Source organism: Haliotis rubra, unplaced genomic scaffold (genome assembly GCF_003918875.1).
Source record: "Haliotis rubra isolate DU_JTF1 unplaced genomic scaffold, ASM391887v1 Scf73, whole genome shotgun sequence".
Classification (NCBI taxonomy): Eukaryota; Metazoa; Mollusca; class Gastropoda; order Lepetellida; family Haliotidae; genus Haliotis; species Haliotis rubra.
In genome coordinates this window covers 379,888-439,656 of record NW_025767446.1, presented here as the reverse complement: position 1 = coordinate 439,656, position 59,769 = coordinate 379,888, and the positions used below count along the sequence as shown (strand labels likewise).

Below are 59,769 nucleotides of genomic sequence, written 5' to 3'. Positions count from 1 at the left end.
TCCACTGCTGATCCCGTACAGTGATTTCAAACCCACTATCAAAAGCTATACTCGGGACCTCAAGCAAAAACGATGGGACACTCAAGTAGGAAGAAATAAACTGTATGAATTGAAACCAACAATTGGTTATACCTACTTGGGTTGTCAGTCAAGACGTGATGAGGTAATTTTACGACGATGTCGTATTGGCCACAGTCGATTTACTCATGACAATCTGCTGAAAACGGATGGGGATGGACCCCCCATGTGTGTCTCTTGCGATGAGGTTTTCACCATCAAGCATATTCTGCTTGAATGCATGGACTTATCGTCTGCAAGGGACTCACATTATGATGCAACAAACCTAAAAGATCCCGCGTGAGCACTCATCTGATAGTGAACTACCTGAGGGAAGTTGATCTGTATCATAAATTGTAACTGTCAAATGTGACTAACAAATTGCCTGCCTTTAAATTTGATGCTATGACTTTTTCTGCTTTTAAATGACAATGTAATGAATATATGTTTTTGAAATAAAACTCATTCCGAGTATGTACTTACAATGTTTACTAATGCAAACTTGTTCTCGTCACTATATGGCAGGAATAATGCCGATGTGACGCAAAACCCAACTCAACTCAACTCTTCACGACAGGAGATGTTGTGTGAGTGTGTCTAACAGCCGTGTTGAACTGTATTACAGTCATGTCAATGCGCATCAGTTTCATATGAGAAGAACGTCCGTGGTGATGCAGGTGTCTGACAAACACTTCGAGTTATCCGTGGGTTGACACAACCGCAAAATGATGACTACGTAAGAACTATAGAGGGAGCGTTCTTTTCTTTCGAGTAAGTTTATTTTACGCTGCTTTTAGCAATATTCTAGCAATATCACGGCGGGGGGACACCAGAAATGGGCTTCACACATTGTACCCATATGGGGAATCGAACCGGGGTCTTAGGCGTGACAAGCGAACGCTTTAACCACTAGGCTACCCCACCGGCCTTTTCATCGAGACAATCGTAAGTTCGACACAACTTTGTTTGTTTATGTGTTTTGTTTGTTTTTAACGCCGCACTCGCCAATATTCCATCTATAAGTAGTCGGTCTGCAGTAGAATCGAATGTGGTCCAGACAAGCCAGTGATTTCATATGAACAACGTGCTGCACGTGATAATGGGGATGGGGGTGATGTTCAAGGAGCCTGATCAGCCGACCCATTGTGTCAGAGGTTTGTGGAGTCCTCTTCTAACCACAGGGTATTAGGATTTACAGCTCTGTCATACTTCTCTTGCGTCAGTGAAATAAACACCATACTATACATATGTTTCACATGTAAACATACCAGAACAGTGTCTTGTTGTCCGACTCAATACTGGACATACTGGACACATTGCCAGTAACCGTGCCATTACCTGACCAGTTACAAGTACTGGACGTTGATAAGGATTCAGTTCGAATCTCTCCAACACTAAACATCATTCTCCCTAGGCTGACTGAGCAGGGGCTTGTTCAACGCGTCTTCATCTTTAACCGATCCTCGACCTTGACCTTGATCCTCCGCGAACTTTTGCCCCGTGTCTCCATCAACCATGTTCTGTCCCTCATCAAACCCCGCGTCCCCTTCGTTTATCAGGTGCGCTGACGTCCCTGCAGGTTCAACACCAGCGTCAGCAACATTATCAGACACTGCCACAGCACATTCTGACATGCCCAGTTCATCTCGTGGACAATCCGCTTCAGACGTGTCCTTGACTGTATGCGTCGTACGATCATGAACGTCCCAGGGCTGGGGCTTTCCGTCAGAGAACAGAGCGAAAATAAGCCCTCCTGCAAAGCTGGTCCCAGCTGCCACATAGAAAGCTTTCTGCCATTCCTCTCTCGTGCGCTGAAATATATACGAAATGCCACATCTACAGATCCAAACATGTTACAACCATGTTTTAACATGCACACGCTAACATTTATATCTCCTATTGACTTCTAAATTTGGCTTCGCCATTTCTCGATTCTGGATAATTAGAAAATTCAAGTTAGAAACATGTCTCAGATCTAAACAGGCGAATAACGGACATCAACATCGATAATGCGGGAATGGATTTAGGAGTAATAGTAGGTTTAACGGAACCCGAACCCTATAGAAGAAATCGTGGCATCAGTCAACTCGGATCTACACGGGATATCGTAGGCGGATCCAGAGGGTGGGTGTGTGGGGTGTGTACAGGGGTGAAAATGAACTGTGCAAACCCCCCAACCTACCCCTTTCTGAACTGTGCACTCCCCTTTCTCAAAAAGCTGTGTCCGCCCCTGGTTATTTTGTTAAAGAAAGAGGTAGACCCATTTCATATTATGAGACGAAGAATAACAGTTTGTGCGTGTGTGTTTGTGTGCGTGCGTGTGTGCGTGCGTGCGTGCGTGCGTGCGTGCGTGTTTGCTTGCGCGTGTCTTTGTGTTTACTCAGGCTGAAAAAAGAGACTTATTAACAGAGGTCTTATTAAGAGAACGCCGGTGTATATCTACTCACAGTATGGGAGACTAACGTTAATTATGTGTACCTACATTCGGAGTCAATGTAGAGACGACGTAAGGTGCCACGATGCCAGACAGGGTGGCTATTGTGTCGGAGACCCCGGCCAGAGTCCCAGAGTGAGCCTGGGTGATGTCAGCAAAGTTCGATATGTGACCACAAAAGCAGAAGCCGAACGCCGCCAAGGTGAGACAGAGTGTCGATACCGACATCCCCTCCCAGCCACAATGCGCCTGCGCAAGGATGATCACCAAGGTTCCGGATCCAAACATACCTAAAAGTAAACAGCCAGATCTCTTGATATGATCCTATGAACATTGCATGTTTAGTATTCCTGAATGTTATGTTTACGTTTATAGCACAAAGCATAAAGATCCTGTTGAGTTTAATTAAATCTACATATACATACTAGTGTTGGGAATTGGTTAAAATCTCATAATTGATGATTCGTCCATTACAACCGATCAATCATCGAAAATAATTGGTTAGCGTCATTAACAAATGTTCCTGTTGTCTTTGTAAAAAATAAAGGAAAAACATGTAGTAATTTAGATTTTTTAGCAAATTAAACAAAATCCATTTGCAAATTTTGCATATTTAAAGGATTATTTGTATGTTAGGAACACAGATTTCCTGGATTCTTTAAGATAAATTCAATCATGACTTGGAACGAGCTTGTCGTGCTTATGAAATTTAAATTGAATGACACAGACAAAAGCAACCTTGTGAAAAATATTGTTGATGCAAACAAGAGTTCGATTATGAGAAAATATGTTCGATTGCTTGGTCGTTTAGTCACTGCGACCAATCTTCGATTATTTCAATTAATCGCACCACCACTAATACATACTTGCCTCAACTGAGTGTTTAGGGTTTAAGATCACTTTGAACAGGTTCTTTTGCTTGTTGTTAAACGCCGCAGTCCAGCTATATGATGGCGGTCTGTAAATAATCGGGTCTGGACCAGACAATCCAGTGATCAATATCATGCGCATTGATCTACGCAATTGGGATACGATGACATGCGTCAATCAAGTCAGTGAGCCTGACCACCCGCTCCTGTGAGTCGCCTCTTACGACAAGCATGGGTTCCTGAAGATCAAATCTAACCCGGACCTTCACGGGTCACACAGGAACGCCTGCAGGTTTTCTACGTTTACAACTTCGGTTTCACACCCACTAAGGACAGGCATTGTGCAAGAAACATTATCGAGAAAGCTTACCTAGAGAGTTCATTAACCTGCGCGTTGTTCGCACCGTGAACTTGACCTTTGTGGATGAGCCAGTCCGAGACGTGACTCGCGACGTTGATGACGATGATCATACATGCGTATGGCAACATGGAATACACGCCGTTCTGCAACGACAAACATACGTAAATAAGAGTAAAATTTGTAATCCGCGGTGAATGCATATTGCTAAAATGCGTAAAACCAACACTACTCAAGTAATGTGATGACAAAAGTATACCTTTGGACTGCGTTACCGACGTAAAGTTGACCCCAGTAACCTCGTTCAGATAAGAGGGCATCTGGGTGAAGAGAAGATAGAGGAAGAAATTGGCCATGGTGTGAGTGAAGACCAACGCCCATACTGGCCCTGACTTCAGGAGGGCCAACCAAGGGGTGCTCTGTTTCTGCAGGGCAGCCAATAGAAAGTGATGGAGCTGGAATATTGCTGAGTGTGGCGTTAAACAACAAACAAACAAACAAAGTGATGGATCCGAGGATGACGAAGTATGAACAGACGACTTCTGTTTCGCTTGTTTGTATGTATGTATGTATGTATGTATGTATGTATGTATGTATGTATGTATGTATGTGTGTATGTATGTATGTATGTATGTACTTGTATGTATGTATGTGTATGTATGTATGTATGTGTGTGTGTGTGTACTTATGTATGTATGTACTTATGTATGTATGTGTGTGTGTGTGTGTGTACTTATGTATGTATGTACTTATGTATGTATGTACTTATGTATGTATGTATGTGTGTGTGTGTGTGTACTTATGTATGTACGTACTTATGTATGTATGTACTTATGTATGTATGTATGTGTGTGTGTGTGTGTGTACTTATGTATGTATGTACTTATGTATGTATGTGTGTGTGTGTGTACTTATGTATGTATGTATATGTATGTATGTATGTATGTATGTATGTATGTATGTATGTATGTACTTATGTATGTATGTATGTATGTATGTGTGTATGTATGTGTGTGTGTGTACTTATGTATGTACGTACTTATGTATGTATGTACTTATGTATGTATGTGTGTGTGTGTGTACTTATGTATGTACGTACTTATGTATGTATGTACGTACTTATGTATGTATGTATGTGTGTGTGTGTGTACTTATGTATGTATGTATGTATGTGTGTGTGTGTGGGTGTGTGTGTACTTATGTATGTACTTATGTATGTATGTACGTACTTATGTATGTATGTATGTGTGTATGTGTCAGGTGTGTGTGTATGTATGTATGTATGTATGTTGTATGTGTGTGTGTGTATGTATGTGTGCATGTGTGTGTGTGTACCATGTATGTATGTATGTATGTATGTATGTATGTATGTATGTGTGTGTGTGTGTGTGTGTACTTATGTATTTACATGTACTTATGTATGTATGTATGTATGTATGTATGTATGTATGTATGTATGTATGTATGTATGTATGTATGTATGTATGTATGTATGTATGTATGTATGTATGTATGTATGTATGTATGTATGTATGTATGTATGTATGTATGTATGTATGTATGTATGTTTATGTATGTATGTATGTATGTATGTATGTATGTCGGATCCAGAAATGTTGCAGCAAAATGACTGCAGTTTGCAAATAATGAAATCTGGACCAAACAATCGAGTGATTGACATCACGTCTTCGATCTAATGGGATACAATGATATGCATCAATCAAGCCAGGCACCTTCCACTTAAGGAGACAATATGATTAGCTTAGTTTCGGTCTTACCCGTTTCGACTTGAGTCTGTCTCGGACCTTCCATTCAATATATCTCCGCTCAGTGTCCGATACCCATCTGCTCTGCCTGGGAGAGTCTCTGACCACGACGGACCACAGGATGCACCATAGTAGACACGCCCCACCTAACAGAGAGTGAGAGAGTGAGTGAGTGAGTGAGTGAGTGAGTGAGTGAGTGAGTGAGTGAGTGAGTGAGTGAGTGAGTGAGTGAGTGAGTGAGTGAGTGAGTCAGTCATGAGTCAGTCAGTCAGTCAGTCAGTCAGTCAGTCAGTCAGTCAGTCAGTCAGTCAGTCAGTCAGTCAGGTATTTTACGACGTTTTAGCAGCAGCACCATGTGACTGAAGCCCATGGCTAGGGGTATGGGTCTTACATACCAATAATTGTAAAAGCGAATATGGGATTCGAACTCATGAACATGATATTTCGGCATGCCCTGGGACGCAACTGTGCTGAAAATAGCGGAACCTTTGTCAGCTGCCCCCTGTGCCCGAAACCAATACTCATGCAGCTAAAGAGACGCCATAATCGTGGTCGTCGTCGCCCTCATCACTGCCAACTATACAGCAACTCCAGATATTTTATTGTTATCCTTATCTGAGTTTTAAAATTCTTTAAATAAATTCCGTTTTATTAAGAGAACTCGGCATTTTTGTATTCAAAAGTGCAAAAATGCACCTCCAACACCAACCTGTGACATAGAAGATGGAGGGCCAGCCTCCAGCAAATCCATATCGACAGAGGAAACCATTGAGAAGATAGCCATAAGCGTTGCCAGTCTCTCCCCCTGAAAACAGACCACAGAAGATAGAGGGCATCCTCGATGATACAGGTTACTATATCTGCATTCTGTTGTCGTAACAACACTCAGGCAGTTCTCCGATGTGTTTGGAGTCCGATTCGAATGGTAGCGAATGGAACATGGTTACCATATATCCTCGAATAAAATCCCAGGCGTATATGTGTTTCAGACACTATATTACTCCTGTGTTTAATTGCAAAAATGATGATGGAGAGAGACTTCTGTGTGTAAAACAGGGCTCGGCGTGTATTTGAGTAACATGCGGTTCTTTTTACGATAGAATGAAAATATATGCACTGGTTTATCGAAAATGATGGCCATAACGATAGCGTCACTTCTGACTGAGTGATATCAACAGATTGTCTATGAAAAAATGTGGGTAAAGACCTGAGACGGAGAAAGACGTGATTAAATTTGGGGCAAAATGTGTTTTGTTTCCATTATAATTTCAGGAACATGTTTTTTTCAAGTAATGCCAGCCACAAACATCCCTGATGATGATCACACTGCAGTTTATCGCCGTCTTACCGGACAGTGAGAACCCCAGGAGTTTCATCCACTCGTCAGGAGGAGCCCATCTCGACCAGAACACCGGAATGGACGGGAACACAACCGACTGGACACAACAGAACAGCCACAGTACTATTACAATGTTCACCTCCGACAAAAAGCACGTTTCATTAAAAACGAAGTATGAGGGGAGTGGATGAATTTGGTGTAATGCCGGAATGTTTTAGAAAGAATGGATTTCATACAAGGTAACCAGGCGATGAATCGAACCCGGGCCATAGTCGTTTTAAGTCACCGCTTTAACCACTCGACTACCATACTAATCAGTAGCAATACAAAGCGAACATGTGGGTGAGTGACTGAGTATGTTTTTAACAATATTCAAGCAAAATATCATGATTGGGAATACCATGGTTATACACCATCAATCAATCAGTGTGTGGAATCGAACCCGGGTCTTCAAGCGAACGCTTGAAACACTTGACTACCCTATCCTCTATGCGGAAGCAGATCGTTGTATTGATACCGACTCGTGGTATTAAATGGATACATAGTACTCAAAAGAGTGAATGAGAGAGTTTAGTTTTACGCTGCACTCAGCAATATTCCAGCTATATAGCGGCGGTCTGTAAATAATCGAGTCTGGACCAGACAATCCAGGGATCAACAGAATGAACGTCGATCTACGCAATTGGGATACGATGACATGTGTCAACCCAGTCAGCGAGCCTGACCGCCCGATCCCGTTAGTCGCCTCTTACGACAAGCATGGGTTACTGAAGATCAATTCTAACCCGGACCTTCACGGGTAGTACTTAAAAGAAAACAAAGAACGTCCGATGTTGTGATCATAAGAGTAACTACAGTCACAATAAAACAAGACGGTGTCCTCTAACTTGTTTTCAGCAGCATATTAGGGCATTACGGTGAAACGTGATCCGTCTCCAACATTAAAACTCACTGAACAAAATCCAACGGTGATCCTGAGAAACAAGAGGAAGTAGGGCTGATCCTTCGCAGCTACTGGAGACAGGATGGTTGCTATGGCAGTAGGAATCATACCAAGGGCGATAACTCTAGTTGCACCGAAACGTTCGCTGAGCCAGCCACCGGAAATGAGCATACCCAGGCATCCCCAGAATGAGCCACCGAGAAGAACTCCTTGCAGCTCCTTGGACCACGTGAATTCGCCTTGCTGCATAACAACAATAATTACAATAATGATAAGTGTTTCTACAGGTTGATCAGGGCATGCTCACACTTAACGAGAACACCTGGTGTCGATACAGATTTTCAATGATCCTTTCATATCATTTTCATCACTATTAAAGTGAAGCAGCCTGCTTGCACCTATGATACAACCTATATAGATCCTAATAGCTAAACTATTCTACACGTGTTTTTAACTTTCAAGTCTAATCTACTTCCGGGTACTACAAAAAGTCCTAATTCTGCACAATGCGGAACACACCCGCACAACACTATTTTACCCTTTCCGGTATATGGAAAGGGACACTGCAGATGATAGAAACTGGTTGGTCTCACGTTTTGAATTGTATTGCAATAATATTTCATATTTCGCTTCAAGCCATCAGAAATATAATACTGACAGTAGGTGAGGGGAGACAATCGATGGATTGTTTGTTGTCTCCAGCTTCAGCAATACTCCAGCTAGACGACAGACTAAATAATCCAGACTGGACCAGACAATCAGGTGAGTAAGCGAATGTGGTTTTACGTCGCTTTATTCAAGCAATATCACCACGGCGGACCAGAAATGCGCTTCACACATTGTACCCACGTGGGGAATCGAACCCGGGTCTTCGGCGTGACGAGCGAACGCTTTAACCACTAGGCTATCCCACCGCCCCAAACAACCCAGTGACTGACATGTACTCAGATGGGAATGGGAGCATCATCCGATGAGTATTGGTTTCCGCTGTTTAGTATTGAATCTATTAATACAACAAACTTACAAGCTCGTATTCAGTAATATTATCGCCTTCTTTCGTCCATGTTCTGCATTGCTCGCCAGCTACCGACGACGACACATTGACGTCATTCAGTGACGTGGTGTTGATGTCATGCCTCACCATACACACGATGGCGATGCTTAGATTCGACCTGAGTGTGTTCTGCAGCGAGAATCCCAAGAACAGGATGACTGCTATGAGGTAGCGCTGAGATTTATACCACCGAACTGCAAACAAGAGTGATTGAGTGTTATGATGTAATGTTTCACAATATATGGCTACGTGTTTCACAATTCACAATGGAGATGTTTCACAATGCATGGCTTCATGTTTCACAATGCATTGCTACCTGTTTCATAATGCACTGGTAAATGTTTCACAATGCATGTTGGAGATGTTTCACAACGCATGGCTACATGTTTCACAACGCATGGCTACATGTTTCACAATGCATTGCTACCTGTTTCATAATGCACTGGTAAATGTTTCACAATGCATGTTGGAGATGTTTCACAACGCATGGCTGCGTGTTTAATACTGCATGTTGGAGATGTTTCACAAAGCATTGATAGCTACATGTTTCATACTACATTACTGCGTTTCACAATGCATGTTGGAGATGTTTCACAACGCATGTTGGAGATGTTTCACAGTGCATGTTGGAGATGTTTCACAGTGCATAGCTACATGTTTCACAGTGCATAGCTACATGATTCACAGTGCATAGCTACATGTTTCACAACGCATGTTGGAGATGTTTCACAACGCATGTTGGAGATGTTTCACAGTGCATGTTGGAGATGTTTCACAGTGCATAGCTACATGTTTCACAACGCATGTTGGAGATGTTTCACAACGCATGTTGGAGATGTTTCACAGTGCATGTTGGAGATGTTTCACAGTGCATAGCTACATGTTTCACAACGCATGTTGGAGATGTTTCACAACGCATGTTGGAGATGTTTCACAATGCATGTTGGAGATGTTTCACAACGCATGTTGGAGATGTTTCACAATGCATGTTGGAGATGTTTCACAGTGCATAGCTACATGTTTCACAACGCATGTTGGAGATGTTTCACAATGCATGTTGGAGATGTTTCACAACGCATGTTAGAGATGTTTCACAGTGCATAGCTACATGTTTCACAGTGCATACTGGAGATTTTCTCAATGCATTGATAGCTTAATGTTTCATACTACATTACTACGTTTTCAGATGCATGGCTACATGTTTCACAATGCATGCTGGATATGTTTCGTTGATAGCTACATGTTTAACACATGATCTTCGCAAAAAAACAACATTTAAGAAATATACCTTTGTACATCAATAATAACCACGTAATTCATTCCTTACAATGCAGTAATCTCTCGCCCTTATTGTCTTACTCAGATTATATTAAGGATGTTTTAGTTTTACGCAGTTCCTTTCTATAGTGTCATTGCTATTTGTTGCAACTCTTGCTTTTTATTATTTTTAAATTGACATTTTATGTACGTGGGTCTTAGGCCTTTCTACTGAATAAATCATTGATTGATTGATTAACTCTACATGGCTGCATGTCTCATAATACACGATGGAGACGTTCACAGTGCTTTCACAATGCATGTTGGCGGTGATTCACAATGCATGGCTATGTGTTTCGTCATGCCAATGACATGTTTCATAATGCTACCTGGTGTATTGTACTGACCGTCAGGCAGCTCCTGACCACTGTCCGAGCACTCCCCCGCATCCATGTCCACTCTGATCACACGGACACCACATTACCAAACCGTGTTGATGTGTGGAGGATGATCTCCCACCTGTGTAGGAAGGGATACAACACAAACTATTGTACAACATAGCTAACAGTTTTAACACTTTGAATTCTGTGCAGCCTAGGAAATAGTCTTTGTTCATGCATGTACTTACATCGGCAATCAGATACGTTAGATACGTACAGATACGTTAGATACGTACAGATACGTTAACTATATGTTAATATGCACATTGAAAACTCATCCTTTCAACTGACCTGTTTTCTTACATAAGTAAGTGAGTTTAGTTTTACGCCGATTTTATCAATATCCCAGCAATATTACGGCAGTAGACACCAGACATGGGCTTTACACACTGTAAAGGAATCGAACCCAAGTTTGCGGCGTGACAAGCGAACGCTTCAACATTAGACTACCACACCGCCCCTTCAGTGGATAAGGTGGCATGAGGGGCCATTATTCAGATACGGTAACAGAACCGTTCTAAATTCCAGACTATAGAGTCTGGATAATCGATAGGAACACTTACGAACATGCACATTGGCTATCTAGGCTGGAAATGAGGCGTACTGTGATGAAAGGATTTAGCGCTTGTACACAAATAGAATTTATCCTCACCCATTTCTAATACTTGCACATTAGTATCAAACGTAAAAGCAATGTCCTATATGAAACTCATTATCTCTCGTTTACTACATATTCCATCGGGGCGGTGGGGTAGCCTAGTGGTTAAGGCGTTCGCTCGTCACGCCGAAAACCCGGGTTCGATTCCCCACATGGGCACAATGGGTTAAGTCCATTTCTGGTGTCCCCCGCCGTGATATTGCTGGAATATTGCTAAAAGCGACGTAAAACTTAAGTCACTCACTCACTCATATTCCATCACAATGAATTGGTACATGAGCGCACGCCTTTGGTGTTTCGGGATAACCAATATACAGGAGGCCAAACACATGGACGTGTAGGAGGACGAGCACGTGGAAGTCCTCCCTTGGAGGAAGTGAGGGAATTCAGCCTCCAGTACTGCCGAGTTGCTACAACGTGCAACGTGCAACGTGCAACGTGCAACCATGTTAATTGTGTGTCCTCGTTACCTCCTAACAGTGGTTTGGGTGGTCCGGATTTGAACACATACCTGTGCCGCCTATGACACAGCTGCAATATTGCGGTCTGGCTACAACTTAACGTAAGAACATCATTCACTCCTTCAGACAATAATTATGGCTAATATGACCAATGACATCTAAAGTGTCAATATAACAATACTACAGAGTACCACTCGGTGGTAGGAAGGATGTAGAGGTTATTGATTTGTTTGTTTGCTGTTTTACGCCGCACTCAGCAAAATTCCAGCTAGATGGCGACGGTCAGTAAATAATCGAGACTAGACCAGACAATCCAGTGGTCAATAGCATGAGCATCGATCTACGTAATTGGGATACAATGACATGTGTCAACCAAGTCAGCGAGCCTAACCACACGATCCCGTTAGCCGCCTATTTCGACAAGGGTTTGCTGAAGACCAATTCTAACCCGGATCTTCACGGGTATATAGAGAGTATTATACTGACATGTGCGTCATATACTAATGTTGAGAAACAAATGTCGGAGTTCCTGTTATTACCGAGCGAGAGCGAGGACAAATGTAATATAACCAGTTATACACACATGCGAGTGTACTAATATCATATGAGCTATTTTTGCCTGGAGCTCCCCTTTGGGCAGAATGCACCCGTAACCAGCTGGCCTTCGTGCCGTTATACAAAGCTATATCAGCGCTTAGGTGACCGTAACTCCCACCCTTTAACATAGATGTTTAGGTAGTCTTAGCGCTTAGGTTGTTTTGTACAACAGCACCCTGAACTGTATAGGAAATCCTGTCAGCGTGCCTGAACAGAAAACACGACTTTAATACACCGTCACTTGATCTGAACTACAAAACAAACCCTAACTTTGCCCCGTAACCTGGCCTGAACTATAGCAAACCTGACTTGAGTGCCTTTGGAGCTATCCTTTAGGTAGAAACCCTCACTTCAGTGCCATGCAATCTGGCATGGGCTATGGAAACCTGGGCCCATTTGCATAAAGCGACCTTAGTGTTACGATGATCGTCACTCCCATACTCTAACATAGACTTAAGACGGTCTTAGCGCTAAAATCGCTTTGTTCAAGTGAGCCCTGGCCTTAACTATAGGACACCTGACCTATGAAATATATCATTTATCGACCCATACCCCTCTCATAAGAAGGGGCGACAAGAGTAGCCTACTGGTTAAAGCGTTCGCTTGTCACGCCGAAGGCCCGGGTTCGATTCCCTACATGGGTACAATGTGTGAGCCCATTTCTGGTGTCCCCCGCCGTGAAATTGCTGGTATATTGCTAAAAAGCGGCGTAAAACCAAACTCACTCACTAACACCCTGTCATAAGATGGTGAGTCTCCAGTTAAATTTACTATGACCTGATCATCGGGACAATCGTACCATGGACAAATGAGTCACACGACGGGAGAGGCTGCAGTACAAATGTCCGCCTCCGGGTGAGATTTCCACATACATACATAGCCCATCAAGCATGGCCTGACAAATCCCACTCACCTAGCCCTTAACAAAGGCCAGTATATATTTCCGTCGTTTAAACTAGGAGTGTATGTCACGCTGATCACACTGCAAATAAATAGACTGTCTGAATTGCAGCGGTTGTGTGGCACAAGATCCGCTCAATGAATAAGGCACCTGACCTCACCTGAACAAATTGTGACGCCAAAGAGTTACTTCCCTTGAGTACAGAAATTCTTTCAATGCAGGTACAAGTTATTCAAGCAAAACAGACATTGCTTAGTCGGTACAGCGGTTATCTCCCTTCTCTAAGAATAATCAAGGTGATAGTATTCTTACTTCTTCAGGTTATGCCCCTGAGGTAAATACTCTCGTCATGATTTAGGGACGTGCTTGAAGGGAGAATTCGGGTGAACTGCATAGCACAACTAACGCTAACAGGACGAGAGGAGACGACAGTCTTTTGAGACATAATCCTGTCCCTATCAACATTCAGGGACAATGAATCCTAAACATCTCCACATTTTAAAGATCGTCGTCGATGTGGTTGTTCTTTTAACAGGTGAGTGGATGGTAGGGGAGAGGAAGGTGGCTGAAATAGAGGTTGAAAGCACTCGGCTCTTGTCGTCGTAAAGGTGTAACCCCTAGGCTTCGTTCACGTTGACTTATATATGCAGACGGCAGGCCGATCGTACACATCATGTCAAACAAAGTACTCGTTAATATCTGTTGTTTACCATGGTGCCGTTGTACAAATCGATCTTAGCGCTAAGGTGGCCGTAACTCCCATACCTTAACATAGACTTAAGGTAGTCTCGGCGCTAAGGTTGATTTGTACAACAGCACCCGGTTCTACAAGATGCTAAACCGGATATAACGGCGAATATTTAACATGAATGTCGTATAATTTTACATGTCGCCTGAATATTATTAGTATTATTCTACGATTCCTGTTCTGTTATTCTTGATAGGACATCTCACGTGAACATGTTGTATGTTTGTATCGGTACAATATCATAATAATGTACAGCGCGATGGAATGACGTGACAACTCTGATTATTTTTTTCCAAACCAGTATTACCATCGAAAACATTCCTCAAATATACACGTGGCATATGTAATTAGTTAAAAAGAAAGTATTATCATTGGGTAAATGTCACAAACGTTCATATAACTATACAATTAACGTCACAAGGGACATTCACATACTATGAATGTCCCTTGTGATGTTAAATATACGTACATGACAAAACTATTTGGTTACAAATTATGTTTCAGTGTCATATTTAGTAACATATATCATGCGGAACATGTGATGTAACTGTTAAGTTGCTGTCGGCGACATAGACTACAGCCTGACGTCCACGTAAAACCTCAAATAATGATGATAAGTTGAAAGACCAGTATTATCATTGGGAAAATATTACATACGAACATGTGCTATAACGCCCAGGTTAAAAAGCCAGTATTATCATGACTGAAAAATTACATACGAACATGTAATGTAACTGTTAAGGTAAAAGGCCAGTTCTATCATTAGGGAAAAGTAACATACAACCATGCGATGTAACTGTTAAGGTAAAAAATATTTGTTATGTGTACATACGTCATATTTGGGAACGATAATACTTGCTTTCTGATTTAAAAAATACTACACATTTATTTCAAATATAAAAGTATTCAATTAAATAAATAGTAACGCTGTCTTCGTAACCAAACAAATGTTACGTTTCCCCCGATGGCAATGTTGGCATTGCACCTAAGTAGTTATGTCAGTTGTACTTGTGTGTGTTTACCGGATAATAATATAGGCTTTCTAAGTTAATAGCTATATCCCATTTTCGCATATGTGATTTTTTCCCAATGATAAAACTAGCATTTTTACCTTAACAGTTACATCACATATTCGTATGTAATATTTCAGCAATGATAAAACAGGCTTTTTAGTGACAAACCAGTGTTACCATCACGGGTGTATCATATACGGAATTAATTAACATTCATCAAATAACCGAGGAATGACGGACGAAAAATGTGTCACAGCTGATTATATAACATTTAATGAGTGACCCATTTTCCGAAATGTTTATTAGTTCACTAATTGCTTATTTCACGCATTACCCATTCTCACTGTAAACACATTGATTAGAACATACAAAGCTAAACTCGAAATCCGGCTCATAGACACTGCTTACTTGTGTCCCGCCGCTGAGGGCTGATGTAATCTATTGTTATACGACGTCATTACATTACAACGTGACCTCATTCAGTTTGCCTGGTACAAATTGCCATTTAACACCTCGCGGGTCACACAGGCCGGATGGTGCGGGCCACCACTTGGATACAATGCTATGGAATCATTGTGACACTCCACAGTAGATATATCTGGTAAATATGTAGACATGTTATATTTGCTGAAACCTGAACAAGTAGCTTCAATACAAAGTGCATCCCAACTTTTGTTTGCGATTTGAAAAATCATTTTATGAAAGGTATTATTGTAACTTATTCTCTCTACTGTTTGGGAGGATGGTGTCACTGCAGCATCTGAAGAAAGAATAGCATAAACTGCCAGACTACATTGATGAATAAATGATTTCATCGGTTAGGGAAATATTTACTGCAATGGTATATGCAATGCCGGGCCTTTGAAAATGTTTATGGAAAGCTATATTCGCATTCCTCTTATCTGAACAGGGCTCCAGATAAGGGCCGTATCGGCGTATGTACGGATATAAAATAAGCACGATACGGTAGGAAATAATTTAGAAAACGTAGCAGATACGCACCACAGCAATGGTGTACGGTCTTAGAATCATTTACAGATGTGTTTATCTGAAAACGTATTGTTTTATTCTTTATGGACCTGTTTACACAAGAGTAGCAATGTTGTGGTGCATATATGAAACAAAACACAAGATTACTGATACTCCATTAAATTCCATTCAGTACTCTAAGTGTACTCTTATTGTTTTCCAGTACTCCTATAGAAAACATAAGGAGTACGTACTTCTGAACAGCATTCATCCTGACACCGCATTTCTGTATTTACATTACAGATAATGTACACATTCACAATTTTAAATCTCTGTTAAAAACAACGTTTTAACTCTTAGTGAACCTTTATCTGGACAATCTGAGACAACATCCGCATGTTTCAGTCACATAACGGTCCCCATTGTGCACTGCATGCACTTGGTTGCCAGGCTTCACTTTAGCATTGGGTGATAATATTGAAATTACTTGTTCGTTGTGCATTTCAATATTTAATCAAACCCGGATCAAAACCTTGGTAAATTTTGGTATTTGTCACTACAAATCGGTTTTAAATTGTTTCTAATGTGCGTTTATAGACGGTATGTTTTGAAATCAAATCCGGCATTAACAGACTATTGTAATACATCAGTTAAATAGTCTGTTCGTCATCCACGTGTAAAAAAATAACTTTATTAATTATTTGACTAGTTGGGGTTTCTACCGCCATGCAGTATACAAGAAATCAGCTTCACACATTGTACTCGCGAGACGAGCGAACGTGTTAAAAAATATAACCAGTTGGCTGATGAATGAGGAAATGGGTGATAATGGTTTTGCACAATATTCCAGCAATATAATGTCCAGAGACATCAGAAGTGAGATTCTTCCCATGTGGGGAATCGAACCCGGGCCTTCTACGTGACGAGCGACCGCGTTGACCACAAGGGTACCCTACTGCCGGGATACAGTTCACTGATGACAGTCATGAGTTGTTATACATATAAGACATAGCTATAGGGATCTGTTATCTTATCGATTATTTGCACCAGCTGTTTCACCTGTATGTGTGAACGAAAAGATATTTGATCTGTCAGCATCTCCGAGCTTCCAGCTGTTACAATAATTTCGCCAGTTGCAATTTATAGTACACTGGACGTAGTCCATGTTTCCATTGAAAATATTAAAAATATATATACTTCTCAAAACTAGTTATGACAACCCGATTCCTTCAGATGACTATCTGTATCGCAAGAGAGTATAACGGTGTGTTATTTGGCTTTCCTATGGCAGTATATATGTTACAGTGAATTTCAGGGATTTTATGAAATTCCTGATTCACTCGGTGGTTTCACAAAATCCCTGGAATTCCTAGGCATTTAACAAAATCCCTGAAAATCGCGACAATTTTGTAAACATATTCCCTGAAATTAATATATCGCATTCTCAGTGTTTGTTTCGGCAATACTGCTTGAAATTGGTAAAGACAAAAGCGTGTAATAAATCAAAATATTTTTTTCCTGCATTGACATGAAATAACCTTTATAGATTTAAAATAGTTGCATAAATATGTTATAAAAATATAAAATAATTCAATAATTCAAGTGACAAAAACAATATCTATCACTATCAGTTGTTGCATCAGTGTTCAATTGCCATAATCATCCAATGGATCAGAGTACCTTCTGTGATATCTTTTTGAAACAAAGTCACGTCAGTCAAACCACACTCATATATATCAACATTTGCTTTTGAAAGAGGGAAGAGTGACATCGCGAGTTACACATAACCCGAGCCTTGTAACATTTACACCTTTGTGTCTGACATGATTTTGTGCCACTACAGTTAGATTTCACAAAACCCTGTCCACCACATACAGACTTTGACTTGACTGCAGATCTCAGCGATACAAGTTTCTCAGTCGACATATCTGCAATAGTGTAGAGAGATGTGGCACACACATCAAACTGGTTGCGTGAATACTTTCCACACATGACACCGGCTTTTACAGCAAGTGTGGACATGCCGTTGTCAGTAATGTCCTTTACAACTCCTTGGATCGGCTCTCCCTCTGTCAACACCAGGAATTGGTATTGTCACATTGCCACCCACAGCAACCTCAGAGAGAACAATCTTGCTCCGTTTCACCATTCTCTGCTTGAAGAATCTGCGACCCTCCTGCCCTCACTGACGTGTCTCTCAGTAACAAAGTCTGTTGATGGAGAGCGTTCTGGTTGCGGCTCTTGTTCTGGTTGCAGTTCTTGTTCTGGTTGTGGCTCTGGTTCTGGTTGCGGCTCTCGTTGTGCTTGCGGCTCTTGTTGTGCTCTTGCGGCTCTTGATTACTCTCGCTCAAGATGATCAAGCAGTATTGTCAAGACAAACACTGAGAATGCGATATATTCATTTCAGGGAATATGTAAAAAGAAATGTCCTGATTTTCAGGGATTTTGTTAAATCCCTAGGAATTCCAGGGATCTTGTGAAACCACCGAGTGAATCAGGAATTTTATAAAATCCCTGAAATTTTCAGTGATTCTACAAAATCACGGATTTGACGTATTCACTGTAACATATACACATATATCATAATGTATTCTTTTCTCATACTTATCCAAGTCCATGGGACCAGTGAAGATCCGGGTTAGAACTGGTGTTCAGCAACCCGTCCACTGTTTATCGTGTTTTGAAAAATATTGCAAATGGATATGGCACTGAGCACCAGGGAGGCGCAGGTAGGCCCAGAAAATTGACTGTCGGTGACAGGAGGCGGCTTGGTATTCTTGTTTCTAAAAACAAACGAAGGAGTTTAGAAAACTTAAGGCTGGATATGATTGATAGGGGAACTGTGGCTGTCTGTAAGGAGACAATTAGAACTGAGCTGCATGCAATGGGTTGGCAGAAAAGTCGAGGAATTCTGAACCCCCCCTTTCAAAATTCCTGGATCCGCCCATGGCCCCTCTGTGTATTTGAAGGGAATATGAACAGTGAGCGGTACACAGATATTCTCGAGGGACATTTACTTCCATCTGCTCACGTGTTCTATGGAATTTTTGGATTTTCCAGCAGGACAACGACCCAAAACATCGTTCAAAGCATTCACAGGCCTGGTTTCGGACCCCAAATATGACATTATTAGATTGGCCAAGCTATAGCCCTGACCTAAATCCAATAGAAAATGTTTGGGGACTTATGAAGGAAAGTGTCAATAAGAAAAATCTGACAAATATTGCTGAAATGAAAGAAGAGGTGGTCCGATATTAGGACAGCGTGGACCACGACTTTCTAACTTCTTTGATCAGTAGTATGCCCCGCCGCATTGAAGCCTGCATTGCTGCCAATGGTGACTTGACAAAAAACTAACTGTTCACCTGTTTTTGAATCCTGAGTTATGTTCTGCTAATATTCACATTTAATACGTGAGTAATGAGTGAAAAAAATTACAATCTTAAATTCTCAATAATTTCTGGTTGTACTGTACCTGCAGTTAGAATGCAACGTTTACCGTGTTACTCAATTTTCAGTTTGTGTGTTACATAATTGCCTTCGGAGTGAGGTTTTATAACGGATGAAGACCAACATCCAAATAGAAACGGTGTCCGCCCAGTCCGTAGACAAACCAAATTTCATTTGTTGCACTCTGTAGACAAACAGAAATAGGGTGATTACCTGGTGTCTAGACAGTGTCTGTTTACCCGAGCGTGGTGATGTTGTGACAAGTTATTAACCTTGTTAAGGAATATAGCCTTTGATCAACAGTTTTATAATATTTTCACATATGCAGTTGAGAGTTAAAACAGAGAAACAGAAGTAAAAGATCTTAAACTGACACTGAGTCAAGCTAGTTAAGACCCATTCACATAGGAAAAAGAATGTCAAATTATTTTTTCAAATTTATATTATACCGCACCGCTATATGGTATTGTTACTTTGATTAGAACAAGAATCGTTCCCGCAAACGACAGGCATAATGTCTGAATCGACAATCGTATATTTGTATGCAGGGTGTATAAATAGTGCAGCACATGTTCCGTGCCGATCACGCCAGTCTTTGTGCGAGTGTCGTGAATGCGGCAGGCGAAGCTGCTCGCCCTCGGGTGAGGCACTCCAGTATACACGTTGCATCAACTTTGCCATTCACCTTCCGAATTGACGGAGAATTCTTACCGAAAACAACTACTGGTCAGCCTTGTGGCTTTATAGCATTTATACCATACTGACGAGTAAGGGTTGAGCAACAACGGCGCCTGTAAACCCCTATACAACTGGTATTGGCTATTGAATCACATGACATGGTGAGGCCTTTCCTTGCGTCCTTCAGTATAAGACTGGAGCATTAACCTACAGGATTAACTAAAGAGCAGTATCCAGCGTTTAAGGATTATTTCCGGACTGAAGAGGTGCATGACATAAGTTGTTCCGGTACATGGGGCGTTGTGGGTGGAAGCATGTGACCGGCTGAATCGATCGCGTCAGCAACACTTTTACATCGACAATCGGATCATACTTCCTCGTCGCAGTGCGGCTCGGACGAGAGTACAGCCCTAGACTGGTTACCCGGGTGTTGCCGTGAGTTTGTCACGGTTGAGGAGATACCTCCTTTCCGTCTTACCTTACTTAAGTCGTGTTGTCATCCGATCCATGACCGTCAGAAGGGCGACAATCGTCGACTGAGGTGGAGTTTCACCTGAAACCGGCAGCACGTGATAACGAGTGGGCTTGTTTGTGCAGCCGAACTATTGACCCCATCTTACCCCAGGTGAAATCAACTTGTTATTTGAAACTGTCAAAAGACAGCGTATCAACACACCGCACTATTGTGCACGTTATGTACGGAGTTTGTGTCTTTGCGGCAATATTTGATTAAACTTGTGACTGATCAACGCTTACCGGAAATAATACCGTTATATACGCACGTGTGTTGACAGACTCGGTTCAGTTAACAGTAAAGAAGAAACCAGGTCGACAAAACCCACCTAATTGATATCCGTAATTGGGCCACACTTAAGTTGTGTGTCGAGGCATGTGAAGATAGGTGACACATTTAGCTGACACATATCGCACTGTTGCTTCCTCCACAATATCCCGCCTTATCATGGGCAGGCCGCATGTTCCTGTGATGATGTGAAGAGAGTGGACTTTGCTATCAGATACTGCCTGTGTATTGTGGATGCCCTGTGTGTGATGGCAAGCTAATGGCCCACGGCTATTCAGCAAAACAATGGATATATTTATTTCCCTGTATAACCATTTTCGGCAAAGTTATGGCCTCCCCACCGACCTCGTCACCATTGGAGCAAGTAAGATTTGTTTTATTCAAGCGTTTTTGTCTACATCTGTTATTTGTGTTTCTGTCACCTGTCAAGTATTAAATGTCTTCTGTCACTTCAGCAACATAGAAGGGAGATAACTGCTTCATGCTTTAATAGATACACACACTGTTTCACTCTGCAAGTATTTATTCCATATCCTAGGGAGTCTGCTATAAATTGTTAATATTACCCCATGTTCAAATTACCCAATGTTTGTCATCTGTAAACAGTTGCTTTGAGGATTGTATATACAATGTGTAGTGTGTGTATCTGTATCTGTCAGTCTGTGGAGTGAGTGAGTGAGTTTAATTTTACGCCGCACTCAGCAATATTCCAGCTATATGGCGGCGGTCTATAAATAATCGAGTCTGGACCAGACAATCCAGGGATCAACAGCATGAGCATCGATCTGCACAATTGGGAACCGATGACATGTGTCAACCAAGCCAGCGAGCCTGACCACCCGATCCCGTTAGTCGCCTCTTACGACAAGCATGGATTACTGAAATTTCATTCTAATCTGGACCTTCACGGGTCATGAGCCTGTGGAGGCGGTGGAGTAGCCAAGTGTTTTAGGCGTTCGCTTGTCATGTGAAGACCTGGGTTCGATTCCCCACATGGGCACGATCATGTGTGAAGCCCATTTCTGGTGTCCCCTGCCATGATATTTCTGGAATATTGCTAAAAGTGGTGCAAAGCTAAACTCACTCACTCACTCAGTATGCCTGTCCTAAATAATGCAGAAATAATAGTTTCGGTTGTGTACTACGACCCCATTGAGATACCATGCTGCAGTTTGACTTGATTCATACAGTACACACACTCTAGACTAATCAGTCCGTGCTATTGCTCACACCTATGAAATTGCCAAATTTTTTCACACCTAAAAAAGCCACAATTTATATTTAAGAATAACTAAACATCAATTTGCCATCTATGGACTAATTCAACATGGTCAAACAAAATATTTGTTGTCTAACTTTAAAATTCACATCTTCATCCATGTAAGGATTTTAGTGGTAGATGGTTTATCAAGCTGTGAGAGTGATGTCCCTTTGCTGACATGCTTGATGTTAATATGAACCTTCACGAGAGATGAAAAGTTTTTTTTAGATCATCATGACATCCACATGCAGATTAATTTCAAAGTTATAGTCTGTTGTTAGTCTACTAGATACTTTTGTCCATTTAATAAGATATTCTGCACAGGGTTGGAAATAACTTTAAAATTGCTAGTGTACTCCGGAACAGTAGCACATGTAAAATCACTTGCCCTAATAATTTTTCCACTATACCGTCCGTTTTCTTGTTGATCTTTTACAATAAACAACATAGTTCACATTGGAAAGTCAACTGGACACCGGTACAGTGTGATATACAAATTTGCTTGCCCGACAGAAAAACACACTGGACTCGGGCGTCGGGCAATGGGTTATTTCCACCCCTACTGCAATGAATAAATAAGAAACTGAAATCAAGTGTTCATTATAGAACAGTCAATACCTTTTTGAAGGGAGGATGCATCGTCATTATGTTTCTTAAGTGAAAGTCGAAAATGTGTTGGTGAGACATGTGTAGATTACAAATAGAAAATTATGATAAATATTGCACCAAAATTTGTTACAAATATAATCTGAAAAAAGACCCCCCAAAATGGTCCCCAAATGCATCAAATAACTTTTAATAACATCTATATTTAAACATTTTGAAGTCGGACATGCACCAAACCCTTCATTGATTTTATTTACACTTAAAAATGTTGTAGTTGTGCACGTCCGTCTCTCCTGACTACCATACACACTAGGGGTGAAACGGTACGCTCTTACCATGGTACGGTACATGTTGTTGTACAAGGCCTTTGGTTCAGTCCGTTTCAGTTTGGTATATGAGATATGACCATAATTTTCTTTGAGTAACTAAATAAATTGTACACACCCCACTCAAACTCAGTTGGGTAGTTTTCCATTTATTGTAAAAATATAATAAAGTTTCAATGTTTGTTTACATGTTTGTATTTGTATTTGATCTGTAGTATGAGAAACAATAAGAAAGACTGCAAATTGCCAAGTTCATGTGCGGAAATAGAATCTTTCAATATACCTCAGTCAGTGTCAGTTATTTGATCTGTCCTCGGTAATCTCTATCACATTTTTGTGCCTACGCACGTTAGATCAAGTGTATTGAGTATTTACAAAAGTTTAAGCGTACTTGTACGCAATAGACTTAATAGGAATTGAGCTTTCACATAAATATTTGTGTAATTTACGCAGATGTGCAGCTTATCTGTACCTCTGTGTATGTAACATTCACAATGCACAAACGTAGGTCGTTATTCATGGGCTGCTTCTAAATCATGTTCAGTGTTCTGTCTTGTTAGTACCCGAAACATAGATATGTCACCATTCCCCATGGTGTGAAATATACTACCCATCAAAAGTTTAGACTCACTTAAAGCACTCACTATATGTTATGCATATATGTGAGGTTACATCAAAGATGAATTTCTCCACTAACTTTGGGAACAAACTGCAAACTTTATGCAGATGAATTGCACGAGGATCATGCATTAAATTGGTAAAAAGCATGTGCAAATATCGTGCATGTGAACAGCTGTGTTGTGGTGTAACATTTTCATCATTTTTTTAACCCATGATAATAATCTTTTCAACGTTACGAATTTGTTTTACAATACATCAGTTCATGTGTAAACAGTACCTTTAAACAGTATGGAAATTTTGCAAAATCTAGTTTAGAAGAGTTGATTTATGTGAGTGGCTACATTTACACTAGTGAGTCTAAACTTTTGATGGGGAGTATATATTAATTTCTTTCAGACCTTTTTTGTTAATTTTCGCTGAAAGTAATTTATCCAATATTTATTGATAATCAAGTGATATTTGGTTAACAATTATCGTCCTCCTGGTCCTTGTACTTGCGAGTCTGCTTAATGTCTTCATGCAGCAAATGACCCATCAAGATAACCCATGCTTGTTGTAACAGGCGACTAACGGGATTGGGTGGTCAGGCTCGCTGACTTGGTTGACACATGTCATTGTATCCCAATTGTGTAGATCGATGCTCATGCTGTTGATCACAGGATTGTCTGGTCCAGACTCGATTATTTATAGACCACTGCCATACAGCTGGAATATTGCTGAGTGCGGAGTTAAAATACACTCACTCACTCACTCATGCAGCAAATTTAGTTACAGAGTTGAAAGGTAGCATAAGGTTGTGTATCCAGGTCAGTCACAGTCACGCCGAAGACCCGGGTTCGATTCCCCACATGGGCACAATGTGTTAAGCCCATTTCTGGTGTTCCCCGCCGTGATATTGCTGGAATATTGCTAAAAGCGGCGTAAAACCAAACTCAGTCAGTCAGGTCAGTCACATAGGTGAGATAGTCTGAAGCATTTCCTTCTAATTTTGGACTGATGTACTGCACTAGATATGATATTTGTATCAACACATTCCCTGATACTGGTAACTGGGTGGGCGCAGTATCTTATAGGTTATCTACAATAATTCTGATCCATGCACTAGCCCAGTGGTTAAAATGGTCGTTTGTCTTGCTGAAGATCTGGGTTTGCTTCTCCACTTGGGGGACAATATGTGAAGCCAATTTGTTGTGTTATCTGGTGTGATATTGAAGGAGTATTGCTTAAATCGGCACAAAACCATCCATGCTCATTCATTGACTCATTACAGTGGGGTTGAAGATCTGGGTTAGAAATGATCTTTGTCAACCCATGCTTGTTGAAAGAGGCCACTAACAGGATTGGGTTCCTGCTTGCTGACTTTGATGATGTTTGTATCCCAATTGTGTGGATCGATGCTCATGATGTCTGTCACTGGATTTTACAGACTCATTTATTTACACACCGTTGTCATAGGTGAATATTGATGAGTGGAGCCTAACTGTATCCAAACAATAAATCTCGAGGACAGATCAAATAACTGAGGTATACTGAAAGATTTTATTTCCGCACATGAATGGGGTATCCAGTGTGCATTAGGGGTGAAATGGTATACCATGGTACCAGTACACCATAATGCAATCCAAAAATTTGGTATTTTCGGTTTTCGTACCTCATTTTATTAAAACATTTAAACCTTTTCTAAAATGTCTAGAAATCGAATCATTTTGTCAAAATCTATGCATTTCTTTTCTTTTCAGCATTATGGTCATATCTCACATACAAACTGAAACGGACTGAACCAAAGGCCTTGTACAGCAATATGTACCGTACCATATCACCTCTTCCCTTGTTGAATTATGTTGTGGTCTATGTTGATCAGTGCAGGTGTTACCATGTGTTTAGTGTGTCTCACAGTCCCTGGACCCGTGAAGATCCGGGTTAGAATATTGATCTTCAGTAACACATGCTTGTCTACCCGTGAAGGTCCGGGTTAGAATATTGATCTTCAGCAACCCATGCTTGTCTACCCGTGAAGGTCCGGGTTAGAATATTGATCTTCAGCAATCCATGCTTATCATAAACGCGGCTGATGGGATCGGGTTGTCAGGCTTGGTGACTAGGTTGACACATCATATCCCAATTGCATAGATCGATGCTCATGCTGTTGATCACTGGATTGTCTGGTCTATTACAGACGTCACCATATGGCTGGAATATTGCTGACTGTGGTGTAAAACTCAACTCACTCACTGAGTCCCTGGACGGCAACCCATGCTTGTCTACCCGTGAAGGTGCGGGTTAGAATTTTGATCTTCAGCAACCCATGCTTGTCTACCCGTGAAGGTGCGGGTTAGAGATTTTGATCTTCAGTAACCCATGCTTGTCTACCCGTGAAGGTTTGGGTTAGAGATTTTGATCTTCAGTAACCCATGCTTGTCTACCCGTGAAGGTCCGGATTAGAATATTGATCTTCAGTAACCCATGCTTGTCTACCCGTGAAGATGCGGGTTAGAATATTGATCTTCAGTAACCCATGCTTGTCTACCCGTGAAGGTGCAGGTTAGAATATTGATCTTCAGTAACCCATGCTTGTCTACCCGTGAAGGTCCAGGTTAGAATATTGATCTTGAGCAACCCATGCTTGTCTACCCGTGAAGGTGTGGGTTAGAATATTGAGAGCTTCAGCAACCCATGCTTGTCTACCCATGAAGGTCCGGGTTAGAATATTGATCTTCAGCAACCCATGCTTGTCTACCCGTGAAGGTCCGGGTTAGAATATTGATCTTCAGCAATCCATGCTTATCATAAACGCGGCTGATGGGATCGGGTTGTCAGGCTTGGTGACTAGGTTGACACATTTCATCATATCCCAATTGCATAGATCGATGCTCATGCTGTTGATCACTGGATTGTCTGGTCTATTACAGACGTCACCATATGGCTGGAATATTGCTGACTGTGGTGTAAAACTCAACTCACTCACTGAGTCCCTGGACGGCAATATTTTCCCTTCCACCCAACTCTTTCTGCAGAGCTAAATGCCGAAATGAAACAAGTCTAGATTTACTGAGGTTCATGTTGTCAATCTCCCTTCTCACTGGGGCGTTTCTATCAAAATATATATATTCACTGACTAGGCGTTAGTCTACCAAGTGGATAGAATATATGATTGTCACATTGATGAATCACACAGGTCATCTTATCCCATTTGCATAGATCGATACTCATGCTGTTGATCACTGGATTGTCTGGTCCAGACTTGATTATTTACAGACTACCGCCATATAGCTGGAATATTGCTGAGTGCGGTATTAAACTAAACTCGCTTACTCACTCACTCACTCACTCACTCATGCAGCACATTTAGTTACAGAGTAAAAAGGTACCATAAGGTTGTGTATCCAGGTCAGTCACATAGGTGAGATAGTCGCTGAGTGCGGCATTAAACAGCAAGCCAACCAACCAACCAACATTTATGAACCAGGTTTGATTGGCCACAAAAGGACAAAGTGTAGAAAGGTTTCTGGTGGCAACTTATGTAACATTCATGAAATATTGCTGGAAGTGGTAAGAAACCTTAAAGGTCACATGCAACTAAAAAATCAAACATAATTAAAACACAATTATCACTTATTCATGACATATAATATACATTGCTGGTTATGAAAAAAACATATAAACAAAATTATAAGCGTACAATCGCAAATCAAAAGTGCAATAATGAATATTGTGTACTTGGGTTTACTTCCCAAGAAACAAAGCAGCCGGGATACTGAACCCAGTCAGAGCGGGTGGGTGTGCACTCAAGTGGAACGGCTGGTTCATTTGCAGATGCCCTCACTGCTAATTGTGTGTGTATATATAGAGATGTTGGGTTTTGTAAATACATGCTCATTTTTTGTGTATCACATTTTGCAGTCAACAGACATCATAACATGTCATTTGTACAAGTATCACACCTGCCTGTCTGTGTAATTACATAATGTGACAGAGACCGAACTCGGTCCATAAATCAATGCATTTTGTTTATGGTGTATAGCCTGATTGATGTTAAGTTCAAATTGCATGTGGTCAGTGATCGCAGTTGTGTATGGAATATGGTCATTAGCAGATAGGCAGGCTGACACATCGGTGTCAATAAAACAGACATTGAGTTTTGTCTGTGACAACGACATATCTATATCACAGTTAGAAATTCTGTCAACGCTAAATAATGACATTGCTTTTAAGTATCGAACTGAGAAAGTGACTCGGTAAGAAGAACGTGTGGTGAAATAGACAAATGAAATTATATAAACAGTTAATCTACTGTCATAACATATAAAAAGCTCGCGCCTGTGAAATATCAACAAAACATTAGAAAAATAGCTCACACCAAAGCCTTCACCGAGTATTCACCGGACAACCCGCTTCCAAGCTGCGCGAACCTATTTCACTGCGCTGGGGGAAAATTAGTGAATCGTTTGTACTACAATTTCGCGCGTTTTATTCATCGTGTTATTTTTCAACTTTATAAGTTGAATTTGCATTTTTGATGATTTGTTTCGGTAAGTCCATACAGAAAGGTATCAGAATCTGCAAAGTTGTGTTTTACGTTGCATGTGACCTTTAATATGACACTTCTAGCTTTTGGCATGGAAATGTGTGGGTAAGGCTACTGGTTGGCATGCCACCTTGGTTTGCTGGAATATTGCTGACTTCTGTCACCAGCTAGAACCTTGTTCATCATGAAGAGTCTGTAGACCTGCAGTACCCATCAAACCAAATAAGTCCCCATAAAGATCTGGATTAGAATTCAGGGATCAAAATAGTGCTTAGTTTGGGTACCATGGCATGGTGAGTGAGTGAGTGAGTTTAGTTTTACACCGCACCCAGCAATATTCCAGCTATATGGCGGCGGTCTGTAAATAATTGGATCTGGACCAGACCATCCAGGGATCAACAGTATGAGCATCAATTTGCTCAATTGGGATATGATGACATGTGTCAACCCAGTCAGCGAGCCTGACTACCCGATCCCGTTAGTCGCTTCTTACGACAAGCATGGGTTACTGAAGATCAATTCTAACCCGGATCTTCACGGGTACCATGGCATGGTAAATATTGAAATGGCATGTATGAAACATTTCATTCAGCCCTGGCAGAACAACTAAAATTATGAAGATAATACACAACATGATTCATTTAATGGAAAATATGTTAAATTTGACCACCTCAAATGATTTAAAACAAAGTTTCACACCCGATAAATCTGCTTATTGGTGGGACTCTCAGTCTCACAGCTTAACATATGGTCGTGGGCCTTTTGAGTGGCAGTGCATAATATATAACAAGAAATCCCGTTTTGGATGATAACATAGTTGGTGGGTTAGTTTAAGGGTCGAGGACAAATCAACCTGAGCTTTTTTTTGCAGTCATGATAGCGTTCAAGAAATCCAGCTCTCGAGTTAACAGGTTTACATGATCATGATGATGTCTGATTTATTAAACAATAGATTGAAATGGCTTTATTGTTGTGATGTGTTAACTTTAATTGGATCATTAAAAGGTATGAGCACACTTTTTGTTCCCAATGGGACTCATCAGTTATCTGTCTGATGCCCAATGGCACCTTAAATTGAACTGAATTTATATTATATTCCATATTCAATGTTTCTTTTTAGATGACCTGAGGATTAGAATTTAACTTTTGAAAGCACAAGCACAAGACTTTTTAAGCTACAAGTTAAATGAAGTTTAAATAGCAAAGAAATAAAAATAATTCCAAACTATCAATAACCTTAATATCTTAATTTTGACACTTAACACCTACACTGCCTACCGCTGTACTAGATTTCTCGGTGTGACCACTGTCAGTTTTCTTTTTGTCAGGACTTATCCCCGATTCCTCACCACTTTCCCCTTCACACTTCCGTTTTAATTTGTTTGTTATATTATTTGCAATAATGTTCGATCATATACCGGTATGTCAAATTAGACAAATGCATGTGTTTGCTGAGGTCCACCATTATTGAATCAGAAAATCCTGATGTTATACTAAGCATGTGATTGGCTATAAGTTCCGTGGATTTTAAATACAGAATCTTTCGTTAATTGTCTTCAATAAATAAAGGGAAGTAGCACCAAACTTGAGTATGGCGATGTTTTTATGGAACCATTTTCATATTTTTTCTGATTTAAATCAACAAAATCATGGAACGCTAAGAAAAGGTGGCCTTTATAAAAAAAACTGAATGTTACTATGAATTTTTAAACGCATCTAGTGTATTAGCGTCTGTTAATTTGGACCCTTGATGAACAAGTTTTGATATATATTTTGACCCTCATTATATTGAAGTATTTTGTGATAAATCAACAAACCAATCTCTACAACAGTCTACTACCATATATAGTATGATTCTGACTATATACTTGGTGTGCAGAAAACCACTTACTCTTAAATGTCGAAAAAAACAAAAGAACTGATAATTGACTTTCAGAGTAAACCCACAGAAATGCTTCCAGTGATAATCAACGGTGAATGTGTTGAGACAGTGTCGGAGTATAAGTACTAGTATCTGGGAACCTTCATTGACTCTAAGCTGAACTTGAACTCTAACACTGAAGCCCTATACAAAAAGTGTCAACAACGTCTTCATCTCATGGGTAAACTGAGATCTTTTAATGTTAACCCATCTGTGATGTCATCTTTTTATGTAGCATTTATTCAGAGTATTTTAACATTTTCCATCCATTGTTGGTACGGGTCTCTCTCAGTTCATCTCAAATCTAAAATAGACAAAATTGTTAACACTGCAAGTAAAATGGCTGGAGTCAGATTTGAATGTTTATCATCAATATATGAGCGGCAAATCGTGAATCAAGCTGTCAAAATCATATCTGACCGTACTCACTACTTAAACTCGGAATACAACCTCCTCCCTTCAGGCCGCCGCTACAAAGTTCCAATTGTAAAAAATAAGAGAGCCCGTACATCCTTTATTCCAAGTACCACATCTCTCTTAAACAAATGTGAACATACCTAAATCAAAGAATTTATGTAAATATGTTTGGTATCTCTCTAATGTGTCAGTAGCTCTGCTGATGTAACACAAATTCCTGAAAAGGCATTAAAGTATAATTCTATTCTATTCTATTCTATTCTATTCTATTCTATTCTATTCTATTCTATTCTATTCTATTCTATTCTATTCTATTCTATTCTATTCTATTCTATTCTATATCTATATGAAAAAGTGTTGATACAAGGCTTTCATGAAAAGGTGAGCACATCCTGCTGCTTCCCATTCACAAACACATGCACAGCCAACTCATTTGTTCAACTGAAATATACCCACATAGGAACATATGACACATGTCGAAGTAGAATTCTTCGGATGTCAGTATTTTGAAATGTCCTCCACATGTCTACTGTAAAGCTTCTTGACATATTACGAAGGTCTTGACTAAGATTTTAAATGTTGAACTTTGCTCAGGCTATAAGTATTGTGATGCAATTTGGTGCAGTAGTCAAGTGACCCTTACCTTAGAGTGCATGTAGAGTTATCTGTAGGACATTATCAGTGATGTGGAGAGACAATATATGTATCACAATAGAGATGCTATCTCACCACCAGCAAAGTGTAATAGCATGATTTGACAAATCTTTCAGAGTGAAGGGCAAACTCCCCTTGCATCACACGTGTCCATGTTGACAGTGCTTTTCTCATAATATAATCAGACTTCAGTGTCAGGCTTATTACTACTGAGATCACTGTTTGAGTGGAAAACAACCTGCCACGTCTTATGTGCTGAATATGGAATGAAGGACTGTGTTCTGTAGGACCATTTCTTCCTGTGGTACATCTACATAGGAGTTGCAGCGACATCAGAAGATGGCTGATGCAGAGCTTTCATATTATTTATCACAGAATCTGTGCAGTTGCCTTCTGGTTTAAATTTAAAATTGAAATTTGAAAGCAAATGAAATTATGTGTGTTGTATTATATGCCCTATACTGAAGGTAGATGGACGTTTTTAGGGCTGAACTCTTGCAAAGCACATACAATGTTGACTGCCCTCATAGGTGCACATAGCTTACGTGATAAGTGTGATATCTCTATGACAAGGATCAACAAAGTATTTTGTTGAAATGCAGTGGCCAAACAAGAAGACATTTGGATTATTGTCAGCATTAACAGTTCTCTGAAGGGGAGCCTTTTCACTGGAACGCTCATCCTAGTGTTTAGGACGTTCTGAGTATGGAAGTGTCATCACTTATGCTTCAGAATACCAGAGCAGGGAATCGCTCTACGAGTTCACGTCCTCGTTTCTGTGTTCAGTTGACTATGAATGCACTCATAGTGTTAATAGGTAAGGGGAAGTTTGCGAGATTAATGAACAACGCTTGTTTTACGCCACATCATTGTCTGAATGTTTCCACATTGAACTATGGTCACTTTGTTCTTGTGTGTCAAGTTCAGGCACAACGCTGTCTTGGGTCTGGGTTAAAGTATTGACACTACTCTGGAGTTGATTAGCCATAGCAGGTCGGAGTGAGTGAGTGAGTTAATATTTATCGTCACATCGGCAATATTTCAGCAATATCGTGATGAGAACATTTTTTAATTTTATTAAAGATGAATAAAGTTAGAAATTGAAAAACCTGTTGACGAAGAACAGTAAAACTACTAGTGTATCACAGATATCCATTTAAAACTAGCAATTAAATTTTAAATATTGGAACAATAAATGACAGCAGGTCGGAGAGAAGTTGTAGGCATTGTGTTGTCATATAATAAGGTCATAGGGCTTAATCTTACCTTCATGTTGAATAGGGGCCGTGGGGTAGCCTAGTGGTTAAAGCGTTCGCTCATGCTGAAGACCCTGGTTTGATTCCCCACATGGGTACAATGTGTGAATTTCTGAGTCCCCCGCCGTCATAATGCTGGAATATTGCTTAAAGTGGCGTAAAACCATACTCACTCACTCATGTAAAATACTTTAATTTCATTGGTCAATGATGTTTTAACAAGTTTCCAGTTTCCGGAAAAAATATTACACGCTACCACTGTAACTGCCAAACTGAGTTCACTCTGTACATATCTATTTTACTGACTTTCACTGCTTTATTTAAACTATTTTATACATTGAATTGTTTGCCCACTCAACTTTAACATAATTAACCATTTTTATATCAGTTTAAGCTTGTCAGAATATGTTTCACTGATTTAAAAGATCCAGTCGAGAGGCAGACGCCATTTTGATTACATGTCATATAGTCCGTAGCAAGCTTTTTGATCTTCAAAATAGAATGTAATGATATTTGTACATTCAACATGGCAGTAAGATACTTGCTAGGTGCTCCTGCAGTTTTGTAGATATATAAGTGTGCTGTAACCTGTATGCTAAAAGGTGTAAGGAGTGAGCTGTAGTAGGTAGGGCTGTAACGATGCATCGAACTCAATTGATGGATTGCAATTGTTGAGTCTCTGATAGCAGTTAATCAAAGGTAGAAACGAAAAACTATCGATGCATTGATAATATGTGTGACTATCAATGGTTTACTGATTGACTTCTGTACTGATAAATGCACAGGGCAAAATATAGGAAGTTCATATACCACAAGTATCAGATTCGTTACTTTGTTATCTGCCCTTGTTAAATCTTAGGCAAACAGGGCATGCGACTCGGAGTTTGAAACTGTGATTAACAGTGTGTTTGAACTATTTACTTGATCTGAGTTTCAAGTTTCTTGTCAGTTATTAATAGACACTGAAACTACTTCAACTTGTCTTTATTTCATATCGACTATGCATTCATTTGGGAAATGACTTCAAATGAGACAATTCAAGGAGAAAGAAACTACTGCAATAGTATTGTAATAGTTGGTGACAACAGACTATCGCTATCGCAATAGTATATTGCAATAGACTATCACTATGACAATGTAGTTGTTTCCCCATTCATAGTAACCCCTAGTAATAGGTATGCAGGGTTTTATGTGACACGCAAATGCACGAGTGTAGAGAATGAACGCAGAAATACAATTCACTACTTCCAGAGGGATGCAAAATATTATTCATTGTACCCACAACACATCTATGACTTTGCTAAGTGTTTGGATGTTTCTTTACATGCATCATTTCATCCATCAGACTACATTCGTTGTTTTATTCTAGGCTCTGAAGAAATGATCAAAACGTACAGTTCTCTACACTGTTACTTTACGGGACACTCATATTGTCCCATCCTCGATAATCTCCAGGGTATATGTTACGATCACTCTCCACTATACCCTGGATACATCCACGGCTTGGCTCGATAATTCTATTACCTCCCTTTGCTGGCTCCGCATTCTCTCAGTAGCCAATCAGATAAGCCGCCGTTACATCTGAGCTTGCCAGTGTCAACAAAGATAGCGGTCGCAGTCGCGAAGGTTTGTACGCAGTGCCACTCAGATTTTTGAGGAAATAATACAGACAAATTGACAGATCTGAAACTTATATGTAAAAGAACTCCTTCTACCTCTTTCAGAGTACCTCTGCATCAATTGTGTTTACCAAGTTTAAACGGCTAGATAATTTAAGAAGTGAAAGTGAGTTGTGATTGGTTCGCTCAACTTCCCAGCGTAGACACCTGCTTTGATAAAAAGCCAGCCAAGGGAGGTAATAAAATCATCGGGCCAAGCCGTGGATGCATCCAGGGTATAGTGGAGAGTGATCGTAACATATACCCTGGAGATTATCGAGGATGATATTGTTCGCAAGGACCTTAGAAACTTATAACTGGGGGTCCTTCGTGAGTTGAGGTAAATCCCTGGTAGGGCTAAAGGTGTAAGCAGTGTGCAGTAGTCGGATGCAACAACTTCTCCATGAGTACATGCCCCTGCTAAATGGTACCTTTTCATTTCAGTGTTTGTGGAGGCCATTGCCATCTTCAAGGTCGACGTGACACCGTTTGGGCGGGGCTTCTTCTGCAATGACCAATCTCTGATGTATCCATACCATGACGACACGGTCACCATGGTGGATGCAGCTCTCATCGGCGTCCTCCCACAGGTGCTACTGGTATGTAATGTTTTAATACTTCAAAGGTTCATTTGGGGTGATTGGGGTAGCCTAGTGGTTAAAGCATTCATTCGTCACAGCGAAGACACGGGTTCGATTCCCCACATGGGTACAATGTGTGAAGCTCATTTCTGGTGTCCCCTGTCGTGATATTGCTGAAATATTGCTAAAAACGACGTAAAACTAAAAACTTGCTCACTCACTTACTCAAACATCATTTGACCACATTTACAACAAACTGACAGAAGTAATGAACTTGGATGTTTTTGTCCAAACTAATTGCTGTATTTTGTATCATGTATAATTGATGGAGATAATTATCATAGTTTTAACAAACAAACAGATATAGTAAATTACCTGTAAATATGAGCTGCTCACACGTTACAAATAGTCTATCAAAACCTTCACGGCCATGAGAGGCTGTTCATAGCGGAAATATTCAGTTAAAGGCAAGTGATTAACTGGATCAAGTTCTGACACCTTGTTCCCAATTAATATTGAAACTGTGATTAGGCTGTAGCTTATATATAACTAGATTTGTCTTTCAACCGATGTTCAAAGCAAAATACCTAATTTCCACACTTACAGAGAGTAACTCTTCTGTCTACATGTATATGTCCATGAAACTGTCTTTATTATATGTTTATAAGGTCTATCTTGGCATCTGGGTGGTCAAAAGGGGGTTGGCAGCATCATTCATCAAGCCAGTTATTTGTATCAGCAGTTGTTAGGGAAACCTTCCTTCCCTCCCTCCCTCACTCACTCACTCACTCACTCACCCACCCCCCTCCCTCACTCCGTAAACCCACCCACCCACTCAGCCACCCACTCACTCCCTCACACGTAAACCCACCCACCCACTCAGCCACCCACTCACTCACTCACTCACTCATTCCGCAAACCCACCCACTCCCTCATTCCGTAAACCCACCCACTCACCCACCCACTCACCCACTCACGCCAAACCCACCTTACTCCTCACTCAAAAACCCACCCACCACTCCCTCACTCCAAACCCACCCACCCACCCTCTCAAACCACCCACCCACTCTCACTCACTCACTCACTCCTCACTTGTTTCAGATTTTGCAATAGAAGCCTTAGGCGCCTACTTATTGACTGGCCTCAGTTGCAAAGCGGACCTTCTTCAACATGTATGGGAAGCTGCTCTTCGCTCAACTGGGCGTGGCATGTTTTGGTGGAGGGATCTGCTATCTGACAACGGAAGTGGTCAAACTGGTGGTTGGGCGGCTCCGACCACACTTCTTTGATGTTTGCAAACCTGATTTCTCCAAGATCAACTGCAGTACTGGCTACATCGTCGACTATGTTTGCCAAGGCACGAATGATGCACTGATAATTGATGCAAAGTAAGCAGAGGCCCTTATGATTTCTATGTTTGATTACAGATGAACATATGAGGCCCGACAATATTACCGCTCTTTTTTCAGGTAAATAATGGCCGCTCCAGGGAATTACGTGTTGGTTTTCTTAGTAAGATTGATTGGAGCATTGATGATATTTTCAAGTTCGTGAAGTGTTGTTCCTAATCATGCCACATAATAAGATGGCAGGGATAGAATGGCATTTTTTTCGAAGGGTACCATCAGGCACCGGACCGATAATTCACGGTGCCTTTGTGAAAGTAAGCGTGTTTAACATAAAAAATGATTACATCATTTCAAGTAATTGTTAAATGAATCAGACATCATGTAAACCTGTCAAATTGAGAGTTGGATTTTCTGAGCACTATCAAGACTGCCAGATTAGTTTAGCTTCATTTGTCCTGGACCACAAACCATGTTATCATTCAATACAGGATTACCTGTTATGTGACTGGCATTTATAATGGCCACGCCTATGTTAAGCTGTGAGATTAAGAGTGAACCTGATAAACAGTTTGATTGTGTGCAGAAATAGTCAAATTTTTGTCATTTTCCATTAAATGAATCATGTTGTGTATTATTTTTAAAACGTTAGTTGTGCCACCAGGGCTTACTGAAAATATTTCATTAGTGTCATTTCAATATTTACCCTGCCATGGCAACCAAATGATGCGCTATTTTGATCCCTGGATTGGGTTAAAATCGTGGTCAGACCCGCTGACTTGGTTGATAGATTTCATCGCATCCCAGTGGCTCAGTTTGATGCTCATGATTTCAATCACTGTTTTGTCTTGCTTTATTAGATATCAAACGAAAACAAACAAACAAACATCATAACAGTACTGAATATTTTTTCGTTTGTTTCCAGAAAATCTTTTCCGTCCGGACATTCATCATTCATTGCTTTTGCAATGACATATATTATCGTGAGTATATATCATCTGATGTGAAATGCTAAAGTTCTGTATTGTTATTATCTCCGGCAATTCATGCTGTTAAACTGAGCAGAAACAGTGCTGTTTAGTACATCCATGTAAACTTGTGAGTAAATATTTCATTGTGCCGCATCAGCAGTTTCGCATTCTTTTGCTGTGAGGGAGTGAGGTTACATCACCTGAGCAATATTCAGTTAAAATACTCATACAAGCATCACAAAGGCAGAACCACCCCTGAATATCCGGGGTAGAATTGGTCTTCAGCAACCCATGCTTGTCGTAAGAGGCGACTAATGAGATTAGGTGGTCAGTCTCGCTGACTTGGTTGACACATGTCATCGGTTCCCAATTGCGTAGATCGATGCTCATGAACAATTATTTACAAACCGCCGCCATATTGCTGGAATATTGCTGCGTTAAACAGCAAACCAACCGACCAGCGTAAGAGGCTAAAAAACGGGATTGGATTATTAGACTCACTGACTTGGTTGACACATGTCGTCGTATCCCAATTGCATAGATCGATGCTCATGATGTTGATCACTGATTTTCCATTGCCTGGTCAAAATTATAGTTTCTCTGAGCAGGAGTGGAATAATAAATTAGCTATATCATTTCCCGAAGAAGTGCATACATGCATGGGTACGAAGAGGCAACTGATGGGATTGGGTTGTGAGGCTTGCTGACTTGGTTGAGACATATCGTATCCCAATTGTGTAGATCAATGTTCATGATGTTGATCACTGGATTGTCTGGTCCATAGTTGATTATTTACAGACCGCCGCCATATAGCTGGAATATTGCTGAGTTAGGAGTTAAACAACAAACACAAAATCCATGAATGTGTGTGTGTGTCCATGTGTGTTTGTGTTCATCAAGTGCAGCAATATAGCTGAAATAATGCAAAATGTTTTTGAACCAACTTCACCCAATCATTCAGTGGTTTCGTTTTAGAAAATGGGACCTGTGTATCCAACATTATGGGTGAACAAGAGAACCAGAACCAGAAATTCCAGGGTTGTGTTGACCTCTGCCAGACTATTGGAATGGTTTGCTGTACTTTTTGTTGTCTGCTCTTCAGATGTATGTTCAACTTCGTCTGGGGAGAAAGAACTGTCGTCTGCTGCGAGCTCTCCTCCAGTTTGGGGCTGCTCTAGGTGGTGTATATGTCTGTGTGTCCAGGATATCGGACTATAAGCACCACTGGAGCGATGTGCTAGGTGGTGCTGTTCTAGGGATCTTAACAAGTGCTTTAACGGTAAGAGAAGTCTTTCAAACTTAACATACCTAACACTACATTTTTCCCTCTTTCGATACCTCAGAGGAAACGTTCTCACCTGTTTTGGGGCGTGGGGTAGTTTAGTGGTTAAAGTGTTTGCTCGTCACGCCGAGGACCCAGGTTCGATTCCCCACATGAGTACATTGTGTGAGATCCATTTCTGGTGTCCCTCGCCGTGATATTGCTGGAATATTGCTAAAAGCAGTGTGAAACTAAACTCACTCTCTTACACACCTGTTTCGATGTTATATATACTCCACCCAAACACATTCCAGCTGTTGTCATGGTGACCATTGTCCTGCACAGCAAGCACTTGGATCACATGCTTTGTCAATTATTCTTTTGCTAATCATCCTTGGGTGGAGACCATATTGACATTTGGAGGGAATTGATTTTCTGATTTTTCATATCGTGTGTCTATACACATATACCTTGTTATGTATAATGTCAGAATGGTTTCCCCAAGGCTGATCAGAAAGGACAGAGCAGGAATGTGTTTGGGTGAGGCGTTCTCTGAAGCTGGAAACAGGTCAGAAAGAGAATTCAGGGACTGAAAGATGGTGAAATGCATAGCATAAAGTAGGACAAGTATTAATAATGAAGAATATATGGAGGTAATTTTCAAAATGTTACGTATGAAGTTATCAGCCTCTCAGCCTCTTAAAAGTTTTAATCTTTCAATCATGGTCCAAAATGAATCTGAAAAGTGGAAACTGGAATTTGTGGGCATTGTATGAGGGGGGGCCAATTTTGAATTTGAAATTATAGACGCATATTATTGGGGACTCATGGTTTGAATTGATTCCAATCAACTGATGAGGTGACCAAAGGTCTCCCAACTCGTTCCTCATTCTAAGCATGTGGCATGCCACATAGCTCCTCTTGACATCCAAATTAAGAACACTTTAGTCATATCAGCATACATGGATGGCACAAGTATATTAAGCTGGGACTTTTGCATAAGCTCAGGGGTAAATCCTTCATGTTTGTAAACTCTTTTATTTCAACAAAAAAAAGGAAAAAAAAGATTTCAGTACCGAAATATCAGCATCTGCATAAGAGATAGATATTTAATGGCATCAACTGTACTGCACCATTCTTTATCCAGTGTGCTTAAAGGGGAGTCAGCTTAATGTACTTGGTGGTCAGACTTTGTGTCTCATGATATTGTATAGGTCAGTAACTGGATTGTCTAGTCCAGGTGAACCTATAACAGTCATATATCTGGAATGACTTACCCAATGGGGATCATTGCTTATAATATCTGTCTCTTAATTGTCTGGTCTATTCTTGATTATGTAAAGACAGCCATTACCTAGCTGGAATAGAGGGACGGGAACAGAAACAAACAAACAACAATGTGTAAGGGACACCTCTATACAGTATGAAATTGAATGCTCAAAATTCAATATAAAATATTGACATTACCAAAGCTTGTGAGCTAGTGTAGGTATTCCAAGAAGAACTAACTTACTGAATATGTTTAGGAATGGGTAAGTTTGTGGTTCAACTGATTTACACCTGTTTGTTCACAGGTTCTCTACGTAAATGATGTAAAAAGAATTAACATGGTGGAAGAAACATCTGATGAGAAAAGTCCAGTTCCTCTGACAAAATTTGAAAAGACGGAACCAGCACAGTATGAGGATGTCAGAAGCTCACGACGAACAGTGGTGTAAGGGAGGTAACCCACACTGGGACAAAAGGGAGACAATCCACACATAAAGCAGTGAACAAAAGTATTGAACCAAGTACTGTTTGATCAGTGAGTCTTCAAACATTGATCTATGACAAAACTGAAAAGATATCATCCCTCATTTGTGAGTTTGTTGAGTGTCACAGGCATATTCAGGGAAAGGTCAAATGACTTTGAATTCCAATGTGTCTGTTGACGTGTACCTGTTTTGTATTTTTGATTATTTTTTGCTCATGCAACAAACAATCCAGCTCAAGTGAACATTCCGACTCTTGTATGTATACTGGTTTTTCAGCATTGTATGTTTATTGTGTATTACTTTCATCAGTTTCATACCCCAGCAGGGAGGACGACCCCTGTCTGATAATGTGATGGGGCTATGCAGTACACTCTGCAGACACATCTTTTATGTAATTAGTAAATGAAGAAACTTACCAAAGTTTGAGAAACTGATTTGAGATATAAATATTAAAAGAAAATCATGTTGAACACAATACCCTCTTTTTATTCTTTATTCCCACCATTAGCCAAATCATTACTGTGTTTCTTCAAGTGCATAGCTACATATGCCAGTGTTTAAAACTCCCAAAATTCCAAGCCAGACAGCCGAACTATTAACTTTAAAAAATTACCAGTCCGAATACAAACTTGCCTGTCCGGTTTTCAACAAAGAAAAAAAAAAATCAGGTTTCTGAATACTTTACTGTTTGTAGGCATCGCAATGAACAACATAGCACTAACAGGCAATGCACCGAGTTTAGGTAAACTGAAAGTACATGTATTGTGATTGGTTATTGTAAAATGAACTGTCCGATCGTAATAGTTTAACATAATTATCATAATTTACTCGCGATTGGTTTCACACGTGAAGCAGGTTCGAGGCCGTGACAAGAGAACCTGTCTGATATTATAAAATATTTACTGTTAGGGGTTAAAACATCTACCAGACCACCGGACAGGCTACATTTGAAATTTGACCGTCCGAGATGAAAATAGACTGTTCTGGACGGTCGGGGAGGCGGGAATTTTAAACGTGCATATGCATTTCAGATGTAAGATGATGAGATTCTGTATATCCTGATCTCAAACCGTTTCCTGTTGCTTGTTTCATCACTTTATTTTCTTACCAGCAGGGTGCTGATAATTAACCAGAATTTTGTTGAAAGGAAACTGCCAAATGAGAGATGCAGACTGTCATTTTTATATACAGCAAGTATGCCTCTCAGAGAAGTGTTGATAACATCGTTCCTGTATCACACTTTCCTTAGTAATTACAGTGTGTTTGTTAATGAGAAATAATTCTGTTTGTGTAATAATTTCTTCTACACAGTGACAGAATGATGTGGACCAAAGAATATGGTGGTGTGAGTTTTCCATATTCTTTGACAACATATTTTTAATATTGGCCTATAGTCCATGGATTTTTTAGTTTGTCTGTATCAGTCCATTGCTGTGAAGTTGTTAATACAAACATACAGTCACCTGCAGTCATCTGGTTCATAATGAATGAGTTTTTAGTGACATCCCTGGTATGAGTAATGGAGTGATGTCCCTTTGTATGTGCAAGCTCCTTCTCAGGGCATGCCAACTTTGTTACAGTGTGGATAGTTTTGGAAAGGCTGTCGCTGTTAGGAGCTTTGTGTATGGGCATTTACTAACAGAAAATGCTTGGACAGCTGTTTTGCATGAACTTTTTCACTGTATGCCAATTTTGGTACTTTTTGTTTTCATGATGGTCATCTCGTGGATCTATGTTTGTATACTGTCCAAATTCATAGCTTCATTCATAACAATCTCATATGCAAATACTGGTATATCTTTATGCAATGAAACTACCGATATTTACCAAACAGTGATATAACATCGTCTAAGTTCACATAACAGTGTTTCGCACCACTGCTGGATCAAAAATAGACTTAGTTTTCTTTCTGTGCTAGTCTAGCAGTGTAAGCATTTGCTTGTCATACTGAAGACCTGGGTTTGATCTTCCCAGAATGGGTACAATGTGTGAAGCCCATTTCTTGCGTCCCCAGCATGATATTGCTGGAATATTGTTAGAAGAGGCATAAAACCCTACTCACTCACCCACTTATTTTGTATTTTTTTAACATATATTTTCAAACCCATTTATCTGCATACCTCTTTCACAGTGTTAAGCAACAGAACTCTTTAATGCAAATGCAGGTTGTAAATATTACAGGTGAGTGGAACCAAGGTTAAATGACATTATCCAAATGGAAATGATTACAAAATCAACCATCACAGCATCAATGTTAGGTTTTAGTTGAAGGTCTCACCAGTGGTGTCTCTGTCGGTTCAAATCTTGTCCATGTAAACTGTAGTTGCCATGGTAACAGTTTTGATAAATAAACCCACATAAACTCACATTGAAACCTGAACCTTCAGCTACACATTGAAGAAATTAACATGCAGCAAAAATTCAATATGTTTTAACAACCAACCAAATAAATATCTTCTCCTCAAAACCAAAATTCAATTTAAGGTAGGTGAACTGCAGACCACAGTGGTGAGAAACATGATTGTATATTCTTTGTATGTTCAGTATATTCATTGTATATTCAGTATATTCTTTGTGGCCTAACAATAGTGTGTGAATGGTCATTGTATGTACTTTCAGAATCTGTTATGAGATTATGATTTGTACTAAGTCATGTCAGGTATTGTATTTATACCTGAACCCATTTCTGTGATATGTGGAAGAAATGTGAATAATATTTGTTTTCAGTACTATTGCAAATTCTCACAGTATGGATCTTGTACTATCACAAAGTGGTGTATATGAAGACATTAGTCTTAATCCGTATTTTGTTTCAAACCGTTTGATTATCACTGTGTTCTATTTTCTCTGTATTACCCGTGAACTGTACTGCATGACCTTGACTGCAATAGGATGTGTACTCATATGATGCTCTCGTGTGTGAAGCCTCACATCCAAACTGAAAATAAACCGTGCACCGTGGGTCCTACCCATTGTGATTTTATGGTCATGGATGTAAAGCAAACAGATGTTTATATATAATATATGCACCTTACCCCTTGGGATATCTGATGGGTCATGGATGTAAAAGCAAACAGTAAATCTTTATACATAATATATGCACCTTACACCCTACAGAAAGTAAATTTACCCTTACATGAAAGTAAATGGGTCCCATAAATGTGGCACCCTTTCAAAAGTGATGCCCTTACATGAGAGTAAATGTGACACCCCTTACATGAAAGTAAATGTGATGCCCTTACATGAAAGTAAATGTGATGCCTTTACATGAAAGTAAATGTGACACCCTTACATGAAAGTAAATGTGATGCCCTTACATGAAAGTAAATGTGATGCCCTTACATGAAAGTAAATGTGACACCCTTACATGAAAGTAAATGTGACACCCTTACATGTAGTAAATGTTGCACCCTTACATAAGGTAAATGCAACACCCTTACGTGAAAGTAAATGTGGCACCCTTACATGAAAGTCAATGTAACACCATTACATGAGGTGAGGTGAAATTGGATTTAACGTCGTGCTTGAGAATATTTCGCTCATGACGACGTGCATTCATGTCTGTGTGTGTATGTATGGCACCCTTACATGAAAGTAAATGTGATGCCCTTACATAAGGTAAACGTGACACCTTTACATAAAATAATTGTGACACCCTTACATAAAGTAAATCGAGACAATGTTACATACAGTAAGTTTAGGTATCCTCACATGATTAAAATGGACATGCATGCACTGGATTCTCACTGTGAATTGTTGATACTCAACAGTGAATTAACATACTCTTGACACAGTTTTCCCCATTTTTGAGCACAATTGTGATGTAGTTTGCTTTTATTCGGTCATGGTATTATTTTAATACCATTTATGAATATGAACCATTGTTATTCAGAATAAGTGAACAATAAATGAATTGTTTCTTGTCTTGATGTTGAAATATGAGACATCTCCTGCAGTTGCTGCCTTGTGACTTTGGTAAGGCAGTTGTATGGTTTTGTCTGTACTACACCAGATTGTTTTCGGTTTGAAAATAAAATCTTTTTGTACTAAAATGGTTTCTGGTGTTTGTTTCTCAGCATGACCTCATCACTAGTATGACACCAAGCAATGCTGTACAGCCCAACTACAGTATATAGTGTTGTGATCAGCCGTTCGGATCCATTTTAGACTTAGTGCTGTGTGTGGACTAGACTCAGTTATGTACACTCGTAGGAGGCAAGCAATATTCAAGTGACTCAGCTTGAAATTAATCGGGAAGATACCAGACAAATTAAATCATACAGTTTTTTCGAGATATAAGACTAAAGTTAACAATAAGCATGTATCTCTAATTTGATATGAAATTTTGGATCAACTACAATTGCCTCACGACTGTCATTAGTCTCAAACCCATTTTCTCGCCATATCAAATTAATTCTTTCTCTGAGCAGGACTAGAATAATATTTTCACGATATCCTTTACTGAAGAAATTTGCTCATGCGTGTATGCGAAGAGGCAACTGACGGGATCGGGTTGGCAGGCTTGCTGACTTTATTGACATATCGTATCCAATTATTGCGTAGATCGATCGTCATGATGTTTATCACTGGATTTTCTGGTTCAGGGTCGATATTTACAGACCGCCACCATGGAATATTGCTGAATGCAGGGATAAACAAGCAACAAGCAAACACACCATAACACACATGCAATGTGACTTACTCAAACTACTGTGTCCCCTACAGTTATAACAGTTTCACCCAGCTCCTACCTATCTATATATGTACACAATTGTGTACTAATTTGATGATGCAACTGCCAACACTTGACACTCTTCTGTCTGTACATGCGACTTGAAATGGTCTGAGTTTTGAATTAGGTTAGAGTTTTTACTAAAATTTGAGAAAACGCAGGAAAATGCATTTCCCAGAATGAACTGAAATCGATCTCAAACTCATACATAGTAGACAATATGAGTTTGGTGGATAGATTACTTAAGTTGTTTGGGCTTTTTTATTTTAAAAATGCAGTTGAGTTAAACATTCAGCTGTTTCAAATTGTCACACTCAGTTTGAAATTTGAGTAAAAACTTAAGTTTGTTTCGAGAAATCGGGGCCAGGTACAGAGGGTCAGAATGCAAGCTCACCTTTCACCTTTCAACGTTACCACTTGTACGCTTTAAGGGCTTTGTACGCTGGTGACAACTGCCACTGGTGCCTCTCTCCAGTCTCGGGTAACTTAACGTAACTATGAAGAATGTTGAGCATACATTCATACCAGTTTGTCCCTTTTCTGAGAACAGTTGAGTATCTTGTGATGAAGTTCGATATTATTCAGTCATAGTATTATTTTGATAATAGCATATATGAATGTTTATCTTATGCAAAATAAGTGAACAATAAATGAATTGAGGTTCTTAAGAGGCATATAGAAGTTGGTATTCAAGTTTAAGACAAACTGTTATGGATGTCAACTTCTTCTGTATTGTATACACAACGTTTCTGGGCTTTTCCTTGCCCCTTCGTCAGGTGAATGCTACGTAACAAATATACAGGATATATATACTAGTAATGTACATGAAGCCAGATTGAATTTAAGCATGTATATACAATAAACAGGGGATTATGAGTTGAAAGTGATGGAAGCCAATAGAGTCTAATTGATGTACAGGGGGTGGAGGATGTTTTAACAATCGATTAAGTGGGTGATTACAGTCTAATTGCACAAAAGCGGGGATGACATGCATGCTGTTACAATAGATTAAGAGGTGATGATGAAGCCATTAGAGTCTAATTAATTTACCAGGCATTGGGTAGATAAACGCCTTGATCTCTGTTCATCGGTGGCGCTAATCTTTTAATGCTGATTGACTCTGAAATCTTGCGTCGTCGCCAATCATGGATGTTCGATGCTATGATGGTTGTTGCTTGCCAGCCAGTGGTGGGTGATGGATTGTTCACAATGTGTTCAGAAAGGGTTGACTTGAGATCTGATTTCAGCACCAAGGTTTTATGCTCTTTGAGCCTAACAGTCACACGTTAGCTTAGGGTTGTGAGTGGTGCTTGGTGAAGAACATGTTCCAATTGCCTTCAGGATGGTTTTTGAAGTAAGGCCAGAAATGCTTGGAAAAAGGTTTCTGGCTTCAATATCAATATGATGAATTTGACACAAGATATAAGCACATGTATATATGATACATGTACGACTGTACCAAGTTGGATATTAAAGCTCATATGAAAAATGCATTTGAGGGGTGACTTCAGAGGAGGAAATATTCTAAGTACAAACTGTAGTTTTGAAATACAGACTACAATAATTCTTATAGCCTCAACTAATTAAGTTACATAAATGATTGTAACAAGTTTTTTTTTTAACATCTATATATTGTGAAAAAGATAGTTATATTCAAAATAATTACGTAAAAAAAGTCTTAATTCAAATCGCATAGATACTCTTGTTCACTCATAGAAGTTTCTCTTCGTGTATGAGCATTGAACTGGCAACATTAATTAATTTCAAAATTATACCAGTATTTCATACTGGAGAAACAAAGGGGGAAACCTCTCGTCAGCTATGACAGGGTCTACTATAGAATGTGTAAAGTCCTTAATTTGACATATAGTCAGGTTTACAAAGTTGTAAACAAATCAGTTACCTCAGGGGTCGTGTCAAAATCAAAACCAGATAGGAAACACAAACTGGATAGCTTTGATAAGGGTGTCATACGCCGTGCAGTTTATAAACTTTATGAACGCAAAATCCCACCGACGTGTGCTAAAATACAAGATGAGATCAAAGATACAATAAATGTCTCGAAAACAACACTTATTGTAGCTCTGGTAGAAATGGGGTTGATGATGACAGGGCTGTGTTAAGAGAAAAGTACTCAATCCTGTCCATGCGATCAGCTTATCTCATAACAGTTGAAGAATACCGCAATTTGGGGTTTCAAATTTTATACCTTGATGAAACTTGGTGTGATAAAAATCACTCAACCAATCGGATGTGGCTTCCTTCAGATTGTTCTAAGGCGCCAGCGTTACCATCAGGCACTTGATATTTTGAGACGGTCCCTGACATGCACTGCCCGCGCGTTACATAACGCTGTCACCCTGTCTGCCTGCCAGGTGGGTCACAGTATAGTTTGTTTCTTTGAAGTGTTTCTACCATGGACTTTTTTCTAAGTTTTTCGATATTTTACGAGTAATCATTATGATTACATCGTGATTACTCATATGCCATATTAGGTCGATGTGGTATGAATGATTATACTGAGTTTTGAATCTGAAATATCAACCATTATCAAATAATTCCCAAAGAGCATTTTCCAAGCATTTCTGGCCTTACTTTAGTATTTTGTCAGACTCAGACCCCCCATCATGCCATGCACACCAGCTGTCTCCAAGATCCTGCATCAGTCCAGCAGAAGACTCCTCAAGGTACAAGTTCAACAACTCAGACGCAAGAAAGCCTTAAGTTCCTTGAAGACAACTTTCAAAAATCCTCCATTCAACCAGAATCCACGATCCGCCCAGATCCCCTGCAGAGAGTCCAGTCCCTGACTTCCACCAACAACACCTCTCTTCATGAGTCCCGTCAGTCAATGAAATTCGACAACCTCAAGCAACCAGCAGCAGCCTAATCCACCACATCCAACACCACCTCTACCCCCAGCCGTGAAGCCTACCATCAGAAAACTGTCGTCAACCTCAGCTCTAAGTCCATGACACCAACTCAGACCTCCCTCCTGTCTAAAGGTCTGAAATATGTACCAACCTGCAGCACCATTTAATCAGATGAATTCCTCACCGGCATAGAGAGTGACCTACTGGCTTCGAATGGCAACATCGACTATCTCCGACACCAGATAGCTGAACTCATCAAGAAAACCCCCAAACAACACAGAAACCTCTCATCAGATGAACTGAGGTGATGAGGTGACATTGGGTTTAACGTCGTGCTTGAGAATATTTCTGAAGGCTATAGCAGAACTACGCAGAGCTGACAACATCACCATCAACCGAAGCAGTCAAGGACAAAGCCGCTGTTGTCATGGACACCACAGACTTCCTCAACCTTGTCAACACCACCCTGAGCGCGACCTCCACCTACAAGATCCTGCACAAAGACCCAACGGTCAAGTTGGAACGTCAGCATAAGAAGAGATTGTAAAACTCCATTGAAGGAATATAGTTAAATTAAACACGCCGTGTGTACGCACGCATGCTGGTATTTTCAATTAATTAAATTTCATTAAAATGGTAATTAAATCTTTAATGGAAAAGTTAAAAGCACCACGCCTACACTACCCTCCCAACAGACTCCCGTCACAACACGCCCGTGTTCCTGCTGGCCCGCATATATGTCATCAGTTATGTCTTTAATGTAAATCAAAATCTATGTCATGAAATTACAAGTTAATATCTCCAAACCCTATATCCCTCAGCCTCAAATTTACGCAGTTCTTCAAAAATAGATAAAAAATCTGTCTGATGTAGTTGTGGTGGAGTCCCATGTAGGGATATTCAATACACTGAGTCGTTAGTGGAGGACATGCTGACGTGGGTCTCTTAATGATGAAGTAGACTGCCGAGGACCAATCAGACAGCATCATTTACAGCATGAAGCCAGTTTTCATGCCTCCGAAGATGCCCTTCTTGTTCTGGTCCTGTTTGGCTGAAACAACATGGTTGAAGGTAAATCACCTTCATTCTTCAAAGGTCTAAGACATCGATACTCTCTTAGTTGGAACAACACGAATTTCGTTAACTCGATTCCCGTCTTCAGCTATCTGCAAGCGCGCATAGCATGCTGCGCATACCACTTGTGGAACCGATCACGGGAACCAGTTACTGATGATGGTGACACTGTCTGCTGTAGTTGTGGTGGAGTCCCATGTAGTGGTGGGATGGGTTGGTGGTGTCTCCGTTACTGATGATGGTGACACTGTCTGATGTAGTTGTGGTGGAGTCCCATGTAGGGATGGGTTGGTGGTGTCCCAGTTACTGATGATGGTGACACTGTCTGATGTAGTTGTGGTGGAGTCCCATGTAGTGGTGGGATGGGTTGGTGGTGTCTCCGTTACTGATGATGGTGACACTGTCTCCTGTAGTTGTGGTGGAGTCCCATGTAGGGATGGGGTGGTGGTGTCTCCGTTAGTGATGATGGTGACACTGTCTGATGTAGTTGTGTTGGAGTCCCATGTAGTGGTGGGATGGGTTGGTGGTGTCTCCGTTACTGATGATGGTGACACTGTCTGATGTAGTTTTGGTGGAGTCCCATGTAGGGATGGGGTGGTGGTGTCTCCGTTACTGATGATGGTGATACTGTCTGCTGTAGTTGTGGTGGAGTCCCATGTAGGGATGGGGTGGTGGTGGTAGTCATGATGGTGACACTGTCTGATGTAGTTGTGGTGGAGTCCCATGTAGTGGTGGGACACTGGTGGTGATCCGTTACTGATGATGGTGACACTGTCTGATGTAGTTTTGGTGGAGTCCCATGTAGTGGTGGGGTGGGGTGGAGTTGTCCCTGTTACTGATGATGGTGACACTGTCTGATGTAGTTGTGGTGGAGTCCAATGTAGGAAGGGGATGGTGGTGTCTCCGTAACTGATGATGGTGACACTGTGTGCTGTAGTTGTGTTGGAGTCCCATGTAGGGATGGGGTGGTGATGTCTCCGTTACTGATGATGGTGACACTGTCTGATGTCGTTGTGGTGGAGTCCAAAGTAGTGGTGGGATGGTTTGGCGGTGTCTCCGTTAGTGATGATAGTGACACTGTCTGATATAGTTGTGGTGGAGTCCTATGTAATGATGGGTTGGTGGTGTCCCTGTTACTGATGATGGTGACACTGTCTGATACAGTTGTGGTGGAGTCCTATGTAGGGATGGGGTGGTGGTGTCCCAGTTACTGATGATGGTGACACTGTCTGATGTAGTTGTGGTGGAGTCCCATGTAGGGATGGGGTGGTGGTGTCTCCGTTACTGATGATGGTGACACTATCTGCTGTAGTTGTGGTGGAGTCCCATGTAGGGATGGGGTGGTGGTGTCCTAGTTACTGATGATGGTGACACTGTCTGCTGTAGTTTTGGTGGAGTCCCATGTAGGGATGGGGTGGTGGTGTCTCCGTTAGTGATGATGGTGACACTGTCTGATATAGTTGTGGTGGAGTCCCATGTAGTGGTGGGATGGGTTGGTGGTGTCTCCGTTAGTGATGATGGTGACACTGCCTGATGTATTTGTGGTGGTGTCCCATGTAGTGGTGGGATGGGGTGGTGGTGTCTCCGTTACTGATGATGGTGACACTGTCTGCTGTAGTTGTGGTTGTGTGCCATGTAGGGATGGGGTGGGGTGGTGGTGTCTGCGTTACTGATGATGGTGACACTGTCTGATGTAGTTAAGGTGGCGTCCCAAGTAGTGGTGAGATGGGGTGGTGGTGTCTAAGTTACTGATGATGGTGACACTGTCTACTGTAGTTGTGGTTGAGTCCCATGTAGGGATGGGGTGGTGGTGTCCCAGTTACTGATGATGGTGACACTGTCTGATGTTGTAGTGGTGGAGTCCCAAGTAGTGGTGGGATGGGTTGGTGGTGTCCCAGTTACTGATGATGGTGACACTGTCTGATGCAGTTGTGGTGGAGTCCCATGTAGTGATGGGATGGGTTGGTGGTGTCCCAGTTACTGATGATGGTGACACTGTCTGATGTAGTTGTGGTGGAGTCCCATGTAGGGATGGGGTGGTGGTGTCTCCGTTAGTGATGATGGTGACACTGTCTCCTGTAGTTGTGTTGGAGTCCCATGTAGGGATAGGGTGGTGGTGTCCCAATTACTGATGATGGTGACACTGTCTGATGTTGTTGTGGTGGAGTCCCATGTAGTGGTGGGATGGGTTGGTGGTGTCTCCGTTAGTGATGATGGTGACACTGTCTGATGTAGTTTTGGTGGAGTCCCATGTAGTGGTGGGATGGGTTGGTGGTGTCCCAGCTACTGATGATGGTGACACTGTCTGATGTAGTTGTGGTGGAGTCCCATGTAGGGATGGGGTGGTGGTGTCTCCGTTAGTGATGATGGTGACACTGTCTGATGTAGTTGTGGTGGAGTCCCATGTAGTGGTGGGATGGGTTGGTGGTGTCTCCGTTACTGATGATGGTGACACTGTCTGATGTAGTTTTGGTGGAGTCCCATGTAGGGATGGGGTGGTGGTGTCTCCGTTACTGATGATGGTGATACTGTCTGCTGTAGTTGTGGTGGAGTCCCATGTAGGGATGGGGTGGTGGTGTCTCCGTTAGTCATGATGGTGACACTGTCTGATGTAGTTGTGGTGGAGTCCCATGTAGTGGTGGGATGGGTTGGTGGTGTCTCCGTTACTGATGATGGTGACACTGTCTGATGTAGTTTTGGTGGAGTCCCATGTAGTGGTGGGGTGGGGTGGAGTTGTCCCTGTTACTGATGATGGTGACACTGTCTGATGTAGTTGTGGTGGAGTCCAATGTAGGAAGGGGATGGTGGTGTCTCCGTAACTGATGAAGGTGACACTGTGTGCTGTAGTTGTGTTGGAGTCCCATGTAGGGATGGGGTGGTGATGTCTCCGTTACTGATGATGGTGACACTGTCTGATGTCGTTGTGGTGGAGTCCAAAGTAGTGGTGGGATGGTTTGGCGGTGTCTCCGTTAGTGATGATAGTGACACTGTCTGATATAGTTGTGGTGGAGTCCTATGTAATGATGGGTTGGTGGTGTCCCTGTTACTGATGATGGTGACACTGTCTGATACAGTTGTGGTGGAGTCCTATGTAGGGATGGGGTGGTGGTGTCCCAGTTACTGATGATGGTGACACTGTCTGATGTAGTTGTGGTGGAGTCCCATGTAGGGACGGGGTGTTGGTGTCTCCGTTACTGATGATGGTGACACTGTCTGCTGTAGTTGTGGTTGTGTGCCATGTAGGGATGGGGTGGGGTGGTGGTGTCTCCGTTACTGATGATGGTGACACTGTCTGCTGTAGTTGTGGTTGTGTGCCATGTAGGGATGGGGTGGGGTGGTGGTGTCTGCGTTACTGATGATGGTGACACTGTCTGATGTAGTTGCGGTGGCGTCCCATGTAGTGGTGGGGTGGAGTTGTCCCAGCTACTGATGATGGTGACACTGTCTGATGTAGTTGTGGTGGAGTCCCATGTAGGGATGGGGTGGTGGTGTCTCCGTTAGTGATGATGGTGACACTGTCTGATGTAGTTGTGGTGGAGTCCCATGTAGTGGTGGGATGGGTTGGTGGTGTCTCCGTTACTGATGATGGTGACACTGTCTGATGTAGTTTTGGTGGAGTCCCATGTAGGGATGGGGTGGTGGTGTCTCCGTTACTGATGATGGTGATACTGTCTGCTGTAGTTGTGGTGGAGTCCCATGTAGGGATGGGGTGGTGGTGTCTCCGTTAGTCATGATGGTGACACTGTCTGATGTAGTTGTGGTGGAGTCCCATGTAGTGGTGGTGGGATGGGTTGGTGGTGTCTCCGTTACTGATGATGGTGACACTGTCTGATGTAATTTTGGTGGAGTCCCATGTAGTGGTGGGGTGGGGTGGAGTTGTCCCTGTTACTGATGATGGTGACACTGTCTGATGTAGTTGTGGTGGAGTCCAATGTAGGAAGGGATGGTGGTGTCTCCGTAACTGATGAAAGGTGACACTGTGTGCTGTAGTTGTGTTGGAGTCCCATGTAGGGATGGGGTGGTGATGTCTCCGTTACTGATGATGGTGACACTGTCTGATGTCGTTGTGGTGGAGTCCAAAGTAGTGGTGGGATGGTTTGGCGGTGTCTCCGTTAGTGATGATAGTGACACTGTCTGATATAGTTGTGGTGGAGTCCTATGTAATGATGGGTTGGTGGTGTCCCTGTTACTGATGATGCTGACACTGTCTGATACAGTTGTGGTGGAGTCCTATGTAGGGATGGGGTGGTGGTGTCCCAGTTACTGATGATGGTGACACTGTCTGATGTAGTTGTGGTGGAGTCCCATGTAGGGACGGGGTGTTGGTGTCTCCGTTACTGATGATGGTGACACTATCTGCTGTAGTTGTGGTGGAGTCCCATGTAGGGATGGGGTGGTGGTGTCCTAGTTACTGATGATGGTGACACTGTCTGCTGTAGTTGTGGTGGAGTCCCATGTAGGGATGGGGTGGTGGTGTCTCCGTTAGTGATGATGGTGACACTGTCTGATATAGTTGTGGTGGTGTCCCATGTAGTGGTGGGATGGGTTGGTGGTGTCTCCGTTAGTGATGATGGTGACACTGTCTGATGTATTTGTGGTGGTGTCCCATGTAGTGGTGGGATGGGGTGGTGGAGTCTCCGTTACTGATGATGGTGACACTGTCTGCTGTAGTTGTGGTTGTGTGCCATGTAGGGATGGGTTGGGGTGGTGGTGTCTGCGTTACTGATGATGGTGACACTGTCTGATGTAGTTGCGGTGGCGTCCCAAGTAGTGGTGAGATGGGGTGGTGGTGTACCAGTTACTGATGATGGTGACACTGTCTGATGCAGTTGTGGTGGAGTCCCATGTAGTGATGGGATGGGTTGGTGGTGTCCCAGTTACTGATGATGGTGACACTGTCTGATGTAGTTGTGGTGGAGTCCCATGTAGTGGTGGGATGGGTTGGTGGTGTCTCCGTTACTGATGATGGTGACACTGTCTGATGTAGTTGTGGATGTGTCCCATGTAGGGATGGGGTGGGGTGGTGGTGTCTTCGTTACTGATGATGGTGACACTGTCTGATGTAGTTGTGGTGGAGTCCCATGTAGGGACGGGGTGGTGGTGTCTCCGTTACTGATGATGGTGACACTGTCTGCTGTAGTTGTGGTGGAGTCCCATGTAGGGACGGGGTGGTGGTGTCTCCGTTACTGATGATGGTGACACTGTCTGCTGTAGTTGTGGTGGAGTCCCATGTAGGGATGGGGTGGTGGTGTCCTAGTTACTGATGATGGTGGCACTGTCTACTGTAGTTGTGGTGGAGTCCCATGTAGGGATTGGGTGGTGGTGTCTCCGTTAGTGATGATGGTGACACTGTCTGATATAGTTGTGGTGGAGTCCCAGGTAGTGGTGGGATGGGTTGGTGGTGTCTCCGTTAGTGATGATGGTGACACTGTCTGATGTATTTGTGGTGGAGTTTCATGTAGTGGTGGGATGGGGTGGTGGTGTCTCCGTTACTGATGATGGTGACACTGTCTGCTGTAGTTGTGGTTGTGTCCCATGTAGGAATGGGGTGGTGGTGTCTCCGTAACTGATGATGGTGACACTGTCTGATGTTGTTGTGGTGGAGTCCCATGTAGTGATGGGATGGGTTGGTGGTGTCCCAGTTACTGATGATGGTGACACTGTCTGATGTAGTTGTGGTGGAGTCCCATGTAGGGATGGGTTGGTGGTGTCTCCGTTAGTGATGATGGTGACACTGTCTCCTGTAGTTGTGTTGGAGTCCCATGTAGGGATGGGGTGGTGGTGTCCCAATTACTGATGATGGTGACACTGTCTGATGTTGTTGTGGTGGAGTCCCATGTAGTGGTGGGATGGGTTGGTGGTGTCTCCGTAAGTGATGATGGTGACACTGTCTGCTGTAGTTGTGGTGGAGTCCCATGTAGGGATGGGGTGGTGGTGTCCCAGTTACTGATGATGGTGACACTGTCTGATGTAGTTGTGGTGGAGTCCCATGTAGGGACGCGGTGGTGGTGTCTCCGTTACTGATGATGGTGACACTGTCTGCTGTAGTTGTGGTGGAGTCCCATGTAGGAATGGGGTGGTGGTGTCCTAGTTACTGATGATGGTGACACTGTCTGCTGTAGTTGTGGTGGAGTCCCATGTAGGGATTGGGTGGTGGTGTCTCCGTTAGTGATGATGGTGACACTGTCTGATATAGTTGTGGTGGAGTCCAATGTAGTGGTGGGATGGGTTGGTGGTGTCCCAGTTACTGATGATGGTGACACTGTCTGATGCAGTTGTGGTGGAGTCCCATGTAGGAATGGGGTGGTGGTGTCTCCGTAACTGATGATGGTGACACTGTCTGATGTTGTTGTGGTGGAGTCCCATGTAGTGGTGGGATGGGTTGGTGGTGTCCCAGTTACTGATGATGGTGACACTGTCTGATGCAGTTGTGGTGGAGTCCCATGTAGTGATGGGATGGGTTGGTGGTGTCCCAGTTACTGATGATGGTGACACTGTCTCCTGTAGTTGTGGTGGAGTCCCATGTAGGGATGGGGTGGTGGTGTCTCCGTTAGTGATGATGGTGACACTGTCTCCTGTAGTTGTGTTGGAGTCCCATGTAGGGATGGGGTGGTGGTGTCCCAATTACTGATGATGGTGACACTGTCTAATGTTGTTGTGGTGGAGTCCCATGTAGTGGTGGGATGGGTTGGCGGTGTTTCCGTAAGTGATGATGGTGACACTGTCTGCTGTAGTTGTGGTGGAGTCCCATGTAGGGACGGGGTGGTGGTGTCTCCGTTACTGATGATGGTGACACTGTCTGCTGTAGTTGTGGTGGAGTCCCATGTAGGGATGGGGTGGTGGTGTCCTAGTTACTGATGAAGTTGACACTGTCTGCTGTAGTTGTGGTGGAGTCCCATGTAGGGATGGGGTGGTGGTGTCTCCGTTAGTGATGATGGTGACACTGTCTGATATAGTTGTGGTGGAGTCCCATGTAGTGGTGGATGGATTCGTGGTGTCTCCGTTAGTGATGATGGTGACACTGTCTGATGTATTTGTGGTGGAGTCCCATGTAGTGGTGGGATGTGTTGGTGGTGTCTCCGTTAGTGATGAGGGTGACACTGTCTGATGTCGTTGTGGTGGAGTCCCATGTAGTGGTGTGATGGGTTGGTGGTGTCTCCGTTAGTGATGATAGTGACACTGTCTGATATAGTTGTGGTGGAGTCCCATGTAGGGTTGGGGTGGTGGTGTCCCAGTTACTGGTGATGGTGACATTGTCTGATGTAGTTATGGTGGAGTCCCAAGTAGGGATGGGTTGGTGGTGTCTCTGTTACTGATGATGGTGACACTGTCTGCTGTAGTTGTGGTGGAGTCCGATGTCGTGGTGGGGTGGGGTGGTGGTGTCTCCGTAAGGGGTGATGGTGACACTGTCTGCTGTAGTTGTGGTGGTGTCCCATGTAGTGGTGGGATGGGGTGGAGGTGTCCCTGTTACTGATGATGGTGACACTGTCTGATGTAGTTGTGGTGGAGTCCCATGTAGTGGTGGGATGGGGTGGTGGTGTTTCCGTTACTGATGATGGTGACACTGTCTGATGTAGTTGTGGTTGTGTCCCATGTAGGGATGGGGTGGGGTGGTGGTGTCTTCGTTACTGATGATGGTGACACTGTCTGATGTAGTTACGGTGGAGTCCCAAGTAGTGGTGAGATGGGGTGGTGGTGTCCCCGCTACTGATGATGGTGACACTGTCTGATGGTGTTGTGGTGGAGTCCCAAGTAGTGGTGGGATGGGTTGGTGGTGTCCCAGTTACTGATGATGGTGACACTGTCTGATGTCGTTGTGGTGGAGTCGAAAGTAGTGGTGGGATGGGTTGGCGGTGTCTCCGTTAGTGATGATAGTGACACTTTCTGATATAGTTGTGGTGGAGTCCTATGTAGGGATGGGGTGGTGATGTCCCAGTTACTGATGATGGTGACACTGTCTGATGTAGTTGTGGTGGAGTCCCATGTAGGGACGGGTTGGTGGTATCTCCGTTACTGATGATGGTGACACTGTCTGATATAGTTGTGGTGGAGTCCCATGTAGTGGTGGGATGGGTTGGTGGTATCTCCGTTAGTGATGATGGTGACACTGTCTGCTGTAGTTGTGGTGGAGTCCCAGGTAGTGGTGGGATGGGTTGGTGGTGTCCCAGTTACTGATGATGGTGACACTGTCTGATGCAGTTGTGGTGGAGTCCCATGTAGGGATGGGGTGGTGGTGTCTCCGTTAGTGATGATGGTGACACTGTCTGATGCAGTTGTGGTGGAGTCCCATGTAGGGATGGGGTGGTGGTGTCCCAGTTACTGATGATGGTGACACTGTCTGATGTAGTTGTGGTGGAGTCCCATGTAGGAATGGGGTGGTGGTGTCTCCGTAAGTGATGATGGTGACACTGTGTGCTGTAGTTGTGTTGGAGTCCCATGTAGGGATGGGGTGGTGATGTCTCCGTTACTGATGATGGTGACACTGTCTGATGTCGTTGTGGTGGAGTCGAAAGTAGTGGTGGGATGGGTTGGTGGTGTCTCCGTTAGTGATGATAGTGACACTGTCTGATATAGTTGTGGTGGAGTCCTATGTAGGGATGGGGTGGTGATGTCCCAGTTACTGATGATGGTGACACTGTCTGATGTAGTTGTGGTGGAGTCCCATGTAGGGACGGGTTGGTGGTGTCTCCGTTACTGATGATGGTGACACTGTCTGATATAGTTGTGGTGGAGTCCCATGTAGTGGTGGGATGAGATGGTGGTATCTCCGTTAGTGATGATGGTGACACTGTCTGCTGTAGTTGTGGTGGAGTCCCAGGTAGTGGTGGGATGGATTGGTGGTTTGCCAGTTACTGATGATGGTGACACTGTCTGATGCAGTTGTGGTGGAGTCCCATGTAGTGGTGGGATGGGTTGGTGGTGTCCCAGTTACTGATGATGGTGACACTGTCTCCTGTAGTTGTGGTGGAGTCCCATGTAGGGATGGGGTGGTGGTGTCCCAATAATTGATGATGGTGACACTGTCTGATATAGTTGTGGTGGAGTCCCCTGTAGTGGTGGGATGGGTTTGTGGTATCTCCGTTAGTGATGATGGTGACACTGTCTGATGTAGTTGTGGTGGAGTCCCAGGTAGTGGTGGGATGGGTTGGTGGTGTCTCCGTTAGTGATGATGATGACACTGTCTGATGTAGTTGTGGTGAAGTCACATGTAGTGGTGGGATGGGTTGGTGGTGTCTCCGTTAGTGATGATAGTGACACTGTCTGATATAGTTGTGGTGGAGTCCCATGTAGGGTTGGAGTGGTGGTGTCCAAGTTACTGGTGATGGTGACACTGTCTGATGTAGTTATGGTGGAGTCCCAAGTAGGAATGGGTTGGTGGTATCTCCGTTAGTGATGATGGTGACACTGTCTGCTGTAGTTGTGGTGGAGTTCCATGTAATGGTGGGATGGGGTGGTGGTGTCTCCGTTACTGATGATGGTGACACTGTCTGATGTAGTTGTGGTTGTGTCCCATGTAAGGATGAGGTGGGGTGGTGGTGTCTCCGTTAGTGATGATGGTGACACTTTCTGATGTAGTTGTGGTGGAGTCCCATGTAGGGGTGTGGTGGGGTGGTGGTGTCTCCGTTACTGATGATGGTGACACTGTCTGATGTAGTTGTGGTGGAGTCCCATGTAGGGGTGGGTATGGGGGATGGTGTCTCCGTTACTGATGATGGTGACACTGTCTGATGTAGTTGTGGTGGAGTCCCATGTAGGGGTGGGTATGGGGGGTGGTGTCTCCGTTACTGATGATGGTGACACTGTCTGATGTAGTTGTGGTGGCGTGACATGTAGTGGTGGGGTGGGTTGGTGGTGTCTCCTTTAGTGATGATGGTGACACTGTCTGATGTAGTTGTGGTGGAGACCTATGTAGTGGTGGTGTTGTTGTGTCTCAGGTAGTGATGATAGCAGTGATGGTTTCTCAGGTAGTGGTGGTGGTGGTGCCTCAGGTGGTGGTGATAGCAGTGGTGGTGGTGGTGTCTCAGGTAGTGGTGATAGCAATGATGGTGGTCGTGTCTCAGGTAGTGTTGATAGCAGTGGTGGTGGTGTCTCAGGTAGTTGTGATAGCAATGATGGAGTTCCTGTCTCAGGTAGTGGTGATGGCAGTGGTGGTTGTGTCTCAGGTTGTGGTTTTAGCAATGATGGTGGTGGTGTCTCAGGTGGTGGTGATAGCAATGATGGTGGTCGTGTCTCAGGTGGTGGTGATATCAATGATGCTGGTCGTTTCCCAAGCGGTGGTGATAGCAATGATGGTGGTGGTGTCTCAGGTAGTGTTGATAGCAATGGTGGTGGTTGTGTCTCAGGTGGTGGTGATATCAATGATGCTCTTCGTTTCCCAAGCGGTGGTGATAGCAATGATGGTGGTGGTGTCTCAGGTAGTGTTGATATCAATGATGGTGGTTGTGTCTCAGGTGGTGGTGATAGCAATGATGGTGGTTGTGTCTCAGGTGGTGGTGATAGCAATGATGGTGGTGGTGTCTCAGGTGGTGTTGATATCAATGATGGTGGTTGTGTCTCAGGTGGTGTTGATATCAATGATGGTGGTTGTGTCTCAGGTGTTGGTGATATCAATGATGCTGGTCGTGTCCCAAGCTGTGGTGATAGCAATGATGGTGGTTGTGTCTCAGGTGGTGTTGATATCAATGATGGTGGTTGTGTCTCAGGTGGTGGTGATAGCAATGGTGGTGGTGATGTCTCAGGTGGTGGTGATATCAATGATGGTGGTTGTGTCTCAGGTGCTGGTGATAGCAATGATGGTGGTTGTGTCTCAGGTAGTGTTGATATCAATGATGGTGGTTGTGTCTCAGGTGGTGGTGATAGCAATGATGGTGGTGGTGTCTCAGGTGGTGGTGATAGCAATTGTGGTGGTTGTGTCTCAGTTGGTGGTTATAACAATGATGGTGGTCGTGTCTCAGGTAGTGGTGATAGCAATGATGGTGGTCGTGTCTCAGGTAGTGTTGATAGCAGTGGTGGTGGTGTCTCAGGTAGTTGGGATAGCAATGATGGAGTTCCTGTCTCAGGTAGTGGTGATGGCAGTGGTGGTTGTGTCTCAGGTTGTGGTTTTAGCAATGATGGTGGTGGTGTCTCAGGTGGTGGTG

General features: G+C 42.2%; 2 protein-coding genes and 1 long non-coding RNA gene across 3 annotated transcripts; 2 read left to right on the top strand and 1 right to left on the bottom strand.

Annotated features, from left to right (window-relative positions):
• Positions 1-805: 805 nt before the first annotated feature.
• On the bottom strand, positions 806-20,605 carry LOC124259567 (uncharacterized transporter slc-17.2-like). The gene is made up of 11 exons (XM_046693720.1): positions 20,471-20,605; positions 10,485-10,596; positions 8,791-9,014; positions 7,776-8,009; positions 6,833-6,920; positions 6,194-6,289; positions 5,497-5,630; positions 3,994-4,143; positions 3,731-3,864; positions 2,540-2,781; positions 806-1,868 (listed from the first exon to the last, which is right to left on the bottom strand). Exons 2-10 carry the CDS (start codon positions 10,528-10,530, stop codon positions 2,643-2,645), a joined length of 1,245 nt encoding a protein of 414 aa, XP_046549676.1. The 5' UTR covers positions 10,531-10,596; positions 20,471-20,605; the 3' UTR covers positions 806-1,868; positions 2,540-2,642.
• Positions 19,902-40,554, top strand: LOC124259585 (phospholipid phosphatase 1-like). The gene is made up of 6 exons (XM_046693740.1): positions 19,902-21,158; positions 34,484-34,638; positions 35,758-36,008; positions 36,892-36,949; positions 38,040-38,216; positions 39,773-40,554. The coding sequence occupies exons 1-6, from the start codon at positions 21,080-21,082 to the stop codon at positions 39,914-39,916; spliced, it is 864 nt and encodes a 287-aa protein (XP_046549696.1). The 5' UTR covers positions 19,902-21,079; the 3' UTR covers positions 39,917-40,554.
• A 2,582-nt stretch (positions 40,555-43,136) lies between these two features.
• LOC124259568 lies at positions 43,137-44,004 on the top strand. The gene is made up of 2 exons (XR_006893866.1): positions 43,137-43,275; positions 43,400-44,004. It is a non-coding gene; the product is annotated as an uncharacterized LOC124259568 (long non-coding RNA).
• The last annotated feature ends 15,765 nt before the right edge of the window (positions 44,005-59,769 follow it).

Bases quoted from the DNA above. Each gene is read 5' to 3' on its own strand.
- LOC124259567 (XM_046693720.1), bottom strand. From the start codon at position 10,530: ATGGATGCGGGGGAGTGCTCGGACAGTGGTCAGGAGCTGCCTGACG. The intron at 8,010-8,790 runs GTAAGTTTGTTG...GTTGTTATGCAG, and splicing joins ATATTACTGAATACGAGCTT to CAAGGCGAATTCACGTGGTC. The intron at 3,865-3,993 runs GTAACGCAGTCC...TTGTCGTTGCAG, and splicing joins CTGGGGTCAACTTTACGTCG to AACGGCGTGTATTCCATGTT.
- LOC124259585 (XM_046693740.1), top strand. From the start codon at position 21,080: ATGGATATATTTATTTCCCTGTATAACCATTTTCGGCAAAGTTATGGC. The intron at 36,009-36,891 runs GTAAGCAGAGGC...GTTTGTTTCCAG, and splicing joins GCACTGATAATTGATGCAAA to AAAATCTTTTCCGTCCGGAC. The intron at 38,217-39,772 runs GTAAGAGAAGTC...GTTTGTTCACAG, and splicing joins TCTTAACAAGTGCTTTAACG to GTTCTCTACGTAAATGATGT.